The 71,854-nt window shown below is 35.6% G+C and overlaps 6 protein-coding genes and 1 pseudogene across 8 annotated transcripts in view; 3 read left to right on the forward strand and 4 right to left on the reverse strand.

Annotated features, from left to right (window-relative positions):
* Positions 1-1,375: 1,375 nt before the first annotated feature.
* On the reverse strand, positions 1,376-16,040 carry LOC120218869 (protein arginine N-methyltransferase PRMT10-like). 3 transcript variants are annotated; one of them, XR_005525270.1, is made up of 8 exons: positions 15,772-16,040; positions 15,137-15,329; positions 14,940-15,045; positions 13,767-13,956; positions 13,288-13,473; positions 13,104-13,187; positions 12,574-12,801; positions 1,376-1,542 (listed from the first exon to the last, which is right to left on the reverse strand). XR_005525270.1 is itself a non-coding variant. In XM_039215769.1 (8 exons), the coding sequence occupies exons 1-7, from the start codon at positions 15,958-15,960 to the stop codon at positions 12,625-12,627; spliced, it is 1,125 nt and encodes a 374-aa protein (XP_039071700.1). In that variant the 5' UTR covers positions 15,961-16,040; the 3' UTR covers positions 2,128-2,171; positions 12,576-12,624. The 3 variants fall into 3 exon arrangements, 2 of the variants coding, with proteins under 2 accessions (XP_039071700.1, XP_039071701.1); XM_039215769.1 differs by lacking the exon at positions 1,376-1,542 and adding an exon at positions 2,128-2,171 and having other exon boundaries at positions 12,576-12,801; XM_039215770.1 differs by lacking the exon at positions 1,376-1,542 and having other exon boundaries at positions 12,683-12,800; positions 13,102-13,187.
* An 844-nt stretch (positions 16,041-16,884) lies between these two features.
* Positions 16,885-18,949, reverse strand: LOC120218680 (deSI-like protein At4g17486). Its single transcript, XM_039215586.1, has 4 exons — positions 18,675-18,949; positions 17,584-17,871; positions 17,167-17,244; positions 16,885-17,061 (listed from the first exon to the last, which is right to left on the reverse strand). Exons 1-4 carry the CDS (start codon positions 18,874-18,876, stop codon positions 16,907-16,909), a joined length of 723 nt encoding a protein of 240 aa, XP_039071517.1. The 5' UTR covers positions 18,877-18,949; the 3' UTR covers positions 16,885-16,906.
* Positions 18,950-20,120: 1,171 nt separating this feature from the next.
* Positions 20,121-22,815, reverse strand: LOC120218871. Its single transcript, XM_039215771.1, has 3 exons — positions 22,793-22,815; positions 20,431-21,542; positions 20,121-20,325 (listed from the first exon to the last, which is right to left on the reverse strand). Exon 2 carries the CDS (start codon positions 21,480-21,482, stop codon positions 20,487-20,489), a length of 996 nt encoding a protein of 331 aa, XP_039071702.1. The 5' UTR covers positions 21,483-21,542; positions 22,793-22,815; the 3' UTR covers positions 20,121-20,325; positions 20,431-20,486.
* A 17,090-nt stretch (positions 22,816-39,905) lies between these two features.
* On the forward strand, positions 39,906-41,589 carry LOC120218872 (protein kinase PINOID 2-like). Its single transcript, XM_039215772.1, has 2 exons — positions 39,906-40,519; positions 40,619-41,589. The coding sequence occupies exons 1-2, from the start codon at positions 39,951-39,953 to the stop codon at positions 41,478-41,480; spliced, it is 1,431 nt and encodes a 476-aa protein (XP_039071703.1). The 5' UTR covers positions 39,906-39,950; the 3' UTR covers positions 41,481-41,589.
* A 4,573-nt stretch (positions 41,590-46,162) lies between these two features.
* Positions 46,163-47,290, forward strand: LOC120218873 (early nodulin-93-like). Its single transcript, XM_039215773.1, has 4 exons — positions 46,163-46,520; positions 46,673-46,734; positions 46,827-46,902; positions 46,995-47,290. Exons 1-4 carry the CDS (start codon positions 46,442-46,444, stop codon positions 47,093-47,095), a joined length of 318 nt encoding a protein of 105 aa, XP_039071704.1. The 5' UTR covers positions 46,163-46,441; the 3' UTR covers positions 47,096-47,290.
* A 20,839-nt stretch (positions 47,291-68,129) lies between these two features.
* On the forward strand, positions 68,130-69,495 carry LOC120218692 (annotated as a pseudogene).
* A 1,108-nt stretch (positions 69,496-70,603) lies between these two features.
* The window catches only part of LOC120218874 (lysine histidine transporter-like 8), a 1,958-nt gene continuing 707 nt past the window's right edge, over positions 70,604-71,854 (reverse strand). The window contains exons 3-5 of the mRNA XM_039215775.1: positions 71,429-71,853; positions 71,214-71,345; positions 70,604-71,115 (exon numbers count right to left, since the gene is read on the reverse strand). Of these exons, the coding sequence (XP_039071706.1) occupies positions 70,627-71,115; positions 71,214-71,345; positions 71,429-71,853 (1,046 nt within the window). The 3' untranslated portion in view covers positions 70,604-70,626. The remainder of the gene's footprint in view (positions 71,116-71,213; positions 71,346-71,428; position 71,854) is intronic.

Here is a 71,854-nt window from a genome sequence, read left to right on the forward strand (position 1 = left end):
AATCAATTTCCGCCTTTGCGCTGATCTGCCAACTCATGGTATCTCAGCGCCATCAACGTGCAATCTGACAGCTCAGCATCATCTGTCTCGGATCCCCTGCATCAGTGTGGGGTGGGGGTGGAGGGGAGCAACGAAAAATTGGTGTCCCCCCATTGGGAAGGGGGGTGGGGGGACATTATCACATGGGAGCACAACTGTTAAGAGTTGCAAATGAGACTATGGCAGAGGATTTGGTGGAACCCCATTAATACACTCTCCGGTTATATAAAACCAAAATACTATATATATTATATATATACACTCATAATTGAATTTATTAGAGTGTTATTCTTCCTAGAAATTTTGAGTTCGAGTAAATACATCTGTAGGGTGTGTGTAACATTTTTAATAACTAAAAAAGATATTGTATAAATATTAGTTTATAATCACTCCAAACAACTATATATATATATATATATATATATATATATATATATACACTTAAAATTTTTATTTCAAAATGAATCTAGAGAAAGTAAAGATAAAACCAGATAAAACCTACGTAGGTAGGACTGCCAGCGTTGGTTTTGTTGGAGTGGAGTCAATGCTACAGTGGTTTTTGTTTCTTGGGTAGGGCTTAACGGAAGAGTGAATGAGTAGGTTGTCACTAGGCTGTTGATATTGTTGCCGTTCTCTTTCCAGAAACTAACCACTCGGTCCCTAAGCTCGTCATAACATCAACATTTGGACTGTTCCCAGGTGGGGACGTGATTGTTAAGTAATATCCAATAATGAAAACTCGGTGAATGAAAGCAACTTCACTTCTACCTGTTATTAAGAAGAAGAATTCACAGGGGATAGCATAAAAACAAGGATATCGAATCTCATATGTTCATACATATTAGCCAATAACATGATTGACGGCTGAACTAACTTGTATAATGTTTTGGAAGTATTGTAAGAAACCTGTTTCGGGACCCCACATTTGTTCTTACAAGAACAGGATCGAGCACATAAATCAAGTAGGACTCGGATCGGTCAAGCCTCTCTTGTTCGTTACCGTTCCAACAGTAGAGGGTTCTGACAAAATGATGAAATTGGTTGGGGACAAAATTATCTACAGTTTTTCTTGTGGATTTTAGCATCATCCGCACTGCCCATGGCCATGCAGGATATCACATATGTTCACTGCCACAAACATCAGAATGCCATGAAAAAAAACACCAAAAGTACGTACAGTCCATACAAATAGAGATACGTATATGAAATATTATCTCCTAATCAGCAGCCTATTGTTTTATTTAATTATATATTTTTTTATTTTTGTATAAAATAATAATAATAAAATAAGTTATAGCATACAATTAAAGGGGAACGTATGTTGATAAACAAGCCATATCATATTAAAACCAGAATTAAAGGTGAATGGCTTTCTCTTCCAATGAGTTGCGATGATGGTACTCCAACTGATGTCACTGCTCTAGAAAGAGGGGATGCTGCCATTGCAGCTAGTGACAAGTTCAGAATCAGCATTGCTTGATCATAATGAGGACGACAATATAAGCATTGTTGACGACACAATTGTAGGGCGTTGAATTCAAGATCTATACAGAATAACATACCTAGTTTAGGGAAAGAAACAGAAATAGCAGTTTCTACTAAAGCAAAAAACTAAGATACATAAAAATTAACTGACCCTATTCTCATATGTAATGGGGTGAGGGAGAGGTAAGGTAGTAGGCTGCCCCCAACGCCAGGTTGAGAGCAGCTTCCGTGGAAGACCTCCGGCAGTAAGAATTATGAATTGTCCACCGTAGGACTCGATTCCACGACCACAAGGTTAAGAGCATTGCGATGGAAAAAAAACTAAGATACATACATAACAACAAACAAAATGTGATGCAGTTTCCATACCCTGTATGAAAAAAATTAGTTAAAAGGAGTTTCAGCTATTAATCCAGCATATTATCAGCTGCATACTAACACTGCAGACATGCATCCCCAGAATCGAACTTTTAAGACACAAATACGAAAAGAAAGCTGACTTACTACACTCTCTAAAGCAAGATGCATGACTATGTAAGCAGCAAATTATCAAAGTGCCCCTGATATTTACTGATGGGAATTCTGAGAACCATACAGTCAGCATTCTGCAGTACCGATAAAACAAAAGACCCTTGCATGCAGACACTGAAAATAGTTAGGCAAAAGAAAACACAATTAAAGAGGTGTTACAGGTTCATTCTCTTGCAATAAAGGATAACTGCAAATGAGGCGAAATCTACCAAATTGTACCGATGTTCACATATAAAAAGAAATAACATACCAGAGCAGCAAAAAATAAAGAGACAACTGTAGACACTAATTTTCACCCAACAACTCCATCCCGGAATTCTCGGCACTAAATCAGCAAGGATCGTTTTTTAGTTCGAATAGAACTCTAAAACTAAAGCATTTGAGTCCAAATGAGACTCTAAATCTGTCTAAAAATAGCCAATCACTTGGCTATTTAAACGGATATAAATCAACAAGCAAAGGGGGCGAAAAGACGGGGGCTAATCATCTCTCTTTCGAAACAGTAGCCAACTGAGCTAAAAAAATCACACACACGCCACTCAACCCGAAATCAGAGACCAAAGCTTGGAGCTCCTTGCAGTGAATTTGACCGAGCTTTCTCGCGTCTCAGTTCTTGTAGCTTGCATAGACCATTTCCAAGGGAGATATTCCAAAGAGTAAAATGCCAGAAACTCAAACCGATTGAAGAACAAGGTTGGAGGCCGCCGCCTAACGATCCGAGAAGAGAGGAATGACAATACAAAGATACGGGGCTGCACAAACGAAAAACAGAATAGGGGGGACTGGTAGCAGTTTTTGGTTCTAGGAGCAGTCCTTTTCTTGATGAATTATTGCGTCTTGAAGAAAAAACCAAAGAAGAAGGTTTGGGTCGATTCAGCAAGGTGCCTGGTGTTGCTGAGGCTTCTATACGTAATTTACCTCCATTTGCCATTGGTGACCCAAGTAACTTGAATACCATGGGTATTCTAGAAGCAAATAAGGGCAGACCAATGCAAGGTTTTTTTGGATTAATTCCAGATTTTCAAGTATGGGAAAAGAATTGTCTTGAACTGTGTCGAGATCAACTGGTCCCATATACTCTTGGCCTGAAAACAATCTCGCAGCACGTGAAATATATTGTCTTCAGAGGCGCCACCGCTTGGGCATCTTGGGTCATCAGAAAGCTCGCGCCTTTTTCGCTCGGAGTTTGCCATTAGTCTTTGATGCAGGGTCGTCTAAATAAATTGCTTGACACGTTGGGGTCCTTCGAAATGCCAGCCATGACTTGGTCTCACTTCCCAACGGGTTTTTCCTCCCCAACTCCGCACTCGAGCAAGGCCCGCCTCATGAAGCCGTTCTCAAAGTAATTCCAGACATCATGCGGGGATTTAAAACGAAACCAGGGAGAAGGGTTGTTATTTTCTTTCTGGGCATTTTCAGGTTTGGTGGTGCCAAAAAAGGTTTGTCTGTCTAGATTCACTGAATCGTTTTTGTTCTATATATATTCTTGCTTACTGTTTGACATAGCATTTCAATATAAAGTATGGTTGACATAACATTTTTTTTAAAAGCCTTGTTTTTTATCATTTGCTTTTCCATATATTTTTATTATTAGTATAACTATTGGTTCTGGAATTCAGAGGTTAGGTACCATTAGATATCATTGAACTACTTTCAATGTGTACTGCATCTTTTATCTATTATTTTGTTTAACACCATGTCTTCTCTTCTTTTCCCATGTAATTGTTCAACCTTTAATTGTTATATTCCTAAGATATTTCTATTTCACTTCTATTCAATATACTATTGTAACCAATTTTTAGGGGGTAATTTCAATCGATTAAAGGTAATTATTCGAATTGATTTTTTAAATTTTAATTTTTAATTTTCGCAATTAAAGACAACCGACAAATTAATTGGTACCGAAAGGGCGGTTCAAGGGTACTAATCCTTCCTTGACTGTAACCGACTCCAGAACCCGACACGTTTCTGGTAAAACGCAGATCAGGTAAGATGGTGTCCGACCTACCTAAATGTTTTTAAAATGGTCGGTGGCGACTCTAATCCACATTTTTCAAGTCGAAGCCCAATTTCGGGGCCCAACCGAAAGACGGTTGCGACAGCTTGGCGACTCCGCTGGGGACAGGTAAGTGAGTCAGGCCAAAATTAATTTTCGGTTGTCTTTTTATGCGAAAATTTTAATTTTAAATTTAAATTTATTTATTCGATTCCAATTATTTATCTTTGATCATTTTTCAAATAAATAGTTGTACTGACATTTTGTTTAATGATTTCAGATTTTTGAAAAGTTTTTATCTCTGGCTCTATACCCGAGCCCCGAACCCTATTTAAGTGGGGTGAAAGCGACACCTTCGTGTGAATTTATTCTCCGTATGGGCCTAGCAAGTAACCTTCGGGATTCATATACCTTATGCATTCGTGTGAATTTATTCTCCGTATGGGCATAAGGGAATGTATCCTCCCGAGTTTAACTTAGTCCACACAAGTCTGTGATGGGTTTAGGACTAAGGGTCTGGTAAGCCCAAGGGGGCACCGGCAAGGATAACTCGGGTACCTTTTTTTTAGAACCTAAACCGGGAGACTATAAGGAGTTAGAGCCCACCCCAAAACCTCATTCCAAACCCTAGGATGCCGGAATTATTTCATACTTTACTTTCTGTTCAAAGCATGTGAACTAGAAATTTATGCGGTTAGGACTTGTTCAAAATCAACTTGTGGGATAGAGATCATGTTCGGGTAGGAATAATAAGCATGTGAGGTAGATATCATGTGGGGTAGGACTTTCATTTTTATGATCATTTTTTATTATTTTTCACCTCACTAACTCTTTTCATCTTTCTTTTATTTTATTTTATTTACATCACTTGCATCATTCAAAAGAGGTCATTGATCCACTAAAACGTGTTTGTTAAAACTCGAATAATCTGAATCCATGGACAAAGTTGTTGTAATACAAGAGATGAAAATACAGAGGATAGTCTACAAGGCGACTATGTGTCACATTCAATCCAGAAGACGTGGTGCCCACAATTGAAGAGTATATCACTCTGTTGCATTATAAAGGACTCAGAATGAATCGGGTCTACATCAAGCACAATGAAAGCTTATCTTTGAAGAACTGACTGGCAGAGGTTGCAGGGGCAGGATGAAGGTTATGTATCTTGGAAGTCCCTTTGAACACGACAATGGCAAAATGATAGCTGAAATTGGAGACCATTGCTGGCGAATTCAAGAAACAGATTAATGAACTTCACATAGTTCCTATCAATTAAGGGCTCCAATGATGAATTCGTTGGGAACATGCTCAACAAAAGTAAATGCTCGAGATGCGATCATTCGAGACTTTTTGGACCAGTACGAAAAACAACTCAACATTTTAACGGTTTATCCAGAGAGGCCGGAGCGGTTCGACAGGTTATTCAACCGGTGAAAGACGAAAGCAGAAGACTAGTCAACATGTCAGAAGCTGTCAGGATATTTTTGTCTCTTAAAAGATAAAACTTTTTTGTCCCCAATAAGGATTATTCATAATAACAGGCACATTTCTTGGATCAATGCCTCGAACATTTCATGCATTCTTGCATTTTTGCATCCTCATCTACATTTTTAAGCATTTTCATAAACATGAAATTAAGTCGCGGAGGATTCGATGAAGTGGTCTTAACCACATTACACCACATGAAAGCAAGATTTTAACAATTAAAGAAAAAACTAAAATCAGTACAGTGGGAGCCCGATCAGCTGGTTGTATGACTAAGCCTGCCAGGATGATCTGAGAAACGAGTCCACATATCCTAAGGGCTACGATGTTGAAGCTGTTTTCAGTTGCCACATAGGATGCCCCAAATATTCCTCTGAGAACTGTAATGCACTGAAGCGCAAGATCCAAACCATGATGGATTCAGGGGCATGAACAGCCGAAGAAGGGGGCATGGCATATACCATTTACACTTAGAGGATTGTTTTGTTTGAACACGTCTTTGATCTTTTGCTTAATCTTTTAAAGGATTGAATTTATGCTACTTTTCAAGGTGGAGCAATTGAACAAATTTTAATCTTTAGTTCTTCGAATATTAAATGAATTAAGGATTCTTTTAATTCTTCAAGAATTATAGATTTTTGACATATGGCAAGATTAAACCTTTCTTATCCTGTCTCAAACCCCAAAATAAATACCTTGATTCTTTACCCAAAATAACTCATGGTCATCACCAAAAAGACCAAATTTTGACATTACCTCCCTCTGAAATTGTTAAACATTGCCTTTATCTTTTTGATACACCCATACCTTTCTTTGAGTCAATAAAGTCACACCATTGTCTTTTTAGGCTCAAAGTTGACCTTTTTTTTACCATTAAAACCCATGGCATTGAGTTGTTCATTTGAACAGGATCATTCTTCTAAATTGGGGCATTTCGCAGATAGCCTGAACATTGAGACATCTGGGGAGCAAAAAAATCATTCGAAATAATTCTATCACGCATTAACTACACTGTTTTCATGTGAATAGAATTAATCCTGAAAATCTATCCCCCTGGGGATACCTCTTCTGTGAAGACTTACATGTATGAAATGATGAACGACTTTCTTTCTTTACCCCTTCACAACAGGAGAAAATATATATCCCTTGTGTCCCCTTTTGAGCCTATAGTATTTTTCTTCTGATTCAATCCTAACCAAGGATCACCCTCCACACTGGGGGGCAAGGTGGAAGAAATATGCTCACATGAGTGAAGACATCAATCCAAAGGAGATACCAAAAGGTGGACCAAATGGAAAGTGCGAAGATCCAATCAAGAACAAAAAAGAAAAGAAGCAAAAATCAAAAGGAAAAGGGACAAAAAGCACATGCAAAGATTCCCTAAAGACAAATGGCACATCAAGCTTCAAACTATGAGATTGATCAAGCACAATCATTCCCGAATCACTGAATCACTTCACTCGAAGATCATAGAGCATCAAGAGAAAGAGACATTTTGAGCAAGACAAGATCAAGGGCATCAGAATGAATTGATCCTTGGTTCAACACCCTGAAACACTTGTTTGAGCCCATTTATCCTTTTCTTTCATAACCATGAGCCCTGGCCTACATTACGTGCCTTAAAAGTCCCTTCTGATCATACATGGATTTCTAAACAGAAGTGACTATCTTCAGATTTCATCCCGCTCATCAGGATTAATCTTTATTTGCAAAAAACAATGTAATTGATGCATGGTAGAGAAAATTAATAAAGGGGGGTTCAAGACGTAAATCCTTAAAAACGTTTTGAAACCAAAAGAGGGTTTGAGTTGAAAACCTGAAAAGGCGGCTCGAATATAAAAATTGTGCAAACTGAGGCGATCACGCAAATTCCTTGATAAGGCATCGCACAATCCGAGTGTGACAACGAAGGTTGGGAGTCAGAGAACACTTCCAGTAGAGGAGCATGCAAGCTACCCCATCAAACCATTGAGCATCAAATGAACAAAAATGCCAAACCTTTGACCAAACACAATGACCTGAGACTTTTTTTATCATTTCCTTACTTAACCATTTCTCAAAGATAGCTTTGATCTTGACACTTGTCAAATAGCCATAATTTATTGAAGGATTAACATTGTAATTAATTCTTTGATATCTGATGAACTCTAGTTTTATGATTCATCTCAATTGTAAAACCGTGAAAGTAACAATATTTTCATAACTTTGAAAATAAAAGAGAAAGAAAAACATTTTTTCAAATAATACAGTCTCTCTTGAGTGGATCTTGGTAAATGACATGTGACTCTAAGACACTAATCTCAAGCTTAGAATCAATGTTTAAGCAAGAAATGAGGAACAATTGGGGCACCTTTGAAGATTCAACATCAAATGTTGGGGCATTTTTTGAGATTCAACATCGAATATTGGGGCATCTTCGGGGATTCAAAATCTTGATGCAAACGATCAGATCTTCCGAAGGCCTTTACTCCACATACATATCAGTAGAAAAAAATGAGGCTCCATCCTAATTCATGTTGCATGCATATTAGGCATACTTAAGAGCATCACATTTATCACATACATAATTTTTGCAGCTTTTAGAGTCAAGTTTCGACTTCAAGACGAAGGATACTCGATTCAAAAGCACCTTTAAAGATTGATGGTGGTTGTTGAATTCAGCAGCAAGAAGCTACACTTCAACCAACTCGACAGATTGAAAGATCGACATTCATCTTCGGATTCAACATTTCCGATATAAATTTTGTCTCGCTCGAGACAGTCTCATTTAATGCAGATGATTATCTCACTTGAGATTGCTTTTCTTAAAACAAACCTTGTCTCACTTGAGACTGTTTTACTCGAAAGAAGATTTATTTCCCTCAAGATTGTTTTTCTTAAAACAAGAATTTTGTCTCGCTTGAGATAGTTTCCCTTGAAACAAAATTTTGTCTCCCTTGAGACAGTTTCTCTTGAAACATAAACATTGAAAACATTTCCCTTGAAATGAATTTTGTCTCTCTTGAGATAGTTTCCCTTGAAACAAAATTTTGTCTCCTTTGAGACGATTTCTCTTGAAACATAAACATTGAAAACATTTCCCTTAAAAATGAATTTTGTCTCTCTTGAGATAGTTTCCCTTGAAACAAATTTTGTCTCCCTTGAGACAGTTTCTCTTGAAATATAAACATTGAAAACATTTCCCTTGAAATGAATTTTGTCTCTCTTGAGATAGTTTCCCTTGAAACAAATTTTGTCTCCCTTGAGACAGTTTCTCTTGAAACAAAATCTTTGAATGTGTTTTCCTTGAAACAAATTTCGTCTCTCTTGAGACATTTTCTCCTGAAACAAGTTTTGTCTCTCTTGAGACAGTTTCCCTTGAAACGAATTTTGTCTCTCTGGAGACAGTTTCTCTTGAAACACCAATCTTTGAATATGTTTTTCTTGAAACAAAATTTTCCCTTGAAACATAAAAAGAAACCTCTGAAATTGTTTATCTTGAAACACAAAAAACCTTTGAAAATGTTTCTCTTGAAACACAAAACATTTGAGATTGTTTCCCTCGAAACAAATTTTGTCTCCCTTGATACAGTTTCTCTTGAAACACAAAATCTTTGAATTTATCTCCCTTAAAACAAATTTTGTTTCCCTTGAAGCAACAAATATCTTTGAGATCATTTCCCTTGAAACAAGTTCTGTCTCTTTTGAGACAACTTCTCTTGAAGCATCATTTAAACCGTTACACTCAAGCACATACTTGGGATGGTCGAGAAGCATTTCTCAAATCAAAAAATAGAATGTGCACATCAGATTTGAACTTTTGAAGAATTCGAGATCAGGGATCAGAACTTGAAGATTCCAGAACTAAGATTCCAGAAAAGCAACCAGAGATCGAGATTTCTCTCCTGAGCCCAAAAAATAACATATGTTGCATATGCATTTTAAGCACCTAAGAGCATTGCATCCATCTCATCACATATATACATAACTTTTTTAGGTTTTAGCTAGAGCCAATTTCAACTTCACAACGAAGGATATTGGACTCAAGACAACACAAGTTCAACTTCACAACGAAGGGACGGCTGGTTGTCAACAAACAATTTCCCAATTTTGGAGCCAATTTCAACTTCACATCGAAGGGCATTGGACTCGAGACAGCACAAGTTCAACTTCACAACGAAGGGACGACTGACTGTCAACAAAACAATTTCCTAGTTCCAGAACCAATTTCAACTTCACGACAGAAGATATTGGACTCGGAACAGCACGACCTGCATCGGATTTCAACTTCACGATGAAGGATATCCAATTCTCAGGCTCAACTTCATGACGAAGGGGCCCTTTACGATTCCAACTTCACAAAGAGATTGACCCAACTTAATGACGAAGGAGTCATCTATAACACAGCAACACCAAAGTCTTCAGGTCAAGTTTCACCTTCACGACGAAGTATCTTGAGCAAGAAGACGATTCAGAGGCCACTCGCCAAAGACTTTGAGTTCGATTTCAACTTCACGACGAATGATATCGTGCTCATAAGCTTTCAGTTTAACTCGACCTCACAACGAGGGAGTCATTCCATATTTCAGTTCAATTTGACAAACCAATCAAATATCGGATTTCAACTCTGCGATAAAGGATATTCGATATGGACGAAAATTTGTGTCTTTTATCTTTGCCCTATTTTTCGTTCCACGAAAAAGGACAAAGAGGGGCAGCTGTAGACACTAATTTTCACCCAACAACTCCATCCCGGAATTCTCGGCACTAAATCAGCAAGGATCGTTTTTTAGTTCGAATAGAACTCTAAAACTAATGCATTTGAGTCCAAATGAGACTCTAAATATGTCTAAAAATAGCCAATCACTTGGCTATTTAAACAGATATAAATCAACAAGCAAAGGGGGCGAAAAGACGGGGGCTAATCATCTCTCTTTCGAAACAGTAGACAACTGAGCTAAAAAAATCACACACACGCCACTCAACCCGAAATCAAAGACCAAAGCTTGGAGCTCCTTACAGTGAATTTGACCGAGCTTTCTCGCGTCTCAGTTCTTGTAGCTTGCATAGACCATTTCCAAGGGAGATATTCCAGAGAGTAAAATGCCAGAAACTCGAACCGGTTGAAGAACAAGGTTGGAGGAGGCCGCCTGGCGATCCGAGAAGAGAGGAATGACAATACAAAGATACAGGGTTGCACAAACGAAAAACAGAATAGGGGGGACTTGTTGCTGCTTTTGGTTCTGGGAGCAGTCCTTTTCTTGATGAATTATTGCGTCTTGAAGAAAAAAACAAAGAAGAAGGTTTGGGTCGATTGAGCAAGGTGCCTAGTGTTGCTGAGGCTTCTATACGTAATTTACCTCCATTTGCCATTGGTGACCCAAGTAACTTGAATACCATGGGTATTCTAGAAGCAAATAAGGGCAGACCAATGCAAGGTTTTTTTTGGATTAATTCCAGATTTTCAAGTATGGGAAAAGAATTGTCTTGAACTGTGTCGAGATCAACTGGTCCCATATACTCTTGGCCTGAAAACAATCTCGCAGCACGTGAAATATATTATCTTCAGAGGCGCCACAGCTTGGGCATCTTGGGTTATCAGAAAGCTCGCGCCTATTTCGCTCGGAGTTTGCCATTAGTCTTTGATGCAGGGTCGTCTAAATAAATTGCTTGACACGTTGGGGTCCTTCGAAATGCCAGCCATGACTTGGTCTCACTTCCCAACGGGTTTTTCCTCCCCAACTCCGCACTCGAGCAAGGCCCGCCTCATGAAGCCGTTCTCAAAGTAATTCCAGACATCATGCGGGAATTTAAAACGAAACCAGGGAGAAGGGTTGTTATTTTCTTTCTGGGCATTTTCAGGTTTGGTGGTGCCAAAAAAGGTTTGTCTGTCTAAGTTCACTGAATCGTTTTTGTTCTATATATATTCTTGCTTACTGTTTGACATAGCATTTCAATATAAAGTATGGTTGACATAACATTTTTTTTAAAAAGCCTTTGTTTTTTATCATTTGCTTTTCCATATATTTTTATTATTAGTATAACTATTGGGGTTCTGGAATTTAGAGGTTAGGTACCATTAGATATCATTGAACTACTTTCAATCTGTACTGCATCTTTTATCTATTATTTTGTTTAACACCATGTCTTCTCTTCTTTTCCCATGTAATTGTTCAATCTTTAATTGTTATATTCCTAAGATATTTCTATTTCACTTCTATTCAATATACTATTGTAACCAATTTTTAGGGGTAATTTCAATCGATTAAAGGTAATTATTCGAATTGATTTTTTAAATTTTAATTTAATTTTTTAATTTTCGCAATTAAAGACAACTGACAAATTAATTGGTATAAAAAGGGCGGTTCAAGGATGCTAATCCTTCCTTGACCGTAACCGACTCCCGAACCCGACACGTTTCTAGTAAAACGCAGATCAGGTAAGATGGTGTCCGACCAACCTAAATGTTTTTTAAATGATCGATGGCGACTCCAATCCACATTTTTCAAGTCGAAACCCAATTCCGGGACCAAACCGAAAGACGATTGCGACAACCATGAATAAATTTCACAAACAGCAAGAATAAGGGGATCTTCTAGAACAAACTCCAACGGCATAATGGAAAATTCAAAATGATTTTCTTCTATGCTAAGGATATTCACATGATAAACCGCAAAATGGCAGTGGAATGTGATCGCAGGACTACGAGCAACTAACCAAAATCAATATTTTGTCCTTTAAATTTTTGTTATTTCTAAATCTAATGAAGCAACTATATGGATTTTGGTGACTTTCAATGTCCACCTGTAGTTTGCGCTTTCATAAAATCATCACAAGAATCCAAGTCCTTCCTAAAGTTTACCTCAATAACTTGACAAGTATCAGTACATATAGTAGCTTTCTAGTTTCTAACATCACGTCTATCTAGAATGAATAAAACAAAAATCCATTCACCAGAAAAACTCTTCCATGCAAGAGAAAAACTACACCAACTCACGTTGTATCATCTGAAAAGTAAAAGGATGATTAGGGTAATAACCATCAAGTAGCGATATATACCTACATATTGTTGAAATTGGAAAAAAAGAATCAGAAATTCATTGCTGTCCTCACTCTATGTAGAACTTCTTTTTAATTGGAGTAAGTACTTTTCCAGAAGGTTTGCTAATCTTAACATCAAATTCAACCTCCATTAATCGATGATTTTCCTTAGAACGGTTCATTGAGAAAGAAGCATTGAGGTTGGTCTCTTCATCAACATGAAGAGGAGGATGAAAGAAAAAAACCTGTCCAAAATAAAAAGCGAAAAAAAATCATCAGGAAAATGAAGAAGCAAATACTCACGAGCGTGCTTTATGAAAGAAACTAGGCTCCAAAACATTATGCAACACTGCAATACCAAAGCCATGTATATAAACAAGCACTAACTCTAAATGCATGGATAAATTAGGGAAGAAGGGCAAGTAACAAATTGCTTTATCACTTTCGAGAACTGGGATTCAAATGCATGATTTTAAATTGTTCCCAAATGTTTTTGCAATCACATACTTATAGTTGAAGTATGTGTGTGGATTTGAGCAATTCAAACCTGTTGTCCCCAATGAGTGCCATTATTTGGACTAGGAGCAGTTGTTAACTCAATCTCTTGTTGAGCAGGATCCTCCCCTCTTCCCTGTTGCACAAGATAAGAACAAGAGTTATCTCGCACACATGATGCCATTTCATTCAATTGGTCCAGCCAGACTAATAAGGAATACTGAGGCTCGACTTACTCGGAAATGCACATCAAACCATCCTGCAAATCCACAGAAGCGAGTGGACACCATGCTGATAGCTGCGGAGAAACTTGATTTGATTTGAAGGATGTCATTTACAGAAGCGGTTAAACAATCGATATCCTTTATAACCGCTGCTGTCCCAATAACTTGATTTGGATGGAGGTTGTTCCATAATGATGTCTATACAAATTAATAGATTTCATTAGACAAAGGACTGAACAAGTGACAACCCTCTCAGTTCTTAAAGATATTAGCACTATCAATATATGGAAGAAATTCAGTACATGAACATCTAATATATGGATCTCACTAAAGACATCAAAACATTCAGCACCTAAAGGGTCAAAAGGTCATTCCTTTACCAACCAACATTGATCTTTAAGCAACAGATAAAAATTAAGATGTTGTCTGAGAAATACACTGAAAATAATGATATCAAGGGCACCAAGGAACCAGAAATTTTCAAAACTCACCTGCAGATAATATTTCTCCTGCTCTTCTGAGAAAGGTATTGTCAAAACACTCATATCGACACCATAGTAATCCTTCGTATCTTCCAAAAACCCATACCAATCATCCATTGTTCCTTTAAAATCAATTTTCTTTTGATCCGCCAATCCAGACCGAATAGGTGCCACCCACATGCGTGCATGGCTAGGATACCTACAAATGGAAATTTGTTAGCCAAACACTGAGCTTGCAAAATTTGTTAAGAATGCTCAAGAGCTTCATAAATACTAGAAGTGGCTGCTCAAGCAAAATACTAATATAACATGACAGAAAATGTACAGTAATACAGCAGAAATGCAAAGGTCCTATTAGAGTCAAATTCAGCTACATCACATCCATATGTCATTTATGTACTTTTAGAATTTTCAGTTGGCAAGATAGCAACCCACATCTCACCTTAGTACTTAGTTAAAAAGCCTATCGGCAGGCATTTCCGGCCAGTTCAAGCTGAAATCCCTCAGTTTTTACTTTGTCAAAAACTATCTTGCATTTGACCACTGGGGTCGTAGCCACTTTCTTGCACTTAAAACATGCTTCATATAAAAAAAAATCACTCAATCCTTCAATTTTCTTTTCAATCCATGAATCTGACTCAAAGTACTCTCAAATTTATCACAATACCATTCTTCTAGAGATGGAAAGGAAAAAGAAAAGGCATGCAAATACTCATGCTTATTTAATATTTTCAGTAAAAGAATCCAGTAACTGAAGCTTTTAGGCGGAGTATTATATACTGATAAAGAATTAACTAACCAACAAGATAGTTTTGGATGGCAGAGCCGCCTCAATCTTATAGGAAGTTACTTAAGAAAAAATAACACATGTGACCAGTGGCGGAGCCACTTGCCAACCCTCAAATATAAAATTCCTTCTATTGGTTATTTATTTTATCGATTGTGCCCATCTTGAAATCTGAATTTCCTTTTATATTCAATAAATTATGTTTTGGTAATATACGTAAGCCCACCCTAAAAAATATTTCTAGATCTGTCACTGCATGTGACATAGGCACAGAGAAAAAAGAAAAGAAAAGCTCATAAAATAAACAAAAATGTCTAACTAATAAAACATGAGACATACAAAAAAAAAACTTAAAATGATAAACAGGTGAAGTGAACTTCTAAAGAGCTCCTTACATGACTCCAGTTGGTTTCAGCCAACGATCTCGAGCACAGATCACAGAGTCAAACATAGACTCGCGCAAGAGAAAGTAGCCCATCCACTCCGAGATAATCACATCAACTGCCAATTAACCAAAATCTAAGATCAGAGGGGAAAAAACTTATATACTCGTTTAAAACATCCTGGATGTAATGTAACTAACAAGTATAACCTTTCTCTGGCAAAACAACTTCTTCCATAGAGCCCTCAATTACTTCAACGATGTCTTGAAGATTGTTTGCCTGAACAAGAGTCCTGGCATGCTCTGACATCTTGGTTGCTTCAACAGCATAGACCTTCCTTGCACCAGCCTGGGCAGACCAGATGGCAAGAATGCCACTTCCGGTTCCTACATCTAACACCGTCTTCACCAGGATTCACCAAATTAGTTTTCTGTCAATACTTAACATAGTGGCAAAAACAATCCACACAGAAACGATATACATAAAATAACAATAAAATCAATAAGAAAACTGAGCACCCCTGTCAAAATTTATTCATTTTCTTTGGTTTCCTAGTTTACAATAGGTGCAGGTTATCTAAAAGGGCTCCGCTTTAAATTTTTAAACTTTCATAGCTTTCTCAAGTCTCATCTCCACTAAGGTGTGACAAAACATGAAAGGAAAAAAGGGAGTAACTTTTAGGCATTTCAAACAGCAAAACAATAACACCCAACTGCCTCTAGTTGATTGTATAAGTTTTACCAACTTACTAAGTTAATACCCCAAACATAAAGGGTTTCTCTTTTTACATATTTGGATTCAAGTTCTAAACTTTAAGCCAGAAAAGAAAAGGAAAAGGCGTTACCTTTCCTTGGAAATGATGTTTGTTCTTAAAAACAGCATTGTAGTAAGCGTCCATGCGGACTCGATCACTGAGCATCTCTTTCTGGTGGTAAAGAAGAGCATAAGTGCAGAAGTAATTGGCAAAATCAGCTCCCTTATCCATCGGTCGATTGCTGCTACCGCCAGCAACGCCATTTGTACGGCTTCCCATTCTCTCTCTTTGTCACTAAGCGCTCTAATCTCAAAGCTTTTTAACACGGAAGGAAATAGTGAAACTAGTTCTTTAGGGCAACGTCGTCATAGGCGGCGAGGATTAATACATTTATTGATTCACATGATAAATTATGCGGGATTCATAACGGATTGATTTCAAATAAATTTCAAAATTACTTTATAAATTATTATTGTTAAAAACTCTATTTTAAAAAAATGTTAACAATTCTAAAATTAATTTAATATATATATTTGACTTGAAAGGGTTAAAAAGAAAACCATTCTATTAATTAATTTTAATATTTATTTTAAAGTTGTTATATTTTAAATTATATTTAGATGATTAGTGTGCACGTTAATTTTAACTCCTATTGAGGTATATGTTAATTTTCTTCATAAACAATTATTACTTCATTATAAATCAATCAGGTAGTCGGAGAATGTTATTCTCCCTATAATTTCTAAGTTCAAATAGTTACAAATTGTATACGCGTTATTAATTGATTAAAAAAATTAAACAGATATCACTTTGTAATCACTTCAAACTATTCAAAACATTTATTACTTAATTATTGAATTAATTGAATGATCTCAAAGGTAAAAGAGAACATTGTTCTTTTTAGAGAATCCGAATTTAAACAACTACATTAGATGTGTATATGTTGTCAATAAATTAAAAAAATCTAAACAAATACTTATAATCACTTCAGACTATTTTAGAATCATTAATTAATTATTCTTTAAATAATCTATATTATACATATACTCGACTTAAATTCGATGCTTTTTTTCCCAACAATATAGACTAGGTCCTTGAGGAGATGGAATAGGCCTGTTCTTGGTTAACTTCATAATGAACAAGAGAAAAAATTAATTAATAAACCAAAAAGTTGGAAATGGAAATCTAATTACAACATTAAAATCAAAGTTCAAGCTCTCCTTTTTTAAGCTTCTTTGCGGTCGCACGTTCGAGCTTCTTTAATAAAAGATATATCCGAAGGTCCCTCTTTTGGTGAGAGCAACTGCTTCTCCGGATCTGTATCGTCGATTTCTGTAGAGTCACCGGTTCTGGTTATTGAGACAGTTTCAATTCCTTCTTCTGGAAGCAAGCCAGACAAAAGAAGCAGAAGAAAGTCCCAAATATCAGAATGAGTAAATGGAAGATTCAACCGTTCACATACTGCAGAAAAGACGGGAATCATACCGATTTCGTGATATTCAGGCAACTGCTTCACTGTGGTTACTTGAAGGCTTTCAGGAAGCAGACAGCTGCACAAATAACCTACATTTTTGGTAAATCGTAAACTTAATGATTTTCCTTGTGTTTTTTCATTTTAGTGGAAAATACCAAATACGGATGACGAAAAGTATACTACATAACAATCTACGGTTGGCTTAGGGGTTGTTTGCCTCCCAATGGGCTCAAGGACCAGGGTTGTTCAAACTTCATACGTATCAAACAAAATAGCTACACATATGCCAAATCCTTGAGGGCTACACCCATACAAAATCTAACAGTATGACATAATGTCATGGACAATTTGAAGAAGATAGATAAGAGACACGTGTATATATATATATATACACAGAATTCGATAAACAATTGGAAGGATCAACAAACCTATCCGAGCCAGGCGGTTTACCCATCCGGGGATATGTTTTCCAGTCAATCTATGCACCATGTCATCTGTAAAGTGGTTACAGTTCTTGGAGATGAGATGGTAGGTATCTCCATGATACTCAGAAGCTACACTCTCGATCAATGCTCTGAATTCAGAGAAAGGCATGTGTATGCATCCCAATGCGATGGAACATCTGTAGATAAAACCAGGGCAGCTCTTTGGCTCTACTTCAAAAACTCCACTAATTGGAAAATCATGTGCCCCAAACCCATACTCTTTACCATGAACTGTTCATAAATATTGAGATAGATAGTTCAGTTTCCTAAATTAGAGAAAGGATTACCAACACAGGAAGTATTTAGCCTAAAGCCCTCAACAGCATGATTTCATATTGAAGCCACTAAAGGGCAACCAAGTATTTAGCAATAAGCTGTTTTATTTCAATCATGCTACGAGTTCTTGGAGATCCGGTGCATTTCAATCAGACCAAGTATCAACAAATACCTAATCTTAAATCTAACTAAATGGAACTTTGAGTCCTTTACCACCACAACTATGTTCAACTAATCTGAATAACATGTACTAGAAGTAGAAACAGATAGAATTTTAGGACCAAAAGTATAATGTAGTAACTTCATTTAACATAAAAAAAACCTTGATTCAAACATTTTCAAAACAAAATCTTGCTAAAACAGAAATACATTGCCTCATGCATACACAACTTTTCAAACTACTGTAAAATTAGATGACGAATTCATTAGTTAATAAAAAGATCTAAGCAAACATCAAAAGATCTCATTTTCTCCATAATTCATACCATTATTAAAGTCCGAATTTCTGCTCCAAAAACCTTTCTATCCCAAATAAAAGCCTAAATGAATGTAAAGCTTCAGCTACACAAAGGAGAAAAGCAAGTAAAATATTATTTAAAACAAATCGGGAAACCCATATCCATTTTCTACCAAGAGAAACCAAATTCACCATTTTGGAGCAATAAGAAGCTAAAATAATCTATACCCACGTCCCAACGCATACAAAGAAACAGACAAACCCAATATAAAACAAAGAGAAAGCAGAAATGAGAGGAAACCTTCAATGCCGGAGTGGAAAATCCCCAAACCAACCCAATAAGAGTAATTATTGATAGGAGTTAGATCATATACATTCAAAATCACATTGGTTACGTCGCTATAGCACTCATTTTGATTCCCAGAGCTAGAGCTAGAGCTAGAGCTTGAAACTTCTCCCCCTGCCCCCATCTTTTTTCTCCTCGTTGACACAAACGCACACATAAAAAAGAGCTTGTCGAAAAAGAATTACAAAAATCCCAGAGTTGTGTTCCAGTCTATCGCTCAGATCAAACTGTGTGTTGAGGCTAAAAGGACCCGATTTCCATTTCTAATTTAACAGAGAAGAAAGGGGTAAAAAAGATAATAAATGGGGAAATTAAAGGCAAAGACAAGTCAGATGTTTGTTTAATAGCACGTTCCAAAACAATTACCAACTGATTCTTAACACATGACTTCATCTGTATGCCAACAAAAATTATTATACATGTTTGTTTATTATACAACGATTAATGTCTTTTAGTTCAGGTCGAGTTTAACGGTCGTTTGCTAACTTTAATTTCTTGGATTTAAAATTGATTTAAGTTTCAAACATTTTTACTTATAAAATAAAATTCCCATTACAATTTCACTTTGCTATCATATACAATCAACGATATTGTTTTATATTTACAAAAGTTTAATCTGATGGACTTTATGTTATACAGTTAATGAAAAAAACATCTAATTGCCAATTTTTTCATATATTTATTATACGTCTACCAAATAATAATCTTATTACTTCGAAAGTAATTCAGAAACTCCTATGACATTGACTTTGAAAGTAAGCTGAAAGATAATGAAATTTTAAAACTTAATTTCAGTATTGTGATGCTTTAGAGAAAATTTGAGACGGAGAGATCGAAAGAGCTTGGTAATTAGAACTCAATTTTGTTTAAATTGCTTACTTTCGATCTCTCCGCCTCAAATTTTCTCTAAAGCAATACATATGTAAACAAAATATATATTATATTTATTTTGTTTAAATATCATGTTCAGTATTATAAATCTATACGAGTTAAACCTGTATACTAACTACCTTATTTTGAACAGACTACTTTCATTGAAAAATTATTTTCATAATGATCATTAAAACAATAAATGATAGTTCCTTGAAAGTTCGATTGTCATGCAATTGAGATTTTATTAAATAAAGTTCTAATTTCAAAAAAAAAATGTTATTAAAGATGCATAAATTGTTACATAGTTTGCACCTTATTCTTACCTTAAATTAAGGCTCCTCACCCAAAAACTATCCTACAGTATTGAATTTGGGTCTCATTTGACTTGTATTAGAAAATAGTATTTTAAATCAAATGACAACTTGGCAAGAGTAGGGGAATAAACAGCTCTGAAAATCTCACAATTCTCCAAAGAACTACCCAGAAACAAATATACCTCAACAGTTGAGAAAAGTAAACCTTTCAAATTATTGCGACCATAACACAGAAATATAAATTGCTGTGAATAAAAAAAGGGTATACTGCATGATTTTAAGTTCCCAGATACCTTAATTTTTCCCCACTCATTTGATAAAACAGCAAACAACTCGGGACCATCTTTGTTGCACCCTGTGTGCAACAGATACAAAGACACTCGAGCAATGGACTTTATGTATTCCTCTCCTTGTCCAACCTAAAACACCAGAAACGGAGTCGGTCCAGATATCTATTAGCTATACCAAGAAAGAAACTAAAGCAAACAAGTAAATGACATGCATTAATATGGCATGGCACTTACGATTAAAACTCTCACACGCAAAGAAGAAACTGAGCACAATAAAGATACAATCACAATCATGGATGATTATCGGGAGAAGTCCGTCGCCTTACACTTCGCCTCCAAGGAAATGATCCACCATCTGAGGACTCGTCCTCGTCTCTGGTAGGTCCAGTTTCCCCATCATAGCTTTCTCCCCAATGTCTGGTGGATCTCCTCCTAATTCTCAGTTGAGCTCTTGCCCCCGAGGTGCCAGACCAACTGCTGCTCCTGGGACTAGACCCTGGTTGGAACACTCGTATAAGGAAAAAGACAGTGAGCCAACTTCCATCATCAATTGGTAATATGCTGTCATCAGCCCTCTCCTCCCCAAATGAAGACTGCAGCGTGCTGAGCAAGTCTCCAAGATCTCTTTGACGCTCCAACCTCCTCCAATTCCGCTGTCGCTCAGGATCAGCCTCTGACGGTCGCACAGAAGGGTGCTCAAGCCTTGCATGCTTCCTCAGGTCTTTATAGGAACCAGTAAAATTACATGTTTCAGAGGAACAACTTCTAGATTTGGCATTCATGAAATGCCGAGCAGGCTCTACAACAACCCAATCTTTTACCTCACCACGACATAGAGGGCACACTAGTTTGGAGAGCACTTGCTTCTCACATGAGACAGTAAATGGGGTGGAGGGCCCTTCCTCGGTCATTTCTTCCTGCAACTCAGAGACAGTTGATTCTGAAGTTGCAGCTGCATCTGTGGTTACAAGCTGAGCTCCTTCTTGTTGAGGATCTTGTGGTACTGTAGCAGCAGTATCTGAAAATGTCTTGCGAAACTGATCAAAACAGTTAGAGTGGCGAGAACTTGTATCACACATGTATGGACAGCAACCCTTTTCATGGGAAGAACATACAAGGAGAATTGCATTGTGAGGATGCTCCATGCAGACAGGGCACCTGGCATCTTCCCATTCCTTTAGATTTTCCTCAGTTTCTGAAGGGAATTTGGGTGATGATTGGTTACAGAAGGGGGATCTGCTACACCTATCAGAAGAAAGGGAACGATTTCTTCTCTCCTTTGGCATATTTAAATCTCTAATGTCCAAAACTAATTCCAAGTCACTTGACCTTTGAGAAGGCAGAAACTGAATGATTAAAAGTACAAAACATAACATCATCACTGGTTAAAACATAGAGGATACAATTCAGCAGAAAATGAAATGAGCGCTAACAAGTAAAATAAATGGAAAAAGAACAGAATACCAAGATAAAAATGAAATCTTTCACAACACTAGATAAGCTATAGAAATAGCAGACAGACGTCACCGAAGATAAGATTTTGTGGATCAAGAAGTTAGCATTCAACAGCTATATAATGAGAAATGTTGCAGTTAGTTATGGTTGTAGCATAGATGACTCTAGGACTGCATTATAATTCCAGGCAGTTAAGCAATTAGTTCACAATCAGTTTTTAAAAAAAAGTAATCGCTCCAATTTTATCATCCTTACAAATCTGACACTTCAAGAACTGGAATCTATAACAAAGATGATAATCACAATCAACAACAGGTGGCACAAACAACAGAATGAATCTACCAATGTTCAAGGCTGTGACATTGCTAAAAGGCCAAACTACAGCAATACATCTCATCAGTGACGTATATTTTTAAAATGCAGAATTAAGTTGAATATAAGTATTAATCTCTACCGGTAATTATTTCTCTTATGCAATTGCAACTCCTTTTAGATTCTGTTTTACATCAGTTTGCTTCATTTAGGGTTCTACAATTGTCTCAGCTACTATCATAATCGTTTTCTTCACTTTGCACAAAAGCTTCTTCTTACAACCAACTACAACAAGATAAAAAGTCCATAAAAAAGCTACTGCCAAGATAAACCCAAACTGATGAAACCATCCACCAGTATATCTTCCTGCATATCTATTTTCCCGTCAAAAGTAATTGTTAACCTGACATGTAACGTTATCAATTATCAAGACTAAAACTCAACTATAACAAACTGTCAAGTATCCAAAAGAAAAATAGCACTGAACATTGAATCGCGTAATTTCACATTTTACAGCATAAGATTTTCAATTAAAATCACTTTCCGGCACCATATTAATTACATGAGAAAACACACACAAGTTAAATTCAAGTGCGGAGTAATATCGAAATACAAAAACAAGGACACAACAATATCGGAGGCTATATTAACTAAGGAATAAAATTTCTTTGAGCTCCATTTGAAAATAAAGATTTCGAATAAAACAAGAATATTAAGTTCAAAATCCCCACAAACAAACAAGAAAACAAAATTCTTCCAAAATTAAATAACTATATGAAAACAAAAAGAAATCGATTCGGGAGTTCTATTTTTCGAATTAGGTAATTACCAGCAAATTCAGCTTGGAGGCGTCAACAGAAAGATAAACGAAATGACTTCCGATTGGATTTGGAGGCTAAGATCTTTAAAGTAGATTCAGTAATTCTTTTTTTCTTCTGTTAAATACTAAAATAATTTAAATCTGTAATTAGGGATTTGAATAGAGAGAGAAACAGAAGAAATGAAGAAAGAGAGCAGGAGCCTTACTTTCGTACTTCTTAAGGCTCTTTCGAGCATTTTCTTCTTTTTTTTATCTCCAAAATACAAACAAAATTATAATTAAAAAAGGGTAAAGTATAGTATTGGTCACTGAACTTTTCTAAATATTTCATTTAGGTCTCCTAACTTTTAAAACTTTTAATACAGTCCCCAACATTTAGTTTGTTTGCAATATGGTCCCCAACATTTAGTTTGTTTGCAATATGGTCCCCAACATTTAGTTTGTTTACAATATAGTCCCCGATGTAATCGACCGTTTGACGTCGTTACACTGCCGTTAGTACGTTTGCAATATGGTCATTGAACTTTCAGGCGCTTGCATTTAGATCTCCTAACTTTTAAAACTTACAACATAATTCTCAATTTCATTCTAAACCCCAAATTCTTTTTTAATCTCAATTTTCTTTTTTCGCTTCTCTCTTCTCATTTCCAGCATAACTTTTCAGTTAGGGATGCATGGAAAATTTTAATATAACTTTGAATTATGTGGATGTGTTGACTTGAATAAGGGTCCATTGAGAGAAAACCCGACCAAGAGACTATCGGGACCATCAACGATTCAAGGTGTAATGTTAGATACATGTCATCTCAGGTGAAGCATAGATGTTCGATGAAATGCTTGTGAGAAAAAAATAGGGTTAAAAATGCATAGTTGACAAATACTACTAAGATTAACTAAGTATCATTGTTGAAAGTCAACAACAAAACTGAAAATATTTTGTATAAATGGCATATAATAATTTATTCGTTTAATCCTCGTGGTTAAAGATTTTCCAACAGATGATCAAATATAATGAAATCTCAAACAATGTATTCACCTCTCAGTCTCTTTTGCAACTCGAAAGGCATCGTGACAGGGTCAAGTAGTTGCTCCAAATATATTACCCTGTCATGATGTCTTTCGAGTTGCGTGCATGCAAAATTTTCTTTTAAAGCTATAATTCAATACAATTCAACTATAAAATTTCAAAAACATGTAAAAAAATCCAATTCGTTCACGATATATCAGTCCCATAATCAACATGAACTTATTAAAAAGAATATGAGCTCACTGGACGCCAAAAACCACAGGTCATATCAATACAATTCCCAATAAATTAGTACCAACAGTCTCTCAAATTGAGCCTGGTGATTTCACTATGTCGATACTCACAACCAATTCCCTAATTTAAATAAAAACCAAACATGAAGATCAAAAAAAATTTAGCATATGACCTTATTGCACTTCTATTCTGATGGACTATATATATTTCATAAGGAGTACTAAAAGTTTTGATGAATAATAAAGAAAGAAAATTAGATGGTTTTGGTTCAAAACTAACACTGAATATCTAGATCATTGATATGCACTTCCAGAAACATAAAAATTTCAACAAAAAACACACAATGTGAGCTGAAAATGGGAAAGTGCGAAAGAGGAAAAGCTTACTTCCAAATAGCCCAAAAGAGAAAATAAATACCTTCTTGCAAGCGAGGGGAGAGGCTAAGAAATAAACGCATTCTGTGTTGCGTTCCAGCAATTCTTCCTCCATTTTTTCTTTGTAAATAAAAAGTTGAAAGACAGAGCACTGCTTGGGTTTACAATTTTACATGGCGGAAAATTGAAGAACAAAAACCAAACGAGAGTGCAAGTGAGCGAAAGAGACTAAGAGGTGAATGTGTTGTTTGGGATTTCATTATATTTGATAATCTATTGGAAAATCTTTAACCACAATGATTAAACGAAGAAATTATTATATTTCATTTATACAAAATAATTCCAGCTTTGTTGGTGACTTTCAACAATGATACTTAGTTCATCTTAGTAGTATTTGATCAAACATCTATGTTTCACCTGAGATGACCTATATCTAACATTACACCTTGAATCGTTGATGGTCCCGATAGTCTATTGGTCGGGTCTTCTCTCAATGGGCCCTTATTCAAGTCAACACCTCCACATAATTCAAAGTTATATTAGAATTTTGCATGCATCCCCGAATGAAAAGTTACGCTAGAAATGAGAAGGGAGAAGCGAAAAAGGAAATTTGATATTTAAAAGGAATTTGGGGTTTAGAATGAAATTGAGGTTTATTTTGCAAGTTTTAAAAGTTGGGGGACCTAAATGCAAGTGCTTGAAAAGTTCAGTGACCATATTATAAACGTACTAACGATAGTGTAACGACGTCAAACGATCAGTTACGTCGGGGACCATATTGCAAACGGACTAAATGTTGGGGACCGTATTGTAAATGGACTAAATATTAGGGGACTGTATTACAAGTTTTAAAAGTTGGGAGACCTAAATGAAAACTTTAAAAAAGTTCAGTGGCCATTACTATACTTTACCCTTAAAAAATAAGAGTGCGATAAGAGAAAAAATAGGGGAATTTAATATGGAAGCTGACGTGGTTATGCTGAGTTCGATGAATTTTTAATTTTCGAATTATTATTTTTTAAATCGGTGATGTTTTGGTACTCGATGAAGAATAAAGATGTCTAATTACCACTTGCAATCTTTATCTATTACCTTTGTTTTAGTTAGGGCTCTAATTCATTCTCTTTAAAATTAAATAAAGACAAAATTTCAATGAAATTGTGGCTGGATTCGAGTCCAAATCTCCACGCCCACAATGTATAATTTTTATCCATAAACTACTTAGTTAAAACTATTATTTATGGGGTATCCTAGAAGGCCTTCGACTCACATGACAATAAGATATTGAATATGTTATCGTCCAGACTGATAGCAACGATGTTTAGTCTTCTTTCTTCTCCGTCTATGGATATCCCCTCGCATTGGTGAGATCAATTGCGATTCTTTACAATAAACCTTGGCTCTTTGATTTCATGAAGATCTATCATAAGGCTAATTCAGCAGCAGATTTCATCATTAAAATGAATATTTCTCGTGATTGTTCTATTGTTATTTTCGGTTCCTTTCTGCCTCCTTTACTTGATATCATTCATAGGGACTTCTGTAGCCCTCCCTATCCTATGTTAAATAAAGCTTTGTAACAGTTTTTTCTTACCTTCTTTATTTTTTTTAAAAAAAAAGATGTTTATTTATTTTAAAATTATTTATTATTTTAATGATTATAGTATATGTAAATTTATTTTTAAAATATATTTAATTGAAATAATATTATCATATTTATTTTTTAAAAATAAAATATATTATTCTATGTCACAATATAATTTTCTTATCATATTTGATGATGCAAGTTATAATTATAAAATTAGACATATTTACTTTTTTTAAAATAATAGATATATCAATTTTAATGATTCAATTTTGAATAGTGCTATCTACATGGGGAAAGACGAGATCTATATAATTTAAGATGTTAAAAAAATAAAATAATATTAACTATAAAAATGAATACACCAATTCACATCCACCTCCTTAAAAATTATTGTCCAAACATGTCACAATTACGTTTTTTTGGTACATTGGATGGGAGCCTCCTTTAGCCGGAGGTCTATTTCCTAAGGGTGCGTTTGGTTCACGGAATGTAAGATTATCTCCGGGAGTAGGATTACCGGAATGTTTCATTACCTAACACATTACTGAGAATGTTACATTGTGTTTGGTTTGTTTGGTAGGAATGTAAGATTACAGTGTTTGGTTGAAGGAATAAAATATTACTGGAATGTATATTTTACGAAATTGTCCTTGTTCTATATTATTTAACGAGTGGAATTCTAAATATTTAAATGAAAATATTTATATAAAAATTCATTGAGAATATATTACTTTATTATTTTTAATATATATACTTTTTATTAAAATTTATGTATAATTTTTTTATAAAATTTAAAAGATAAATGGGCAGAATAAAAGAGTAAATATACCATGTATTATTTTAATTTTAAATAATATTAAATTTTACATAATTCTAAAAATATATTAAAATTTTATATTAACATTTAACTAAATAAGCATATGAACATTTTAATAGATGAACAATTTTACTCCTACCAAAATGTACAAAGATGACTTTATTATAAATGAATGCATTTACTTTTTAAATGTGTATAATTAAATTAAAATTTTATATATACAATTACACAAAAATCAAAATTATATATTATATAAAATTATAAATTAATGTTTATGTATTTCTTTTGGTACATGATTAATATTTATGTATTACTTACGCATTTAACAAAATTAATGTGTAATTTTAATAATTCAAAAAAATAAAAAACTTAATTCAAGTGATTCTTAGATAACATATCATCTAATTACTGGTAGCTTATGCATTGCTTTTCTAGCCTTATTATGAGGCTTGCCATCTAATTACTTGAAGATGTCAAAAGTACATAGAATTTGATCAACTATACATACTACAAGTTAAAAACTACTCGTCCTATAATTTTCCATCAAATTCAGTTTTCTACTTTTCTTTGTTTGGAGTCCAAAATGGCACTTGCTTGCTACCCAAAGTCAAAATCCAAGGACTAACTTCTCAACCTTGATATAACTCAAAGCCAACATCCAAAGCACCAAGTAAACCTCCTTTTGAGTTGAAGCGGCTCTAGAATATTATAGAAGGTTTGATAAATAAAAGTATGCATTTGATGCACCCTTACTTTGAGGATCTTCAAGCTGTATATAACCAGAATATGATTAAACAAAATTATTACCGCTTAAAAAGTTGTTACTGTGCATAGGCTTCAATAGATGGAAAAAACTAGTGTTCAAGTAATTTAATACCAACTTACTTTGTTAACTAGGGAAGATATTAGCTTACGTTTTTGCTCCGGTTTGCTCTTTAGCAGTGCATACATGGTTTGCAAAATATAAAGTTAAGACATTTGTAATATAACCTAACGTAAACAAGAACTGAAGTACAATAAACATTTCCAATTACTCATTTTAGGATATGAGATTCCATCCCCCAAAGTAAATCCTTGACCTTGCGAAACACATATCAAGATACTCTAGATTGACCTATGATCTATTTTCAATTCAACTAAATTCAGATGCATCAAGTAAGCTTAAACTACCATGTAAAATGGGAATTCCAACAAAACCCTTCAACAAAAAGATCAAAAAGCTTCGATAATTGTACAATTTATACAAAGACTCCTTGTAGTCAATCTTCCACAAAAAGTGAGATCTGCTAATGATCACAATTCACAAGTAGTGCATAGGTTAGAACTTAGCAGATAAGACTAACCTTTAGTGCCTTTATCTTTCAAAGCCAGTAACATATCTCTCGATGCCTCCTCAACTGCATTGACAAAACGCTCATACCTGAAAAAGTTGAAGAAAACTCAAGTTATACTACCTTTGGATTATTTTTTTCAAATCATTTCAGTACGACAATAGATTTATTCAGGTTTATTACAGTCATTGGTACAACTTTTTGAGTTTGAAAATTAAATTAGTTTAGTTTTGAGCTATACTTTGGATGGTTTGGTTTGGTTTAGATCATTTTGAATAATAAATCACACAAATGCCTAAACTAATTTATTATGGGCTCCAAGGACCATCCTCATTAAAATTTAACAAAGTGACCAACTTAGGAAGCTTACAAATGCCACACAACTGCCATAAGGGGGAAAAGGTCAAACATACTTTTGCTTTAAGCAGTCCTCCCAATACTAGAAAAGAAGAAAATAACCATCTTTTGTCTCTGGAAGCTCGTTCACAGGACGTTGTAAGAGTGTTTTCAGCTTTCGATCAGACAATAACCTGTAAAAATTAAAATGTGCAACAATTGACAAAAACCATCAAACTATGTTAATATACACTTCGCACCTTAGATTTTGGGAAAACTCTGGACCAACTAAATCTAGATAACTTCTAGAAGTGCATAGTAGGGATTCGTGTCTATAATGTCATAATCTTTAACGCCCACTATAGGACATATACTATAGATGGGAGGTTACCAATCTTGGGCACATAAAGCTCTTATACCTCCTACCTTAGCCACTATTTACCAATAACTTTCGCTCTATCCTAATGTAGCATATGAACTACATGAATGAATGAGATTGAAAAGAAACTCAATATGAAAGAAATATTTTAAAAAGAAAACCAGTGAAATGTAGGGAGAGCGAGAGTACTCACTTTGAAATAAAATTTTCTTTTAAAGCTTCGAATCCAGTAAATGCATACCCCTTTCCTACTTTTGATGTTACTAACCCTGCAATTTGAACAATAGCAGTTCAGCAACTAGGAGGAAATATCCAGGGACAATTTAATAAAATGCATATAATAATATTTGAGTAGATCAACACATTTTTGACATTTGTACATTATTCAAATAAACTCATGAAAAGATTTTCGAACGAACAACATTCAACATGTAAAACTAACCCATTGCCACAGATCAAATTCAAGCATACTATTTTTTTTTAAAACAGCAAGCAAAAGCATAATTACTCCCCTATATTACAAGTGAACGCAACTAAAAGATCATCAAATGAGCATAAATTCAGTAATGGTCAATGGGTCAAACACACCGCAACCATAGATGAAATGTATTAAAACCATAAGCTCAACAATCATAACTTTCCCAACTCCTTAAAACTTAACAACATCAAAAACATGAAAATTCATACCCAAAAGCCCATCAAGTGACTTCAAATTAGCAACATGATTATCCGCAACCAAGAATGAAAAGGCAGAAACTTTATCAGCAGTCGTCCCTGACATCTGACTAGCCAAAACCATCTTCATATCCCCAGACATTCCTTTCGATGATTCATAATCTTTAGCGTATTGGTACATCAATCTTCCCCCAAGTTCCATCTTCTTCTCAGCTAATTTCTTCAGCTCCTCCACGTTTCTAACATCTACAGCCTTTTTCCCTTTCCCCTCCTCTCCAAACACTTTCTTTTTCAACTCTGATTCATCCTCGTACCACGCACTCTGGGGCATTTGAGTTCGACATTTTTGCTTTTGCATTAGGTTTCAAAGAGCTCAAAGTTCCTTCGCAAAAGCAAGCTTACGGGGAGAGGGTATTTTAGCCAACAGAGGACGGGAATAATCAAATACTTAAGGGAGACGGGGGATAGATATTCCCGAGAAAGCTGACTAAAAATTCACTGTTTGTATTATTTCATTCCTGGCACTTGGTAATATGTTTGATCCAAACGTGGATATATTCTCCCGGGAAAAATATTACTCCCATGAATAAATTATACCCTGAATCAAACGGGGCCTAAGTGTTGCTTCTCCTCTGGCATTAGCCGAGGTCTAATTACATCGTGGATTTCCAATCATATTATATGGTATATAAAAGTCAAACGAATATCTAATTTGAATCATGGATTACATGAGTATCTTTTGTTGGACAGGTTCGGAAGGAGAGCGCAGCTTTGGTTAGGCACTATCGGGATGGTCTTTTTCTTTGGTGGGGACTGGGCTTGGGATCCAAGTTTCTTGCAGAACATAACCCTGATCTGATCCTACATGGGCGATTGTATTGAGTATAATTGCAGGTTGTGCTGATCTTTCATTTTTCCCATCGGGATTGGGCCCATCACGTGGGTGTATTCATCTGAAATTATCCCAATCAAGTTACCAAGCAAAGACACGAGCATTGCTGTACCGGTAAACAGATTTGTATGTGGAGGTCTTGCTATGAGTTTCATAACCATTGGAAACAACATTACGTTTGCGACAGTTTTCTTCATACTTTCTGGGATTATGACATTGGCCACTATTTTCTTCTATTTTTATTGCCTGAAACAAAAGATAAATCCCTTGAAGAGATTGAGGCTCTTTTTGAAAATAAACCTGGTAATGTTAATAATTAGCACTTTGCCTTCTTCGTATACTTTTTGTACACACAAATCATGCGAGTAAATTGATTCATATGTTCTCGTTCGGTTTGGTAGTTCACTGAAATTGGCAAGCCCAGACCCAGAGATTGTTGGGCGTCAGAAACTGAACCATCCATATGTAGGAACTAAGGTTTACCATCACTACTTCTAATTTCTAAACCAGTCCCATTGCAATTTCTTTAGGATTTTCATATCTGATAGTTATATAAGTCTAGATTATATATTAAGTTAATTAACTCTAAATTATGAAGTAAACATTCCTATAATGCTATTTATTCAATTCATAAAATTTGAACTTGACTAAAAAGCATCAAACTCTTTACCATTTGACGTGATAAACGTTTAAGACTAAACATTTAGATGTGGAAACCTATTTGCTTTCTTCCTTGACTTCATGATGGCTTGGTGAAGAATATTTTCTGTTTCATTTTCTCAATGTCACCCAACCAGCTAGACAATCTGTAGGCTCAAGTTTAGTTGAAGACTTGGAGTTCAGTCTGAGGGTTAAAGAAAACAAAAACAATACAAGAACCTTGACTAAGTTAAATGAATAACTTGGTTCAAGGCATGAATCATTACAAATACATCACTGCACTTGTAGCTATATTGTATTGATAATATTTCTCTAGAAAAATATGTTATTTTAATACTATTTCAGTGTTTGACTTGTAGCTAAATATACTATTTAAATATTCATAAATAATTCAACTTATTTAAAATTGATATATGCTCTTATTCATAATTTAGGTGAGTGTTTTCAGGTTTATCAGAGATTCAGACCCTGATTATCTTAAAGCAGTGCATGAATGATACATGGCTCAAAGACATGATCTTTGAATGTGGGACCAATCAAAATATGCCATATCTTTGCAGATTCAAATCAACATAGCCTAAAAGAAACAAAACAAATGTGTTGGACCCCAAGGGTTGGAGCTGCCCATTATGATATGTCTCAACAAAACCTCCATTTCAACAAGAAGAAAAAAAAAACAATGCCTCAGAGTAAGCATCCATATCCGTTTCGAATTTGGTCTGATTTCTTTTCACTGAAATTGATGCTGTGAATGTTTTGTTAAAAACCCATGGCATTTGACAACATTGTGTTGTGGAGCTGTCAGACTGGCCATCTTTTGCTGTGAAAAGTTTGCAGTCTGAATGTTTATCACTTCTTTCTTTTTTCCATTGTCTTGTTAGGTTAAATCTGCAGTTTGATTGTTACCGGTTTTACTTGGCTGGAATCATTATTCCATTTAAATCAATCACCAGTTTCTTGGAACTCGATAGGACCATAAGCTGTATTTTAGGCGAACGTGATTCCGGCGGTAGACAAGCAAAGTTAATAAATCGAGTAACCTAGAAGTTCACATGTTGAACAAATAATATGTATTTATTCAATATATATTTAAATATTTGATGGAATGATTTTATTATTTTCATGATATTAATTATTTGACTCGACTGAAGTAATTTTTATTAATTCGCATAAAATATGAAATCAAATTACAGTTTACATACACGGCAGAACATAGTCATCATGTTTTAATATCATTTTAAGATTTTGATCATTCATCATTGGGGTTGAAGGAAAATGATGGGAAGAAGGGCCAATTTTTCTTTTTGGCTAATTATGGAAATTGAAAAGAAAAAACAAAACAAAGGCAATCCATCATGACAAAAAGAGGCATTTAGAAAAAGGAATTGAGAGACCTCAAAGATTTACCAAATGATTGCGTCATTTGTTTAACTGTGATTTGCTTATAGCAGAGTTAATGAACTAGAATCCACAGTAATAAACGATAAGTGGCACTCATCATGACACGTTTTGAAAGTATTTTTTCTTTGTTTGTAGCTGAAGAAATATCTAAAATGGGAGAAGGTTGGTTGGGGGAGAAGAATGTATGGAGCATGTTATGGAGCTTTGAATCTTCCTATACATTTGTCACTCTGCTGCAGTTTTTGCTGCCTGAAATTGCAACCAAAGTCCAGATGATAAGATTTTGCAGACAAAAGTGAAGCTCTCCAAGGAAACAAAAGAAAAAAAAATCTTTTTCTAGTAACGCATCTCATTAGACCAACTGATTGTTGTTATCATATTGATACTTGAATCAAAATTATTGTTATCCCATCTTAAAAATAATGTTCATTTATCTTTTGTCACATGTGATCTAGTTCAAGGTATTTCTTAATATATAATTTTTCAGAAAACATAATTATTCAATTTCTTAACATATATGTATTCTTTTATCGTAAAAGAATACGTGTGATGAATTGAATTTTTATTAGCATACTATATTTTCCTCGGAAAATGTAAAGATAAGACCATAATACAATTGCCTTCAAATTCTACATAGCTTCAAGGTATGCCTTAAACTAAAATGGAGTCAAATTTCTTTGAACAAAAAGTCAATGCCAAAATGTAAGATCCTAATGCCTTAAATACAAACCATGTTCCAAGAAACAAACTTTGGTCAAATAATATTTAAAAAATGAAATCATAACAACTTACTGATAACTTTTTATAAATGAAATATTAGTATTAAAACTTCTAAATTAAATATTTGTTTATATCTCAAGACAAATCAATTCAAAGTACAAATGAAAATACCATTTCTTTGTTCAAGACAGTTTAAAAAAATCAATAAAATTTTACACGTGTCAAGTCATAGACATGGACCCTAATATACATCATACGGTTCCCTCTCTTATATATACCGGCTTCACATGCATAATAAAAATATCATAAAAAATATTAATTCATTTATTGATAGTAATAAATTTGTTATTTTAAACATTAAAATAAGATGTAGATATATTTAAAAAATTGTTTTTTCTTCATTGCATAACTTAAAATTGAAATTTGATTAATTTTTAATTAGATTCATTATCGGATATGTTAATAATAAAAAAATTACAAACATATTAAAATATCATCATTAAAAATATATATTTACTCTTAAACTTACTTCTATCACATTATCATACAAAATATTTTTTTTAAAATGAATAGAAAGAGAATAAAATATAAAATGAAGCGAGGCGAAAATAAGTTTGGGGACACGGGTTCTTCGTGTAGCTCTGTTCCACCTTTTATCAATGCTTTCACCTAAGTACTTAACATCTTTAAAGTAGCATAAGCTCCGTTACTTTATTATTTACATGTACTGTTTTTAGGAAATTATATATATATATATATATATATATATATATATATATTCAATTTTGTTTTAAGTTTTAACTTTTAATGGTTAAGACTTAAAGAGGTTAACTACCGCTCAAAGGGTGAGGGGAAAAATGTAATATCTGACCCTTGAAAACGGTAACGCTTTCTTTTGGTATGTCTGTCGTTTTGGTGGGATTTTGACGATAAGACCGGGGTGCTTATACTTGCCACTTACCAGTGAAGAGTTCATCATCAATCATCTTTACTTTAAAAATTGCTTTTTATAGTAAATGTTTTATTTTTGATGAATAAAATAAATAATATCGAATATATGTTTTTATAAATATTAGATAATCTGAAATCATTATTAGTTAGACGTGATCCCATGATTTAATTTAATTGGGCATTAAGAGGTTTGGTTGCTGGGAAAAGTAGCTTGAAAATCGGTGCATATAAGCTTTATAGCAGGAAAAGAAGAAACGCTTTTGACCAACTCTCACGAATTCTGATGATTTTTACAGTGGTAATCATAGATGATGCAGATTTTCAACATTTCTTTGAGAATAATGGAATTTTTTATCACAAGAAATAATCAAAGAAATCCATTATTTTTACATGATATTTCAAATTACAAGAATTGTAAGTGTGCAAGACCTTTTGTTGAAAACAAAGACTAGTGGTTGTGTCAGTTAGCATGCTCATCACTCTAATATTAAAAAGCTCCTTTTATTTACTTTGGTTCATTATAAATCATAAATTCACCACTATCATAATTATTAATCAAAGTTGGAAGCCTCAATTAGGGGAAAAAGCAAGGCTCTGTAACTTTCTTTGATCAGGCATTACAAATTTCATGGCTGTTAGGAAAATAAACCGAGCACAAGTAATTTTCCTATAACCAGATTAGTGAGAATGCGAAATAAAAGCGGAAAAATAATACCCGAAAATTGATAACGGAGTTCAGCCAATTGTGCTTACGTCTCCAGGCTGCTGCAGATCTTTTACTAAGAGAGAAAATTTACAGGTGTTTACAAAACACTCACTACTCACAAGAAAGCTCTCTAGTATAGGAAGAAAGAAATGTTTTGGGATGATTTTGAAGCTAAATGGGTAAGGGTATTTATAGTAGAAACTTAGGGACTAATCTTTGAAAATACCCTAAAGTGCAATGACTAAAGTGAATTTACCCATTCCTATTTTCAACAAACATCTACCAAAATTTTACCAAACTTTGAAAAACTTTTTTCAAAGAAACATTTACCAAACTTTGAATAAAACATTTTCCAAAGTTGGTTGCCAAACTTTGAAACTTTTAACAATCTCCCACTTGAAGACTGATTTTAATATGTCTTCACACCTCAATCAATGCAGCAGCATGTCTGGTCTTGTTATTCTAGCATGCCAACTGAAGTTGAACACAACTTCAGTTTGTCCGTAGTCACCGTCTTTGTCAACATGTCTGCCGGATTTTGAGCTCCACTAATCTTTTCAAGTTTCAAAATCCCATCTTCCAGAAGAGACCGGATAAAATGATATCTCAATTGTATGTGCTTTGTCCTGGAATGAAAAGACGGATTCTTTGCTAGATGGATAGCACTTTGACTGTCGCAATACAAGATATTGTTTTCTTGTTTCTTGCCTAACTCTTCCAAGAAACTTTGGAGCCAAACCATCTCCTTGCTGGCTTCCGTAACAGCGACATATTCTGCTTCAGTTGTGGAGAGAGCAACTATCTTCTGTAGTTGAGAAACCCAACTCACTGCAGTTCCTCCTAGAGTATAGACATACCCTGTAGTGCTCCTTCTGATGTCGACATTTCCGGCTAAGTCAGCATCTACATAGCCTGTCAGTATCATATCTCCACCTTTGAAACAAAGTGCTTTGTTTGTGGTACCCGAAGATATCTGAGGATCCATTTGACTGCTTCCCAGTGTACCTTGCCCGGATTATTCATGTACCTGCTAACAGCTCCCACTGCATGAGCAATATCTGGTCTGGTACAAACCATGGCATACATCAGACTTCCAATTGCTGAGGCATACGGCACCTTCACCATGTGTGCACGTTCTTCCTCCGTCTTTGGTGATTGGTCTTTGGAGAGTCTGAAATGAACACCTAAAGGTGTACTTACTGGTTTAGCATCTTGCATGTTGAACCTGGAGAGTACTTTGTTGATGTACTCAGCCTGTGATAACATCAAAGTCCCCGACTTTATGTCTCTCTTGATCCTCATCCCAAGAATCTGCTTTGCAGCGCCCAGATCCTTCATAGCAAACTGCTTCGATAATTTTTGCTTCAAGTGTATAATCTCTTGCATGTATGAGCCTGCAACGAGCATGTCATCAACGTACAATAATAAAATAATGAAGCTGTTGTCGAACCTCTTGATGTAGCAACAATGATCTGCTTGACATCTGATAAAACCACTGCTACTCATGAAGCTATCGAACTTCTTGTACCACTGTCTAGGAGCTTGTTTTAAACCATACAAGCTCTTCTTCAACCTGCATACCAGGTTTTTCTTGTCTGCCTCTATGAAGCCTTCTGGCTGCCTCATATAGATTTCTTCCTCCAAATCACCATGAAGGAAAGCTGTCTTTACATCTAACTGCTCAAGATGTAAATTCTCTGCAGCTACAATTTTCAACACCAGTCTGATTGTAGACAATTTTACGACTAGAGAGAAAATTTCATTGTAGTCAATACCTTCTTTTTGCTGAAAGCCTTTGACAACCAATCTTGCTTTGTAGCGTTTGCTCCCATCGTGCTCTTCTTTGATCCTGTAAATCCACTTGTTGTGGAGCGCTTTCTTGCTTGGTGGTAATTCAGCTAATTCCCATGTCTGATTTGACATAAGCGAGTCCATCTCATCTTTCATGGAAGACTCCCACTTGACTGAATCCTCCACTTGCATTGCTTCATCATAGCACTCTGGTTCACCATTGTCAGTCAGCAACAAGTAGTGTAAAGAAGGAGAATACCGTTGGGTTGGTTTAGGAATTCTGGAGGAGCGTCTCAGTTCTGGTGTGCCTGGTTCTTCTTGAACTGCTTCAGGATTGACCTGAACATCATTTCCAGAAATCTCCTCGAACTCAGCAAATTCCTTTGTTTCAGCTTCGGTATTACTTGATTCTGCGGTTGATCTATCTTTGTACATCACATTTTCATTGAAAATGACGTCTCTGCTTCTGATGATCTTCCGATTTTCATAGTCCCAAAACCGGTAACCGAACTCATCACCGCCATAACCAACAAAGGCACATTTGTTGGACTTAGCATCAAGCTTACTTCTTTCAGCAGAGTCTATGTGTACATAAGAAATACAACCAAACACTCTTAAGTGTGAAAGGTTTATTTCTTTCTTGCTCCAAACTTCCTCTGGTATTCTGCCATCCAAAGGAACTGAGGGCCCACGGTTGATCAAGTAAGCTGCAGTGTTGATTGCTTCAGCCCATAGAAATTTGGGCAAGCCGGCATGTATCCTCATACTTCTGGCACGTTCATTCAGAGTTCTGTTCATGCGCTCTGCTACACCATTATGTTGCGGTGTCTTGGGAACTATTGTCTCCATCTTGATCCCATTGTTTGCGCAGAAATCTCTGAATCTACTGTCTCTGTACTCTCCTCCATTGTCAGACCTCAACCGCTTGACTTTCAAACCAGTCTCATTTTCCACCATGGCCTTCCATTTTCTGAAGATATCGAAGACTTCTGATTTCTTCTTCAGAAAATAAACCCACACCTTCCTTGTTGAATCATCGATGAAGGTGACATAATATAGTGAGCCTGCAAGAGATGGAACTGAGGATGGTCCCCATACATCAGTATGAACCAATTCTAACCTTTCTGCCTTGGGTGTCTTGCCAATCTTTGCAAAACTGACTTTCTTTTGTTTGTCAAAGATGCAATCCTCGCATAGTCCGACATTTACATTTTTTAGATCCGGCAGCTTCCCTTTTGACAAAAGTGTCTTCATCCATTTCTCGCTCATATGGCCAAGCCTTTGGTGCCATAGGTTTGATTTTCCATCAGCATCTGCTACTGCAATGATATTCTCTAAATTTGAGGTTACATAGAGAGTACCAATCTTCTTACCACGAGCAATGACGAGTGCTCCTTTGGTAATCTTCCATTCACAGCCTGAAAAGGTTGTGCTATATCCTTCTCCATCAAGCTGTCCAACAGAAATCAGATTTCTTTTGAGGCCAGGAATATGTCTCACTCCTGTCAGCTTCCAGGTGGTCTGGTTTGGCAACTTTAGTCGGATGTCTCCTTTTCCGACGATCTTTAAGGTTTCATCATCAGCAAGATGAACCTTTCCAAAATCACCACTGACATAGTTCTCCATGATTTCTTGGCATGGGGTGGAGTGGAAAGATGCCCCTGAATCCAAGATCCATGATTCAATCGGACTGTTGACGCTTAGAATCATGGCATCACCTGTCTCCTCTGTCACGTTGGCAGATTCCTGTGCACTGGTATCTTTCTTCAGTGCTCGGCAATCTCTTTTAAAGTGACCTTTCTTGCCACAATTATAACAGGTAAAATCTTTCTTTCCCGTTCTAGATTTTTCCCGTCTGGATTTTGATCTGCCACGATTTGAATATCTTTCTGAAGTTCTTCCTCTAGACTCCGTGTGCAAGGCTGAGGAGGTTGATGCTTCACCCGATTCTCTCCGTCGAATTTCTTCACTCAGTACCAGATCCCGAACATCGTCGAATTTTAATTTGCTGTTTCCCGACGAACTGCTGACTGCTGTAACAGTAGCATTCCAACTGTCTGGTAGAGATGATAAGAGAATTAAAGCTCGAACTTCATCATCGAACTCAATTTCCACTGAACTCAACTGGGTTGTGATTGTGTTGAGTTCATTTAGGTGTTGTGCCACCGATGCCCCTTCCGTCATCCGCAAATTGAATAATCGCCTCATCAAATGAACTTTGTTTGAGGCCGATGGCTTCTCGTACATACTGGAGAGAGCCGCCATAAGACCCGCCGTGGTCTTTTCCTTTGCTATGTTAAAAGCAACATTGCGGGATAACGTCAGTCGGATAACTCCGAGGGCTTGTCTATCGAGAAGAGCCCAATCTTCATCCTTCATGCCCTTTGGTTGCTTTCCTGAGAGAGGTTGATATAGATTTTTCTGGTACAAAAAATCTTCAATCTGCATCTTCCAAAAGCCAAAGTCCGCACCATCGAACTTTTCAATTTTCACCTTCCCTTCGTCTGCAGCCATCGCTCCCACTCGAATCTGGCTTCGTTTGGATCGTTTCTGACAATTCTTGCGAATCACCGTGTATTAGAACACCACCGTCGACAAACTCGTATCGCCGACCGAATTTCACTATTCACGAAATTCACTATTCACGTGAATAGTAATGAATAGTAACCTCACAGAAAATTTGACAAAATTCACAACCAAAAGCTCTGATTACCAGTTGTTAGGAAAATAAACCGAGCACAAGTAATTTTCCTATAACCAGATTAGTGAGAATGCGAAATAAAAGCGGAAAAATAATACCCGAAAATTGATAACGGAGTTCAGCCAATTGTGCTTACGTCTCCAGGCTGCTGCAGATCTTTTACTAAGAGAGAAAATTTACAGGTGTTTACAAAACACTCACTACTCACAAGAAAGCTCTCTAGTATAGGAAGAAAGAAATGTTTTGGGATGATTTTGAAGCTAAATGGGTAAGGGTATTTATAGTAGAAACTTAGGGACTAATCTTTAAAAATACCCTAAAGTGCAATGACTAAAGTGAATTTACCCATTCCTATTTTCAACAAACATCTACCAAAATTTTACCAAACTTTGAAAAACATTTTTCAAAGAAACATTTACTAAACTTTGAATAAAACATTTTCCAAAGTTGGTTGCCAAACTTTGAAACTTTTAACAATGGCAAAGTATTTCCTATATAAAAAGCCCGAGGAAGCAGCAAGAGGAAAACCCCCACAAAAACATTATAAAGTACTATCATCCTTTTTTCATGCTCCAACACCAACAATGGCAGCGGCCATAACCAGAGATGAATCTGACTACGACAGCAGCTCCTCATCAATAACCGTACCCGACTCCAGCCGCAGCTGGATGAGCAACCTAAGCTTCGGCAGCCGCCGGAGCTCGGTTTCCCTTTGTTCGGTCGAAACTTCTCTCTACAGATCACATAAGCCGCACAAGGCAAACCAGGCGGCATGGGAAGCCATGAAGCGACTTAAGAGAGCCAAGGATAAAGTCGGGCTGGACCATTTTCGGCTTCTTCGTAGGCTGGGAAGCGGTGACATAGGGAATGTTTATCTTTGCCAGATAAGGAACCCTGTGGTTGGTTTGCCTCAGTGCTTTTACGCCATGAAAGTGGTGGATAGAGAAGCTCTTGCTGTAAGGAAGAAGTTGCAGAGAGCTGACATGGAAAAAGAGATTCTGAGTATGCTTGATCACCCATTTGTTCCCACTTTGTATGCAGACTTTGAGGCTTCTCATTACTCTTGTTTGGTAATGGAGTATTGCCCTGGCGGCGACTTGTATGTTGCAAGGCAACGCCAACCGGGAAAGCGTTTCAGCATTTCATCTGCTAAGTAAGTTTATCTTATTATTGATGTACTATTTAGTAATTTTTTATTCAAGTAATGGTTCATTGACTTAAGTTCTAATTATAAACTATTGTGATAATGCAGGTTTTACGCTGCTGAGATACTTTTAGCACTAGAGTATCTGCACATGATGGGCGTTGTTTACAGGGACCTGAAACCAGAGAATGTTTTGGTTAGAGAAGATGGGCATATTATGCTTTCAGATTTCGATCTTTCCTTCAAATGTGATGTCGTTCCGAAGCTACTAAGGCATAAACCAAACTCGGAAGACGCTGAAAATTACGACGGCTATTGCTTGACTCCCGCATGTGCTACCCCCATGCAACCAGTGCTGTCTTGTTTCTCATCTTCCAATAGGAAAAAGAAAGGCTCTAAAGTCATAACAATCACAGAACAAGCTAATAATTACGGTCATGAAGTCGGTCCGGAACTTGTGGCCGAACCGATCAATGCTAAGTCCAAGTCGTTTGTCGGAACCCACGAATACTTGGCCCCAGAAGTGATCTCAGGACAAGGCCATGGGAGTGCAGTGGACTGGTGGACGCTAGGGGTGTTTTTGTACGAAATGTTGTACGGTATAACACCTTTCAAAGGCGAAGACAATGGGAAAACATTGATCAATATCCTTAAACAGCCTTTAACATTCCCAAGAATTAGTATTAAAAGCGGCAAAGAGTATGAAGAGATAGTCAAAGTTCAAGATCTCATCAGCAAGCTACTAGTGAAGAATCCAAAGAAGAGAATCGGAAGCTTGAAGGGATCTGCAGAAATCAAAAGGCATGAGCTCTTTAAAGGAGTGAACTGGGCTCTTATTAGATCAGTAAGGCCTCCTGAAGTCCCCAGTGATGTATACAAGCGTAAGATCAGTAGGGTTCACATTCCAAACCTAAGCAAAGAAGAAAGAGATGCCCCATATCAAATCCCTCGTCATTTTGATTATTTCTAACTCTAAATATGTAAATTAAAATACCCAAAAACAAAACAGGAAACAAGTGAAAAATCATGTATTACACCAAAGCAAGAGTTGTTTTTCCTGCCAAGAGAGTTTTTCTTCTTTTAAGTTATTGTAATCCTCTAATTTGTATGGTTTGAATTAATTAACATTTAATTTATTTTTATGTATTCCGACGTGTAAAAGGAAGGAATCCCATAATTGTCCCAATGTGATTCCATGAGAAATCTATCAACTTCATGTGATGACAATTATGACTCTTTTCAATGATGGTAAAAAATCATTATAAAAAATCCTTTCGTAACTTTTTCTATCAATTCGGTTACCTTTTTTTTTCACAAGATGAGCACTTTCATAGCCACGCATTCACATGCCCTTTCACGGATCAAAGGTAAGATAAAATATAATAAAAGGACAAATTATCAATCATGTTTTCCTGCCGCAGGCAAAAGTTTTGGGGTGAAAAAAATTAAAGAGAAGGATGAAATATCATGTGTGGACCACTTTCATGATTATTAGAATGTGGTGGGAATAATAACATCATAATCAAGAAATATAGAAGAATTAAGATCATGTATTTAATTAAACTCGTTTATAATACTCATCAAACTGTAACTACATCGAGAAGAGTGATAATTTGATTCCTTATTGACTCATCGTTTTCTTTCTCATTTGTAAATTTCGAGGAAGAACATAAGATACTAAGAATCTATGAAACTTGATGCGTGCTTATCTGTTGTGATTTCGAGGTGCTAGAGCAACTGATCAGGTCAAGTTCACTCTTTCGTTCCATATTATCCAACGTTTTGTTCCAAAATCTGGCAACATCAACATTGGGTTGGGACCTTATTATAAATATAAATTGCGGGTGGGTTGATTAAGGATAAGTCAAATTTTAAAGAAATACGTCAGAACTTTGGAGAGGAATATATATATGAATCATGAATGTAATGGCCAACAGGTTCATTATAAGGTAGATTCAAATTTGAAAAGAGATGGGGAAAATTGGAGTGACCCATTTGATATGGAATATTGGGACTGGGACTGGGACTGGGGACCGGTGGATCGTCAGCTTGCAGGAGCACGCGAGGTTTCTCAAATTCAAAGTAGACCCCATTTGGTCGTGTTGGTTGCATGGAGAAAGTGACAGCGTTATCTCTAATCTAGTATTCCATATTTCTCACCTTTCATCCAACTGGTAATTAAACTGATACAAAGAAATAAGAGGAAAATGGTCACCACTTCAACAAACACAGGTGGGCAGAAGTTATGGGGATCTTCAATTAAGTAATACCAGAACGAATCTTCCTATGTACAGAATATCTCATATTTTCCTTTACTAATCTTCGCTTGTTAGAATAATGAGTTAGTGAGCATCAATGATCATGCTCTAACATTGCTCGAGCTCCAGGGTATGTTGCATGGTGTGCATGGAGAAGATTCAAGAAGCTTGTAGTTAAGCTCATAGTTGATGGTGTGCGGGTTGCAGACAATCAGAACCATAGGTTGTTAGGCTGTTGTTACACGGTTATATTTGTCAAAGTCTGTTAGGAAGTTTGCTTCTTGGTTCAGCAACCAATTGCTATATAAACCATGTAATTCTTCACTGGTTTGTCAATGAAAATGCAATAATTGTTTTGATATAATGGCACCTTTCTCACATGGTATCATTCGTCGATGATCCTGCGGCCATCTTTATTCCGCTTGCATTTGTTGTTATTTTCTTTCTAAACTCCAATCAGTCACTGAATTCTCAACCACTGTCCGTCGCTATCCATCGTACTTGATCTCAGAGTTGATTTTGTTACGAGAAAATCACTGGGCTTGATTGATTAATATGATGCCTCAACGCCACTGTTTCTTCCATTTCAATTCAAAAATGGTCAATTCATATGTTGTATGCTATCTTGAACTCATTCCCTTCTTAATGGATGCATGCAAACTTCATTGGGCTGTCATTGTTCTTCAACTGGTGTTCACTGGTCTCGGTTTACACCAAATGAGTCTAAGTTTACACTGTTCCTCATCATCTGTTGTGTATGGACCTGAGTTTACTAATGAGGTTTGGTATACTATTTTCAATTTACTGAAGGTTCTCAATCTTGTTTGCTCCACTTGTGGCAAACCATGCCGATCCAAAACAGAAAGCGATTTGCATACAAAACGAACAGGGCATACCGAGTTTGTAGATAAGACTTTGGAGGCAGCAAAACCAATCAGTTTAGAGGTCCCAAAGGTAGCAATGGACTCAGAAGAGGCTGTTGATGTAGGTAGCACCAGCTAGTCTGAAGAGATGGTTGTGCTAGAGGTTGAAAAAAAACTGTTTGAAGAGCTGGAAGCGATGAGTTTCCCTACCGCACAAGCAATACGTACTCTCCACTTTTATGGTAACACAAGTCTTAAGGCTGCCATGAACTGGGTAGTTAAGCATGAAGCTGATCCAAACATAGATGAGATGCCCAAGGTATCTGTCAATAAAAATGTTGAGGCACCTAAACCTTCTCTTACACCGGAAGAGATGAAGGTCAAAGCACAAGAGCTAAGACAGCGGGTTCGGAAAAAGAAAGAAATGAAGGTGAATAAGAAGAACGAAAGAAAGCATCACACTTTCGATTCAAATTGAAACGGAAGAAAACATCGACACTTCCGATTCAAATCGAACGGAAGGAGGCATCGGCACTTTCGATTCAAATCGAACAGAAGGAAGCATCGACACTTCTGATTCAAATCGAACGGAAAGATGTATCGCACTTTCGTTTCGGGTGTTCATCTTTTTATCAAGAAGGTTGAATGTTAAAAATTAGTTGTAATTAGTTTTTAGAGCTTGCTGTAATAGTGTGTTCAAGGTCAGAAGAACAAAAGAAGAAGAAGTAGAGGGAATGTTAGCATAATGAGTTAGTGAGCATCAATGATCATGCTCTAACATTGCTCGAGCTCTAGGGTATGCTGCATGGTGTGCATGGAGAAGATTCAAGAAGCTTGTAGTTAAGCTCATAGTTGATGGTGTATGCTGGGTTGCAGACAATCAGAACCATAGGTTGTTAGGCTGTTGTTATACGGTTATATTTGTCAAAGTCTGTTAGGAAGTTTGCTTCTTGGTTCAGCAACCAAGTGCTATATAAACCATGTAATTCTTCACCGGTTTGTCAATGAAAATGCAGTAATTGTTTTGATATAATGGCACCTTTCTCACATCGCTGTTAAGAATGGTAAATGGCATCCAAATTCCAAACCCTTTTATCACCAAGTCAAGTAAATTGCTTCTCTTTTTTTCCCTTTAGGCTTAAAAGGGAAAACACTCAACTTTTGAACTTTTCTTCTTCTTGGATTTAACCATGCGCGACTTCCTTTGTTATATATCTCTTTGGTAAGTTGGAAAATCATGGAGTAATAATCAGTAATAAAGCAAAGCAGTCATGAATATAATAATGGTAATTTACCAAGTCAGGACTACTGCAGAAGCCCAAACAAAATATAGGTCTGGGCTTGAGCAAAAGTATTAGGCTTTGAGAGTTGCTGATCTTGGATTATCCACTAGATAGTCGATAGACATCTGATGAGGAAGCAAATGCGAAAGATCTTGGATTACCCGCTGCGGAGCAAGGGAACCTAACAAGTTTCTATAACAAGATAGACTAAGGAAGCACTTGCTAAAGGTTTTAGCATTTTGCAGTGTATTGAATATTTGATGTCTGCCAGTGTCAAAGGCAGATAGCGGCAATCCCATTAATTTTCTAGGACACGTGGTCCTATTTCATGGGCACTGCACTTCAAACACATGAAATAGCTCCAAAGTTGAGCCAACACAAGGGGATGACACTTGAGACTAATAAATAATAATATTATATTGTACTTGATTTTTTTTTGCAAAATTTATTGTTAAAAAAGATAAGTTTATATAAGGACTGAAAAAATACTTTTTAAATTAATATATTTGTTATAATATTACGATTTTCTGGTGATTTTTGGAAATATTTGAATGACTCAACCATTTTTTGAATAATACGATTTTTCATTCTTGAAATATCTTGTATCGGACTATATGTAATTAAAGAAAATTTTATATTTTTCACGTGTCTTTCTAATATGTCAAATGATTCGAACCATTTTCTATCACACATATAATTTCAACATATGATTTTTCCAACCTCGCAAATAAATCATTGTTTTTTCCAAATCATTATCTCAATAAATTTATCTCAATTTTTTATATAAAAATATGAATACAAAAATACAAAAATTGTCACGAGTAATTATATAAAAAATATTATGCATATAATAGATCTTTAATTCAATGTTTGTTGAAGACCAAAAAGCAGCAACGAGGTTTGATTAGGTTACCCGTGGTTTTGTGATTTGTGAAAATTTTAGTTTAGCCAAACCAGTGGCTTGGGCGATGTCCATCATTAGAAAGAAGAGGAAAGGCTTTTGAAAAAGCTTTCATGGATTTGTGCGTATAAGTGAGAGAAGAAAGGACCCAGTTGATAATGTGCGCAAATCACCAAATTCCTATGCCCACCGTTTTCAGTATTTCCATGTCAACTTTTCTAACTGCTAATGACCAACTTGCCCTTTGCATAACTTATATCGAGATGGTAAGGTATACCGTATACAGATACAGTGATTTGTAGTCTTGCACCATTAAATTTGTAGATATAGTTTTATTCTTTTAGATAACATAGGGAAGAGTGCAGGTGCAACAGAGCCAAACCGTCAATAGCAGAAATCAAGTGAAAACAAGTGTCTGTGTCGCTGGGATTCAAGCGAAACCATCGAACTCCCTCCCCAACACCTGAGGCACACTCCACAAATCTCTACAACTCCATATCCATCCCATTTTATCCTCTATAAATACCCATCCAATTCTCACAATCTCTTCAACAAAGCTTCACACAATCATATCATACACTTCTCTTATTTTCCTCTTACAATCAACATTTTGTTTCTCTTTCACAATGGCTAAAAATGTTGAACAATCTGCTACCTTGGCTTCCCTTGACCAACAGCTGGCCCTGGCCAAGAGCTGCTCTCATGGTAATTTTCGCTTTCCTCTTAGCTCTCTTCAAATACTTTTACATATTTGGTAACTTCATCATGTTAAAGCATCATGGGATTACATGCTTTAGTTCCTTTATAGTAACTTGAGTATTGACATTTGACCATCTGTTTCTTGTTTTGCACATCAGAGGGCGTGCTGGCTGGAGCTAAGGCAGCCGTTGTTGCTACCATTGCCACTGCAATTCCAACTGTAAGTATATCGAGGACCGGACAACATCTAATTATACTTTATCCTTGATTTTTCTTGGGGATGATTAAATGTGCTTGATATGCATGATGCAGTTAGCTAGTGTAAGGATGCTGCCATGGGCAAGAGCCAATCTGAACCCCACCGCACAAGCTCTCATAATCTCCACAGGTTTTCATCATTTTCCTTTTACCAGATTCTCTAAAGATCTTGCTTTAGTAATCACTTCCTTTTGTTAATAAAACTTTCGTTGTTTATTGCAGCGGCTGGAGCTGCTTATTTTATAGTTGCAGACAAGACTGTTTTGGCTACGGCACGGAAGAACTCCTTCAAGCAGGCCCCGAACATGAAGGCAAGAATCTGAGTTTGGTTTAAATTTAAGACTCGGCATCTAATGTAAGCCATACTTATTATCATCCAGTTGGCTATAAAAAGGGATCAGAATTAGAAAGAAGGGGTGGGGTGAGTTGAGTTAGTATTCTAAGAAGCTGCTATTTTATCCTGTTACTATGTAATCCATCGGATTTGTAATATAAATAAATATGGTTTTCCTTTACAAGAATCTGAGTTTTATGCACCAAGAAAATTCACTTCTAGAGTTGGCTTATTTGCAGGGCACAAGGTTTTAAGCTTAAACTGGCCTAAATAATGTCACTTTGCTTTAAGTGGTTTCCACTTCATTTTCAGATTTCAAGCCAGATCTTGTCTTGGACTTCGGATCATTGAAATTATCATATGGTAGTTCATCCATGATTAACGTAACTACTGATGCTTTAAAAATTATATAAAAATCAAACCTTGAGGAGAAAGAAAACATATCTCCACGGAATTCAACACTTAACACCTGATACCATCCCCAATTGATTGAATTTTTTTAAAAAACTTTTAAAATTTCATAAAAGGATTCAAAAAAATTATTAAGATAGTAGAAATATAAGATATACGAGGAATTAAAAAATTGGAAGAATTTAAAATTTATAAAAGTTTAAATATTTAAACTTTAATTATAAATTAACACTGAAATAATTTTACCATTATTGTTGAAACTGAACTAGCACTAAATAGATTACTAGGTACTAATACCTTTTAAATTACCAACATAACTGTAGAGAACGGTTGTAGGAGATTATTTCTGTTTGTACAGTTAGAGAATTAGTTAGTTGGTTTTGGTTAGTTTACAAGTTAGTTAGCCGTCCAGTTATTGTATAAATACATTGGTTGTATAATCTTATACTGTAGTGAAATAGAAAAAGCATTTCCAGTATTCTTTGGTTATCATTTTAACATGGTATCAGTTGGTTTGTTTTTGGGCTCTTGGGTTATTAGGCTTCTTTCACACTAGTCCATCTACATTTCTTGTTCCCGTGCAAAAATCCCCAATTCCAGTTATGCTCTCGCTCTCTACATTTTTTTCTCTCCTCTTTCTGTTATTCCTATTCGTGATGCCTCCACAAGATATTTCGGAGATTGATTTCACTCATCCATTGTATTTGCATTCGTCTGATGCGCAGGTGTTGTTCTCGTCTCTCACCAGCTCACCGGCGCTCATGATTATGGCGTCTGGAGTCGGTCAATGCGTATCTCCCTTCTTGCGAAGAACAAGTTAGGACTCATTGATGGGGTCTGTCGTCGGTCATAACTGCTGCATTAGTCCAAATATTCCCTCATTTATTCTCTTATTATTTTTGCGAATATGTATACTATAAATAACAGTTTATACTTGAAGTTTGACGACTTTTAATTCTTCAAAGGCCCAAGTACAAATCAAAGTTGAGGAAAGACCTAATAAGACATGATTTAATCGTACATGCAATTTAAGCTTGTGTGGGCATCATATTTATCAAACAGTCTTGAAGTTTATTTAGGCTAAATTTGCGATTGGTTATATAAATAATTATAATTTTAAATTGTGGATACGTTTACATTAAATTGTACATACGTTTACGATATCCATAATAATTTTAAAAAACGTTGTAATGTGATTGTTATGTTGTGTTGCGGTAATTTAATACAATGTGTAGCAATAACAATATCAAATATATGATTTATATTAGTCCCGTATAGAGTAGTATAACGTTTTGTCTATATATCATGGTGCGGGAGTTTAATAAAAGAATCATCGAATGGATGTGCAGAAGCGAAGGCTTAAAGTGCAAGAAACAAGGCCAAGAACAACTCACATTTGAAATATACACAGAAACAGCAATCGGGAAGAGCACTGAAAGCAAAAGGCTCCAATTTCGCAATGGATGTACATTAATGGATTAAATTCCAAATGAAATATATTTACGTATATGTGTTTTCCCATAGGTTTCTTCGCCCTTTCCTTTTTTGGCAGTCCCAACTGCAACCGGTACTGCATAAGCCTACTCATGGAAGGTTTATTTGACTAGCTGGATCAGCCTCCCTATTTCGGCTCTTTACGTGTCCATCCATGTCAGCTTTGGATATAGAAGGAGCATGACGTGTCTATATACATGTGGACATTCCACATCAGAAATTAATTTGCTGCACATGGGCGGACCAATCCTTGATAATGCTATAGTAACTTGTTGAAAGAGATAGCATGTATGTACACATTTAAACTATTAAGAAGGTTCCTCTAGTTTAAGAAGTGAGTATTATATGTACATACACAGATTCATATATATCAAAATAAATCATTCAAATTATTATTTCTTTTCTTATTTAAAATTTTCCCTGTTTGATAATCATAAAACTATCAATTAACTTTAAAATTGAATCAAATAAGTTTAGAGAAAATTGGATCGGATTTTCAAATGTGTTCCTTTCTTCATAGTACTCAAATTTAAGATATTACTTAAAATATATTAAACTTTTTGTAACTTAACTAGAAGACATTAATTCATTCAAATTATTGAGTTGTTATGGACAATTCAATTAGTGACATTTATGAACCTTATAAATTATAATAATTTGACAAAAAAAAAGGGAAACAGGCAAACACAGCAGCCTCCATTTCCACATAAAAGCTTCCCCTCATAACACCTAGGTGGAGGGTAATATAGATGAGACGAGAATATATTTTCACATTGATTTCCAGCAATAATTGTCGTAACCGGTTTTCGTCCGGGCACAAAATATTTATTTGGCGGGAAAATTGATGTGAATAAATGGTTTTGAAAATAATTTGGGAGTCGCCATCGGCCTTTTGGGTCAGGTAGGTCGAATACCTAAAAATTATTTTTTAAAAGAGTTTTAAGAAAACATTAATTAAAAAATGAACTGATCTGCGTTTATAACCAAAAATTCGTTCTTTTTAATAATAAAAAGGGATTCGTGGTCGGTTACGTTTAGGGAAGGATTAGCACCCCTACAACGCCCAAAATTGGTACTTTTTAATTATAAATTTTCTCTATTATTAAAAATTTTAAAAATTTAAAATATATTTAATTTATAATCCTATTATTTCAAAATTATATAAAAAAATACTTAAAAATATCGGAAAAGGACTTCTAGGTGCCTTAAGACAGCTCTTTTCTTTGATATTGATAAATATTAATTTAAATTAAATAATATTTTTTATAATTTTTAATTTTAAAATACCAGAATAGGACATCCAGTTGTATTAAGACTGTCCTTTTCTTCGATATTGAAAAATAAATATTAAAATAATTTATTAAAAATATATATAAATAATTATTTATTATATATTTTATAACTATAATAATAAAAGTATTTAAATATATAAACAAATAAAACAATAAAATACAATTAGAACGATATATTTAAAAGCAGTAAAATAAATGAAAACATTTAAAATTAGTGACTAAAATATAATAAAATTAAGATTAAAAAATCTAATTCATAATTAATCAAAATTATAGGGATTAAACATACTATTTTTTATTTTATTAATCTAATGACTAAAATAAAACTATATAAAATTCGGATATTAGATTAAAATAAATTAAAACATATTATTCAGATTAAAATATTAATTATTAAAATTATAGGACTAAATATGTTATTTATCCTATATATATTATTTTAATATAAAGGACTAAAACAAATAAAAATGAAATTAAAGAACCGAATTAAAAGGATTATAAACTTGATTTAGTGACTAAAATGTAAAAATTACAAGTTGGAATGGCTTCGGACGGGGTTTACCCTTTATGAAATTACAGAAATACCCTCCCCAAAACGACGTCGTTTGGGAGAGGGTATTAATACCCGAAACCGGCTGGCCCTACGGGCCAGCTTCTCATTTCTTCATTTCTGTTCTCTCTCTAACAGAGAGAACAAATTTCTCTCTGGCTTCTCTCTAGCTTCTCTCTAGCTTCCCTCATCGGAGGGAAGCCGGTCACCGGACGGCAACCGTCTGCCGCCGTGACCCTCACCGCTGGCCACCGTATCCGGTGGTCGGAAAATTTTATTTTTACATTATTAGGTAGATCGAACCGTCCTAAGGACGGTTCCAGCGTTTTTTTTTAAAATAGCTCTTGATCGGAGCGAATATAAAGAAATACCTTCGGTTTCCGAAGGTTTTGATGACGTTTGAAAGATCCGGTGACTTCCTCGGTAAGCTTCTTTCCTTTCTTTTTGTTTCTGTTTTGGTTTTTGCTGGTTGGGGAACGTTTGCTCTCTGTTTTCTGTCTCTCTCTGTCTCTGTGTGTCTCTCTGTGGGCCTTTTTTTTTTGCAGGTTGGGTGATGGCTTTATAGCCATCACCGGCACTCGTCTCAGACCGGTCCGAAGAGCGGATTTCGGTGAGTCACCGAACTATGTGGTGACTCACTGCTAGAGTAGCAACGTGGGTGACCATCTGGGTCTTCTGGAGGCTTCGATGGAGGCGTGGCACTGGCAGCAGAGGCGGCTGGAAGCTGGACCGTTGGCTGAGGCGGCTGGAATTTTTAGAAAACCCTAAAAGGGTTAGGGTTTCTCGGTCGGGTTGGGTTTGGGCTTCAGGTTTTGTAAATGGGCTTATATTTTGGGCTTGTAATATTAAATAATATATATTAATAATAATAATAATAATAATAATAATAATTATAATTATAATAATAATAATTATAATAATAATAATAACATTAAAATGAAAAAAAATGAATATCTTCAGCTGCCCCTCTTTGCTTATTCTTAATAAGAATAGAGCAAAGACGAAAAGATAATAAGTTTTTTTCATTTGACTTCACTTGATTAGTATGGAGATGTTGAATAAATTCTTCTTTTTCTTTCAGATGAGTTCTTCTCATTATGAACTTTCCGCTGGGGATGATGTTGACCTCTTTCTTTCTGTGATAGAGTCATTCAAAAGGTTGAATAAGCTCTTCTTATTATGAACTTCTTCTTCTCCTGATGAGTTCTTCTCATTATGAACTTCTCTGGGAAAACTGACCCATCAAGTGATGGATTTGAGCAAAAAGTTGAACAAATTCTTCTCATTATGAACTTCTTCTTCTTTCTTCAGATGAGTTCTTCTCATTATGAACTCGAACTGGAAAAGATAGTCCATCAAGTGATAGATTTGAACAAAAGGTTGAACAAATTCTTCTCGTTATGAACTTCTTCATCCTTCTTCAAGTAATGAGTTCTTCTCATTATGAACTCTACCTGGAAATTTTAATCCATCAAGTGATAGATTTAAGCAAAAGGTTGAACAAATTCTTCTGATTATGAACTTCTTCATCCTTCTTCAGATGAGTTCTTCTCATTATGAACTCGAACTGGAAAATATAATCCATCAAGTGATAGATTTGAGCAAAAGGTTGAACAAATTCTTCTCATTATGAACTTCTTCATCATTCTTCAGATGAGTTCTTCTCATTATGAACTTCTCTGGAAAAGCTGACCCATCAAGTGATGGATTTGAGCAAAAAGTTGAACAAATTCTTCTCATTATGAACTTCTTCTTCCTTCTTCAGATGAGTTCTTCTCATTATGAACTTCTCTGGAAAAGCTGATCCATCAAGTGATGAATTTAAATCTTTGCTAAAATCTTTGAAATTCCTGTCAAAATTCAACATGGATGAGAATGAATGAAAATGCACATATTTTTGCAAATGCCTAAATATGATGCATGACTGTTAAGTTATTTGATTTCAGATTGGTGAACTGAATATTTCTTCATTTGTAGAAACCCAATAAATCTTTCTTCTTCATATCAGAGAATCTATCATCTTTGACAAATGTAGATATAATGTCACAAAATCTCTTGAGAATAAAACTCAATAGTATAGGCTCCTGAAAAGCTTGCCTGCATGTGACATGTTGATTCTGATAACAACTCATCTGATTATGAAATGACCTTTCAAGATGATTTCACAAATATCGATAGTTCTTTTAATACCGTGAAATCTTGAATTCTGATTCTGATGAGGAGAATAAACTGTTATACTTGACAAAAATGGGATTCTCAGAGGCTGAAACTTCAATAACCATGGAGAGATGTGGTTCAGATTCATCAATTGCAAAATTGACAAATTTTATATGTACTGCTCAAATGGCTAAGGTTACTGACACATTTCTTCCGGTAAAAGATGGGAAGCCATTATGCGATGATCCCCATTACAAGAAAAGGCAAAATTCGGGCTATGATTTTTGGGAAAGGAATAAACAGAAGAAGCTTGAAAAGAAGCTTCTTTATGAAGACGATCATGCAGTTCATCTTTTAATTCCAATGATTGGTTCTGTAGTTCCTACCAAACCAGATCAGATAACTCAAAGAACACTTCCAGAAGATGCTATTGAGTCTCCTTATTTCTACTATGAGCAAATTCATCTTTCAAACCCAATGATTGGTTCCGTGGTTTCATATCAAACCAGATCAGATAACTCAAAGAACACTTCCAGAAGATGCTATTAGCACATTTATCTTTCAAATTCAATGATTGGTTTTACCAAACCAGATCAGATAACTCAAAGAACACTTCCAGAAGATGCTATGAGCACATGGCATTTGTTCCAGTTAATGTTTGGACTGGGAGTACTTATTCGATGTAAAGCCAAAATTTGTAGATTCGAAGCATTTTCATGCTACTACACTGAAAAGGGCTATATTCATAATTCTGCCAATTAAGAACAGATTTTCTCTTATTCTGCTTCCTCCATGTGCTGATGTTTTTCCATTGACAAAGAAATGATGGCCTTCAAGGGATCCAAGAACAAAGTTGAACTGTTTATAAACATGTACAGGAAGTGCCAAATTGACAGAAAGGATCTGTAAGGCTCTTGAAGCTTATGACAATAAGCCACCTTCGAGTGTCCAGAAGTATGTTCTTGATGAGTGCTGAAAATGGAATCTAGTATGGGTTGGAAGGAATAAAGTTGCTCCACTTGAACCTGATGAGGTGGAAATGCTTCTAGGTTTCCTTAAAAACCATACACAAGGATCTGTATAGAGACATGTTTCCCAGTGATGTCAATGTCTTGTTTCTTTTTGCTGGAATCAGTGCTGCAAAGATCGCCTTCTACTGTCTTAGTATATCTTTGAAAACAGATGTGCAAGAACTGAATGGTGATCGGTTAGAGCAATTGATGAGTAGATTTGGCGGATTCGACCTTGTTGTCGGTAGCATCCCGTGTAACAATCTTGATGTTCATGGCTTTAAGATGGTGATGATTTGCTTACTTTATATTCCATGCTTTTAAAAGGTATTAACATAAAGTGATATTCAGAAATCTTTAACTTATTTCAAAATTATGTTAATTCAATAAAAGAGTAAATTGAATTTTCGAAAATAAATTGAATCTCAAATAAATTGAACTTGAAATAAATAGAATTGTATTCAAAGTTATGGCAAGCATAAGATTGATAAAAATTCAAATGTCTCAACAATTTATTAGCATAAATATTTCTAAATTAATCAAGTTGACACAATTTAGAGAAATGATGTAAGCTTTTGTCTGGAAGATCTCAAACGTTGTCGAAATGCTTGTAGATGTGAAGTTTCTTTTAAACTGTCAAAATCTTAAGAGGGTTCAATTGCCAGATGCCTAATATCAACCTGCATTTGAGCCGCCTTTTCAGGTTTTCAACTCAAATCCTTCCTTTGGTTACAAGATGCCCTTTGCGGGTTTTCACCTTGACCCCCCCTTTTTCTTCTTTTTTCTCTTTTTTTCTTTTCTTTTTTCTTTTTTTTCTTCAAACATAATATTTCTTGACAGAATCCGAGTTTATTGGATTTATCAGAATTTTTCCATCCATTTCTGCCAAGATCAATGCTCCTCCGGAAAAGGCCTTTTTTATAACGTATGGCCCTTCCCAATTAGGCATCCATTTCCAACGGAAATCTTTATATATAGGCAAGATATTTTTTAGTACTAGATCACCCTCTTGGAATTCTCTTGGATGTATTTTTTTGTCATGAGACTTCATCATCCGTTTTTGATACATCTGTCCATGGCAAATAGCTTTCAATCTTTTCTCCTCAATAAGGTTCAATTGATCAAATCTAGCTTGGATCCATTCAGATTCATCCAATTTTATTTCTCTCAATATTCGAAGCGATGGAATCTCAACTTCAATTGGTAAGACTGCTTCCATCCCATAGACTAAAGAAAAAGGCGTTACCCCAGTAGATGTTCGAACAGTAGTTCGGTATGCGTATAGAGCAAAAGGTAACTTCTCGTGCCAATCTTTGTAAGTTTCAGTGGTCTTTGTAATGATTCTCTTGATGTTCTTGTTTGCTGCTTCAACTGCCTCATTCATCTTTGGACGATATGCCACTGAGTTTGCATGTTTGATCTTAAACTGTGCACAAAGTTCGGTCATCATTTTGTTGTTCAGGTTCAGAGCATTATCTGTAATGATCCTTTCTGGTAGACCATATCGGTAAACTATCTCTTTCTTTATGAATTTGCAGACTGTGAACCTCTTAATATTGGCATATGAAACAGTTTTAACCCATTTGGTAAAATAATCAATTGCCACAAGGATGAAACAATGTCCATTCGATGCTTTCGGTGTGATTGCTCCAATGACATCTATTCCCCACATAGAAAATGGCTAGGGTGCTGTCATTACATGTAAAGGAGATGGGGGTACATGAATCTTGTCTGCATATATCTGGCATTTATGACATTTCCTTGCATAATCAATGCAATCTGTGTGCATGGTAGCCCAATAGTATCCATATCTCATTATTTTTCTGGCCATGGAAAGACCATTTGCATGTGTTCCACATATTCCACTGTGTACTTCTTCAATGACGTTTCGAGCTTCGCTGGTATTTAAACATCTCAATAGCATTTGATCATTGCTTCTTCTATACATAATCTCGCCATCAAGAAAATATCCAGCAGCCATTCTTCTCAAGGTTCTTTTATCAATTTCCAATGCATTTGGTGGATAACTTTGATTTTTGATATATTGCAGAATATCATGATACCATGGTTTACCATCTACCTCTTCTTCCACACTATAACAATGTGTAGGAATTTCATATACTTGCATTTTGATTGGCATCATATCAACTTTTTTGGTTGCCTGAAACATAGCAGCTAATGTAGCCAAAGCATCTGCCATTTGATTTTCTTCTCGAGGGAGATAATTGAAGGTAACTCTCTCAAATTCTTTCACTAATAGGCTGGTAAAATTTCGGTATTCCAACAATTTGGGATCTTTTGTTTCCCATTCTCCTCGCAATTGATACACCACTAACGATGAATCTCCATATATTTTGAGACATTTGATTTTTTTCTTTCTATAGCTGCTTTCAATCCCATGACACAAGCTTCATATTCTGCCATGTTATTGGTGCAAAAGAACTCCAGTCTACTTGTAAAGGGATAATAAACATTTTCTGGAGAAATTAACACTGCCCCGATTCCTCGTCCCAAAGCATTGGATGCTCTGTCAAAGTAAAGCTTCCAAGATGCAGATGTGTCATTTGTTCTGACTTTTTCATTCATGGATATACATAACAAATCTTCATCAGGAAAATTGAAACTCAAAGGCTGATAATCATTTGTTCCTTTTATTGCTTTTTAGTTGACATATACAATATCAAACTCAGATAATAACATCTGCCATCTAGCCATTCTGCCTGTCAAAGCTGGTGATTCCATTAAGAATTTCAAATGATCAAGTTTGGATATCAACCAAGTAGTATGGTATAACATATTGTCTGAGTCTTCGAGTAGTCCACACCAAGCACAACATAATTTTTGTATTGGTGGATATCGAATTTCACAATCGGTAAATTTCTTGCTCAGATAATAAATAGCTTTTTCTTTTCTTCCAGATTCATCATGCTGTCCTAGTACACATCCCATCGAATTTTCGAAGACCGTCAAGTAGAGAATTAATGGTCTATCAGGCATTGGTGATACTAAAATTGGGGCATTGGATAAATATTTCTTAATAATATCCAAAGTTTCTTGACATTCTTCATTCCAGACTTCAGGATTGTTCTTTCGAAGTAATTTGAACACTGGATCACATTTGTCAGTTAATTGAGAAATGAACCGAGATATATAATTTAATCTTCCCAAAAAGCCTCGAACTTCTTTTTTTGTATTGGGTGGTGGAAGATCTTGAATTGCTTTTACTTTATCTGGATCAATCTCGATTCTTTTTTTGCTGACCACAAATCCCAAAAGTTTCCCGGAAGTTACCCCAAAAGTGCATTTGGCAGGGTTGAGCTTTAATTGATATTTCCTCAATCTCTGGAAAAGCTTTCTCAAATTTTGAATATGTTCTTCTTCAGTTCGGGATTTGGTAATCATGTCATCCACGTATACTTCAATCTCTTTGTGCATCATGTCATGAAACAAAGTTACCATGGCTCTTTGATACGTTGCCCCTGCATTTTTCAATCCAAATGGCATCACTTTATAACAGAATGTGCCCCACATGGTTACAAATGTTGTTTTTTCCATGTCTTCAGGATTCATTTTTATCTGATTATATCCTGAAAAGCCATCCATAAATGAAAACCATGCGTGCCCTGCAGTATTGTCCACCAATGTGTCTATGTGGGGTAATGGAAAGCTATCTTTCAGACTAGCTTTGTTGAGATCTCTGTAATACACACACACATTCGAACTTTCCCATTTTTCTTTGGTACGGGAACAATGTTGGCTACCCATTCTGGGTATTTAGATGCCTGTAGGAAACCTGCATTGATCTGTTTCATTACTTCTTCTTTGATTTGCAACAACATTTCTGGCCTCATTCGTCTGAGCTTTTGTTGGACCGGTTTATATTCTGGATTGATTGGAAGCTTGTGTATCACTATATCTGTGCTTAAACCAGGCATATCTTGATAAGACCAGGCAAAGATATCTTTGAACTCTTGAAGGAGATTTATCAATTCTTGTTTTATCTGGATTGTCAGAGTAGTACCAATTTTCACCTCTTTTATTTCTTCATCTGTTCCCAAATTCACAGTCTCAATCTCTTCTTTGTGGGGTAGAATTTGTTTGTCTTCTTTTTCTACCAATCTTAATAGTTCAGTAGGAACATCACATTCCAGTTCATCCTCACACCCATTGATTTCTTCCAGACATATAGGTTGCTCTAATTTTATCTCTTGATTAAATTTAGGAATAAACATGCTATTAACATGGTGACACCTGCAAATTTAAGTCGGACATATTTCCGAAAGAATATAGTAAATTTATGAAATAAATAAATGTAAAAATGTAAGAAAATGTAAAGAATGATTGCCATCTGAAAATTTTAAAGAAAATTTCTTATATTTAACATAATTTCCTTTACAAGATAACAAAAAGTTTTCATATTTTTGAGCTAAACATAAAGATTAGTTCTGAATATTACTCTGCGTTAATATTAAAAACTATAGGAAGATCTTCAGTGGTCCAATTGTTGAGTGTTTCTCCAGGAAAACATGGGCGAATCCTATCCAAGTATTTGCCAGTCTTGTTGTCATTCATGATCATGTTGATAAATAATCCATTCATAGCTTCTTCAACTATGTCTTGATCTTTCGTCAACTTTTCTTCTTTAAAGGCTTCAGCCAATTATTGTTCTATATTAATTGTTCCCCCTGATCTGAATGTGGTCTTCAACTGTGGGAAAAATATGTGTTCCCAAAGGATTTCTTTCCCTTTCGACCTTGCCTTTCTGTCTTCAAATCTTCTTTTCATCTCTTTGTTCTTTTGCTGAAAATTGGGCTTAAATCCAAGCCCAAAACGATCTTTCTTCATCTTTATACTGACAGGAACTGAAATCCCTTGAAGATTCTTTCTTAAACCTTTCCCAGCTTTAGCTCCGATGCCTAAAGTTTGTCGTACTGTCATCTTGGTGCAATAAGATAATCTGGGATATAGAATTTTGCTTCCTTCTGCAATAAAGGTTGCATTGACAAATTCAAGAGCTCGGAAAGAGCATTCAAGAGCATCATCATTGGTTTCGATATATGGAACATCACTTGTTACAGACGCAATGATTTCTTCTTCAGCTCCTACGCATATTAGTTGTCCATCAACAACAAATTTCAATTTATGATGTAATGAAGAAGGAACGGCTCCTGCTGAATGAATCCATGGCCTCCCTAATAAACAATTATATGTAGGGTGGATGTCCATCACCACAAAGTCAATACTGTACACGACTGGTCTAATTAACAAAGTATTTCCATTTTCCCAAGCACTTCTTTTTTAGTACCATCAAATGCTCGCACTACATTCTGATAACTCTTTATGTGTGATTGATCCACAGGCATTCTTTGAAGTGTGACTAGAGGCATCAAGTTGAGAGCGGATCCATTGTCAATCAATACTCCTGGCAACACATGACCATGACAATGTGTCGTGATGTTCAAAGATTTTACTGACCCCATTCCGCCTTCTGGTATTTCATCATCCGTGAACGTTATGTAATTGTCAGCGGCTATATGTCCCACAATTCTGTCAAGTTTATTGTGGGATATATCTTCAGGGATAAATGTTTGATTGAGAATTTTCATCAAAGCATTTCTATGTGCTTCTGAATTCATCAATAGATCAAGAATAGAAATTCTCGCTTGTTGTTTATGTAGTTGTTCAACTACACTATACTCACTATGTTTCAGGAATTTCAAAAATTCAAGAGCTTGTTTTTCTGTCACAGGCTCATTGAATGCTGGAGGGGATTCATCATCAAATACCTTCTGAGGTATTGCCATGGCTTTTCCTTTTGCTTTCACTTGTTCTGAAGCATTGGATGTTTTGGGAGAGTAACATCTCCCACTTCTTGTAAAGAAACCGACTTCGCTTACTGCTTCAGACGTCGATGTTGTATCCAAACTCTGTATTTTCTCTTCTGTTTTTTCTAGAGAAACAGATCCTCCTACCATTGAAACATTGGTAGTATAATTCCAAGGTACCCTGCGGGTATCTTTGTATGGAAATGGTAGAGGAGTGGTGATAACTACTTTCGGCTTTATTGGTGCAGGAATCGCCGTAGATGATTTCACATTAATGATCACAGGATCATTTATTCTTTGATTAGGTTTAGAATCCTCTGATGAGCAAACATCATCTTCTTTTTTCCCTGGTTCTTCTTCAAAGAATTCTATTTCTCTGTTGTTCATCAATTTTTGCACCAAATCCCTAAACTCAGGACATAGTTGAATTTTATGCCCATTCTCCTGATGATATTCACAATAATTCTTGCCTTCATTCTGCTTTGGCCTGAATTGTTGTGGAATTATACCGGCTAAAGAGAGTTGTTGGAATACCCAAACAAAAGGAGATTTAATTTCAGAAATGTCAGTTTTTGCTTTCTTTCTGTTCTCTTCTTGAATTGCATTCACGTTTTTATCTCCATGATTTGGCAATGGATGATTTGATGCAGATGGTGTATTGAATTCCAACTTTCCAGTGTTGATCAAATTTTGAACCACCATTTTGAATGCCAAACAGTTTTCAATAGAATGACCCGTAATTCCTTCATGGTAAACACAGTGTGCCTTTGTATCATACCATGGAGGGAATGGTGGTTGCATGGGAACTAAAGGATAGGGCCGTATGACATCTGCTTTTAACAGCGAATCATAGATCTCCGCATATGGTACTGGTAAAGGTGTAAAAGACAACCTTTCATCTTCCTTTCGAGATCCTCTGGATTCTGTTCGATTAGTGTTTGTTTCCTCTTTCTTAACCCTTGGCTGGGTTATTGTAACACTTTTCGATGAATCCTTGTTGTAAGAATTTGCATTGTTGACTTCATTCTCTTTTTTCCGTTACGTAGGTCTTTTAGAACTAGACCCCTCATTTGATTCAATTTTGCCACTTTTCAAGACATTTTCAATGAGTTCTCCAGAAATGACCAAATCTGCAAAATTTCTGGTTGCATTCCCCATTAGATGATTTAAATAAGGAGCTTTCAATGTATGAACAAATATTACTGTGGCCTCTTTTTCTGACAAAGGTGGTTGAACTTGGGCTGCCGTGTCACGCCATCTCTGGGCATACTGTCTGAATGTTTCATTATTCTTTTTCTCCAAATTTTGGAGAGTCCATCTATCAGGAACCATGTCTGTTACGTGGCGATACTGCTCTAAAAATGCTTTAGCCAAATCTTTCCAGGATCTAATGTTGGCTTTGGTCAATTGAGTATACCATTTTAAAGCCGGTCCTGTCAAACTATCCTGAAAGCAGTGAATTAACAATTTCTCGTCTTTCACATATCCTGCCATTCTGCGACAAAACATAGTAATGTGGGATGAAGGGCATGTAGTACCGTCATATTTATCAAATTCGGGAGCTTTGAACTTGATGGGGAGGATTAAGTCTGGAACCAAACTCAACTCACTAGCGTCAAACCCATAGAATGATTCAGTTATTTCCACGGATTTCATTCGTTCTTCTAAGCTCTTGATCTGTCTGGTCAATTCTTCATTTACTTTTTGTTTCTCATTCAGCTCATTCAAATCTGGGATTAAATGCTCAGTATTAAGATCCCCTATTTTCACATCTGATATAAGTGGATTTTTGCTTGAAGATGCAGGATCCACTTGTTGATTTTCATGTGGTTTGGCTTCTTGTAATGCAGATGTACGAGCATTGATTTGTATAGGTGTAGTACCAGAATGATAAATTGGTTCTGGTGGAAAACCTAGAGGATACATAGATTCTTGGTCGAAAGATACAGGATTTTCATGTATTTTTCCAATGATAGCCTGTCTTTTAAACATGTCCTCTATTTTCTGCATCATGCTGTCTTGTGAATTTGCAATATTGGCTTCAATTTTCTCCAGCTTCATTCTCATTTCTGCTTGTTCTTTATTATGTTGTTCCTCAATACGTTGTATTTTATCCTCCATAATTCTCTTAGTAGCTTGTCTAGTACCGTAGTGATGTTGTATTTCTCTTTTGGCCAGAATAACTGCGATTGAAAAATATTTTAATATTATTTTTTTCCAAATTTTAATTAATGAATTTTATATTAATAATAAAAATTATTCATAAAAAATCATGAAATGAATAATGAATGTATGCAAAATGCATGTATGCAAAAAGGTATTGATCCCAAAAAGTTAACTGTCATAGAACAACTTTCATCGGCATACAAAAGTTTCTTTATAATAATTCATAACTACAGATAAGGCATAGCTTTCCTATTAAGCTCTATAATTTCTTTCATTAACCATGACACCTTCTTTCCGCACTTAGAAACTGGATCAACGTGATGCTCAATTATTTTGGCTTCAACAGCTAGTTCCCCAACATATCTAGCAACTTCGCTCATTTGTACCATGGCCTCGAACACCATATTACTTCTTTCTTCACTTCTTTCAACATAGAAATCAGTTGACTTTTGCCATTGTTCATTCGTTCCTTCAAGAGTTTGCTCTAACTCAGTGATTCTGACTTGACAATTGTGCAGAATTTTTTCAAGATCTCTAATGCGTCTTCGCAGTGAAGCACTTTCCTCATTACTTTCTTTGAGATCATTAGGTCCTAGACGAACCTTTTCTTGAAACAACGATTCTTCAAGTTGCAAAATGTAAGCATTAAACTCTGAGTTTTTGTTTCTAGACTGATCCAGATCTTCTTCAAGTTTTGTTCGTGCTTCTTGCGTTCTTTGATTAAGCTTCTGGATTTGAACATCCTTGTTTCTGCATCTTTGCATCCAATTGCTAGCCACTTCCTGCTCTACCTCAAGTCTGGTGTTGAAATTTTTTCTTTCTAGCTCCCATTTTTCTTTTTCAATATTGTATTCTTCCATCTTTTGGCCTCTGACTTCAAGTTCAGCAATCAGCTGGTTCATTTCAGATTCAAATCCCTTGAACATGATATTTTTCTCACCTTCAAATTTATCAAAGATGTCATTCTTCATCTTTTCTAAATCTTTGGCTCGATCCCTTTCTCTTTGCATTTCATTTATGATCTCGCGGTGTTCAGCCTTGTGTTTTATAATTCGCTCTCTTCTGTCGACCTCAAAATCTTCCATTTTTTGCTTTCCTTTCTCAAGGCTTTTGAGTAGACGGCTATTCTTTCCTTTCAGATCTTCAACTCAACTTTTCTCGATGTTCAACTCTCTAGTCATCTGTACCGTTGATTGGCTTGGTCTTGATGCTTTCCGGGATTTATATAACTCCTGGTAATTTTTCTGTAATGCTCTGAATTCATCATCAACTTTTTCTTTATCTTTTCTCAACATTGCACATTGTGATGAATGAAAGTCAATATCAACACCCAACATAGCTTTATCTCGTCTCATTTGCTCTAATTCTCTTGACCATCCTTCTTTTTCTGCTTCAAACTCAGCTCTCAGGATTTCAATCTCTGATGGAACCACCTTAATGCGATCTTCCATAGAGATATCCTCATTTTGATCTGGTAGAGGAATATTTTCATTTTTCCTAACATATCTCCATTCTTCATAATCAGGAGTTAGCATTTCTTTTGCTGCTTTAGCTCGGATACAAAAAGTTGTTTTCCAAGCTGTAACGGCTTCCATGATATTTCTTTTATAATTTTTGCTGTGGAATGCGAACTCAGATGACTGTAATCCAGCAGTGACAGGTACAAATTGTCGACCTTCATACTGTCTTATGACCAGAAGTGGTGCATATCCAATTCCTCCCCATAATCCGAGCAGTATTATCCAATTGTAATCACCACATTTGTAAAAGAATTCCCTTTGGATTTACCACGGGGCTCGCCAAACAACGTCATTGCTTTGCAGATTTCGAAAGGCATTAATCCACATATCTTTCTTAATTTCTTTCGGCCATTCCTGCTCCAGAAATTCTTTTAATGGTGAATAATCCGTATTAAAGCGTTGGTATGAAACTTTTTCTGTCCTCCAGAAATGACTACGGATCCAAACATATAACAACTGGGTACACCCTGAGAATCGTCCACCTCATAGCTTTCTACAAGCATTTAACAATCTGAAAGTCTCTGCTAGGATTGCAGAAGTAGGATTAATCTTTTTCGGTAGCTGTTCAAACAAATCTACCACTGCAGCTTCAACATATCCCAATACTTTTGGGAAGATGACCATACCATACATACCCAGAGCAAATAAATCGAATCGTACTTTAATATCTGGATGACTCTGAATAAGTTCTTTAATGTTGGTCCAAGCAATGCCTTCGCTTTCGCCTTTTTGTTTTGTACGGGATGCCACCCATTCTTCTCGTACCCCGGCAATCTTTGCTAATTTAACTCGAAAGGGTTGAGTTTTAATTGACTTTGAATAGATTCGATTCTCTAAAGCCCTTTCGATATGTAGCAAAGTTGTGTACTCTTCAATAGTAGGGACCAAGTCCTCTTTATTGAGAGTGAAGCAATTGTACCTTGGATTCCAGAATTGAATTAGGGCTCTGAGTAATTCATCATCAACTTCGACATAGAGCAAATATGGGATGTCTCCGTAAGTCTGATAAAACTGCAATTTTTTATTTGAATCCCAACTTTCCCAAATACTTCGCAAATCTTGCATATCATTTCTTTTTAGTGAAACTGGAGCATAACTGGCCAAGTCAGATACATAATCATCCTGCAGACTGTCTCCTTCTTGTCTTTGTAAGTCCTCAGCCCACTGTCTTACTTCTGAGTTTAGAATTACTTGATTTGAACACTTTTTATCCATGGATGAAGGCTTTCCAATGAAACAATTAACACAAGGATCAATGCCTTTTATCCTGTATGATGCTATGCAAACAGAAAAAATAAAGAACACACAAAAAGAAATGAATTAGTTTATATAATAAAGAAATTTAATAATAACATTTACCTAAATATTTTTATTTAAACATGCTTTTTCTAAATTTAAATAATTTGAATATACATGTAATTTAATCAGTAAAGAAAATAAATAAATTAACAGGAAAGTTAGAATTCATTTCTCCTGTGTGTACACCTATTTTGGACAAAATTTCGGCATGACTTCAGATCGGAAGAGTTTCTAGGGTTTTTTATATGCAGGGTTTCAGATCTAAGAATAAAGGTACCCGAATTGTCCTTGTTAGTGCCCCCTTGGGTTGCTAACCCTCAACCCTAGTCCATCACAGACTAAAGTGGATCGAGTTCAATTCGAGGGGATACATTTCTCTATGCCTGACACGGAGAATAAATTCTCACGAAGACATAGAGCATATGAACCCCGAAAGTTACTTGCTAGGTCTAACACGGAGAATAAATTCTCACGAAGACGTCGCTTTCACTCCCACTTAAAAGGGACAAACTCAATTATAGAGCTTATGTTATGCAATGCAAGTATTGTGTGTGAGGAGAAATGTTCAAACCTTTGACAGAAAAATAAATAATGAAATAAAATACTTGTAAATAAAATGAAATATTAATAATATATATAAAATACTATAAAAATAACATGTATATATATAAAAAAAATTATAAATTAAATATATGAAATTTTAATTTATAATTAATAGAGACAATTTATAATTAATTTTTAAAAGTTTGACCAGGTCCCCAGCAGAGTCGCCAAGCTGTCGTAACCGGTTTTCATCCGGGCACGAAATATTTATTTGGCGGGAAAATTGATGTGAATAAATGGTTTTGAAAATAATTTGGGAGTCGCCATCGGCCTTTTGGGTCAGGTAGGTCGAATACCTAAAAATTATTTTTTAAAAGAGTTTTAAGAAAACATCAATTAAAAAATGAACTGATCTGCGTTTATAATAAAAAAATTCGTTCTTTTTAATAATAAAAAGGGATTCGTGGTCGGTTACGTTTAGGGAAGGATTAGCACCCCTACAACGCCCAAAATTGGTACTTTTTAATTATAAATTTTCTCTATTATTAAAAATTTTAAAAATTTAAAATATATTTAATTTATAATCCTATTATTTCAAAATTATATAAAAAAATACTTAAAAATATCGGAAAATGACTTCTAGGTGCCTTAAGACAGCTCTTTTCATTGATATTGATAAATATTAATTTAAATTAAATAATATTTTTTATAATTTTTAATTTTAAAATATCAGAATAGGACATCCAGTTGTATTAAGACTGTCCTTTTCTTCGATATTGAAAAATAAATATTAAAATAATTTATTAAAAATATATATAAATAATTATTTATTATATATATTTATAACTATATAATAATAAAAGTATTTAAATATATAAACAAATAAAACAATAAAAATACAATTAGAACGATATATTTAAAAGTAGTAAAATAAATGAAAACATTTAAAATTAGTGACTAAAATATAATAAAATTAAGATTAAAAATCTAATTCATAATTAATCAAAATTATAGGGATTAAACATACTATTTTTTATTTTATTAATTTAATGACTAAAATAAACTATATAAAATTCGGATATTAGATTAAAATAAATTAAAACATATTATTCAGATTAAAATATTAATTATTAAAATTATAGGACTAAATCTGTTATTTATCCTATATATATTATTTTAATATAAAGGACTAAAACAAATAAAAATGAAATTAAAGAACCGAATTAAAAGGATTATAAACTTGATTTAGTGACTAAAATGTAAAAATTACAAGTTGGAATGGCTTCGGACGGGGTTTACCCTTTATGAAATTACAGAAATACCCTCCCCAAAACGACGTCGTTTGGGAGAGGGTATTAATACCCGAAACCGGCTGGCCCTACGGGCCAGCTTCTCATTTCTTAATTTCTGTTCTCTCTCTAACAGAGAGAACAAATTTCTCTCTGGCTTCTCTCTAGCTTCCCTCATCGGAGGGAAGCCGGTCACCGGACGGCAACCGTCTGCCGCCGTGACCCTCACCGCCGGCCACCGTATCCGGTGGCCGGAAAATTTTATTTTTACATTATTAGGTAGATCGAACCGTCCTAAGGACGGTTCCAGCGTTTTTTTTTTTAAAAATAGCTCTTGATCGGAGCGAATATAAAGAAATACCTTCGGTTTCCGAAGGTTTTGATGACGTTTGAAAGATCCGGTGACTTCCTCGGTAAGCTTCTTTTCTTTCTTTTTGTTTCTGTTTTGGTTTTTGCTGGTTGGGGAACGTTTGCTCTCTGTTTTCTGTCTCTGTGTGTCTCTCTGTGGGCCTTTTTTTTTTGCAGGTTGGGTGATGGCTTTATAGCCATCACCGACACTCGTCTCAGACCGGTCCGAAGAGCGGATTTCGGTGACTCACCGAACTATGTGGTGACTCACTGCTAGAGTAGCAACGTGGGTGACCATCTGGGTCTTCTGGAGGCTTCGATGGAGGCGTGGCACTGGCAGCAGAGGCGGCTGGAAGCTGGACCGTTGGCTGAGGCGGCTGGAATTTTCAGAAAACCCTAAAAGGGTTAGGGTTTCTCGGTCGGGTTGGGTTTGGGCTTCAGGTTTTGTAAATGGGCTTATATTTTGGGCTTGTAATATTAAATAATATATATATTAATAATAATTATTATTATTATTATTATAATTATAATAATAATAATTATAATAATAATAATAACATTAAAATGAAAAAAATGAATATCTTCAATAATGATAGGGAATCACATAAAGAGGAGGCTGGCAGTGGCATGCATGGCTTTGAAATTTCAATTTTCAAAAGTATGCATTCATGAATGCATGCAGCAGTCATATAACATGCAGTGTACTGCTAAGCCATCTTTCCAAGAACAGTGAAAAGTATCAGAACTATGAAGAGCTTAGCTAGGTTTTATCCAAACACTTCTCTAAAAGAAAGAAAATAGGGAAAAAAATATCTGCTTTAAGAATCCCATGATGAAATGGCAGACCGGCATCCATGACCCTTAAACCAATCCCCGCCCCCCTCCCCCCTCCCCCCTTAACAAGTATATATAGCCCTACCACCCAAAACACCTAAATCACTAATTGCACTAACAATTTATTTATTCAGCTACTACTTTTTTCCCCTCTCCAGATCCTAAATTTCCAAGGAGGTAAGCTTCTTCATTCTAAGCTTGTTTGAGCTTCACTAGAATGAGTCCTGTGGTTTGATTTCTTTTATCTAATTTTGTCGTTTCAAATATAGTTTACCAGGGATGAAAATGAGCCGGACGGGAGATTGGATGTGTGCAGCTTGCCAACACCAGAATTTCAAAAAGAGAGAGGCATGCCAACGCTGCGCTTATCCCAAGTATGGCGGTCCTGATGTATCGACCTACTTGTACAACAGGACCGAAATTTTGGCCGGAGACTGGTATTGCACTGCCATGAACTGTGGAGCTCACAACTATGCTAGCCGAATAAACTGCTATCGATGTGCTACCATGAAAAAATGACTATGGTGGTTATAGTATGATGGGATCTGAAAGCCGTGTCCCTCCTGGGTGGAAAACTGGTGACTGGATGTGCACCAGGTGAGTTTACATTGACATTTTCATTTGATTGATATCGCATTCTTTTCCATTTTCTAAGCAATGATACTATGAAGCTTCAAATATAATGACAGCAGATAAGGAATTCCATTATAGTGTTCATCTTCTAAAAGCAAAATTTTCAAGAAACTACTCGGCAGGGTTTAGAGATAGATCTATGGCACTCAATTTTGCTTCTAGTTGATAACCGTTGTATCACAATATTTTATCAAGTGAAAGTGACTGAAATTTTGTTTAGACAGATATGGGTGTGGAGTTCACAATTATGCTAGCAGGATCGAATGCTTTAGATGCAAGACACCAAGGGATTTCGGTAAGTTCATCTTGGAAGCCATCATAATCTATTTAAAAGGTATTCAGTGCAAGTTCCTGACATTTGTTTTCTGCTCTTCTACATTTCAGGTGGTGCTTAAGAATTTGGGAGGAATATTGTCAGCAATGTCACTAATTTCTCTTCATATCTGGTCCTTCTATCATCTTATCAAGGCCTTTTATTTCTAAGAATAGCCATATGTAAACTGCACTGATCAGCAGAAGAGATTTCTGGGTTTATGAACATGAAGCTTTGAGATCTATTCCTGTATTTTTTTTTTCTTTTGCAATATTTAATGAAAATACTGTCCTTCTTTCACTCTGGGTTTATGTATGAATGTGGGAAAACATCCATTATTGAATACTACATTTGAAGGGTGGTCCAAGGACATAATTGACAATGGTGGCTAACACCAAACAGATAAATTCCAGTCATAATCAAAAGGCCACCAGCCTTAGCATTCAGCAAATGCAGTAAACTTAATTCAACGTTATAGCAGAAATTCAGAAATAAAGATCCAAGGAATCTCAGGGTGCAGTTCATCTCAAAAGGCAGGCTTACTCTCAGTGCAATAATTTATGATTCCTCTAAGCATAAACTCTTTTCGGAACTATATATGTATGCATCATTATGAAGATAAGAACCAGATGCTCTTACTTTAAAAGCATTGATGCAATGCCCATCGGCAAGTTCAAAGCAAGTCAAATCCCACTTTTCCTTTAGTTTTCTACGGATTACTAAGCTTTCAAGTCTAATACGTGTGCTATTATCACAGCCAATCTCTTCTTGTTTGTGTTAGCATATATCCAATGATGAAATTATTGGTTGTTTTGAAAAATCTTTTACCGTTCTATAATTTGATTTTAATTCCGTCCTTATATATAATATTTTTCTAGAGAATTATAATGTTGCGTTTTCTTTTATGAAAATGTCTCTAAATTTTCCTACACTAGGTAGTTTGGTTTCATATTTTTTACATTGATTTTTTATATTTTTCGAGTTAATTTTTTTTCCTTTAAAAAGAATAATACCGATTGTTTTCACTTACTTTTTCAGATGTACAAATATTAAAAATATACGTTAACTTTAAAGGATGATATTTATTCTACAATTACATCAATCATAACAGACTTATTTATAAGCCATTAATTTATATCGCAACACAATTAAACTTAATTTTGTCCTTACTATTTAATTTTCCTGTTAGTTTTAATAATTTGTTCTAACCCTTCCTTTTTATGAGATTCTTGTTGGGATTGGCTAGGGCTACTTTGGGTGCTCATTATTCTTGAAGACGTTTAAGTGAACCAGTTCTGCAACAGCACATCCAAGGGGGTCCAGAGTGTAAACACAAGTAATAGGGAAAATGCGATATGCTGCCCTGTCTGTCTCGTTACGATTATATGCAAGGAAAACCAAGGCATTGACAATTATATGCAGAATATTCAAAGAACCATGCAAAAAGCATGCATGATGAGCATAATTAAAGTGAGAAGCATCGTTTCTCTTGAACCAAATCCACACTTTTCCTTCTTAATTAAATTTTTCAATGACCTTTCAGAAATTATTAGAACACTTGGAGTTAAATTACTTGGTTCTTTAGAATTTTGATGGGTTATGGATTTATATTTATTAGTGTACAAGTTTTTGGACTGCAATACATTATATAATGATAGATTATTAAATAAACAAATATATAATATTGGTTCCGCTATAAATGCATGACACTTGGTTGGTGGAATGAATTAGATGCTTCACCATATTTGTTCAACATTGATTCTTGATTCTTATCCTGATTTTTACAAAACCTATCTATGGATTGAGTAGCGATTTAACTGCTTGATTAATTAATAATTATCGAGGATTGAAGAAGCTAACTTGTACACCCGTATCAATAACAACATAAAGTCCAGCAGCTACCAAAACCCCACTTAGGGCCATCCCTAAGAGACCTAACACCCAATTCATGCACCAAGTTGGGCTAAAAGCCTTTGGTTTCTTAACCTTAAGCCACATGAAGCATGGATAAGCTAAGGTCACCGGCAATGCTATCCCTCCAACTAGGCCAGTAAAACTTGCCAAGAATGGGATTGCTACTGCCACGAAGAAGCATCCATACCCGAACATTGCCCGAAGAATTGCTCGGGACCACCACGGCAATGCCTTCTTCTTTTTCTTAACGTATACAGATTCCATGTCGTCGAATGCAGGCATCGCGTAGATTTGGAATGAGCTTAACGCGTTGATTATGACAAATAAACTTGTTAATCCTAAGATGAATTGGGAGGTATCTTGGCCATGGAATACAAACAAGGCCGTCAACATGCCCCCATCTTTCGGAATCTGTTTATGATAAACAAACATTTTAAATGTGATTGCATGAAACAAACCCAAATTTAATTCGGATTTAACAAGCATTTAAGGGAAAGATATAGTAGTACCCTTTGACCATATGCCCAATAGCCTCCAACTGCAAGAGGGAATAAGCACATTGCAACGAGTGTGTACGCAATCTTGACTCCTTTCCACATAGGGACGCGCGAGGGATGTTTCTCGTCGGAAGGCATCGTTGCCTGCAAAAACCAAACAAAATTTGCTTTACAATTTGGCCATTTTTAATTGTTAAGGTAATCATTTTTCCCCTATGTAATGTTACCTGAATCTCAAGTATGAGATTGTGACCTCTGAAAGCAAAAGCAATGATCCCAAGAGCATTGAAAACATCAAATGTCCTAGTAACTTCGGTACTTCCTCGCACCGGATTGTATGATACATCAGTCATTATTCCCTCAACCGAGACAACCCAGATCAGGGTGCAGTAACCGAAAGCCGTGATGGCTCCAACTAGTGACACACCGGCTATCGAGTTCAAGTTAGGCAGCTGAGATAGAAGGACCGCGACAGAAGTGAAAATTAAGAACCATTCCACGGTGGTTGGTGGCTGAGTTGTGCATGTTCCGCCACATACAACATCAAAGAACATCTTACAAGTTTGGCCCCCAATGATGATCAAGGCGACGCATGTTCCTCCTGATAGGTACATGATGGGGAACAGAGCCAGCCATTTTGCTAACTTCTCACC

The sequence above is a fragment of the Hibiscus syriacus genome, unplaced genomic scaffold, assembly GCF_006381635.1.
Source record: "Hibiscus syriacus cultivar Baekdansim isolate YM2019G1 unplaced genomic scaffold, ASM638163v2 tig00110201_pilon, whole genome shotgun sequence".
In the NCBI taxonomy this organism is placed as follows: Eukaryota; Viridiplantae; Streptophyta; class Magnoliopsida; order Malvales; family Malvaceae; genus Hibiscus; species Hibiscus syriacus.

Excerpts from the sequence above, each read along its gene's own strand:
- LOC120218872 (XM_039215772.1), top strand. The coding sequence starts at position 39,951 with ATGGCAGCGGCCATAACCAGAGATGAATCTGACTACGACAGCAGCTCC. Across the intron at positions 40,520-40,618 it reads TTCAGCATTTCATCTGCTAA|GTTTTACGCTGCTGAGATAC; the intron begins GTAAGTTTATCT and ends GTGATAATGCAG.
- LOC120218871 (XM_039215771.1), bottom strand. The coding sequence starts at position 21,482 with ATGCCAAAGGAGAGAAGAAATCGTTCCCTTTCTTCTGATAGGTGTAGC.
- LOC120218680 (XM_039215586.1), bottom strand. The coding sequence starts at position 18,876 with ATGTGTGCGTTTGTGTCAACGAGGAGAAAAAAGATGGGGGCAGGGGGA. Across the intron at positions 17,245-17,583 it reads AAACCGCCTGGCTCGGATAG|GTTATTTGTGCAGCTGTCTG; the intron begins GTTTGTTGATCC and ends CCAAAAATGTAG. Across the intron at positions 17,062-17,166 it reads GCCTGAATATCACGAAATCG|AAGAAGGAATTGAAACTGTC; the intron begins GTATGATTCCCG and ends GCTTGCTTCCAG.
- LOC120218873 (XM_039215773.1), top strand. The coding sequence starts at position 46,442 with ATGGCTAAAAATGTTGAACAATCTGCTACCTTGGCTTCCCTTGACCAA. Across the intron at positions 46,521-46,672 it reads GGCCAAGAGCTGCTCTCATG|AGGGCGTGCTGGCTGGAGCT; the intron begins GTAATTTTCGCT and ends TTTGCACATCAG. Across the intron at positions 46,903-46,994 it reads AGCTCTCATAATCTCCACAG|CGGCTGGAGCTGCTTATTTT; the intron begins GTTTTCATCATT and ends TGTTTATTGCAG.
- LOC120218869 (XM_039215769.1), bottom strand. The coding sequence starts at position 15,960 with ATGGGAAGCCGTACAAATGGCGTTGCTGGCGGTAGCAGCAATCGACCG. Across the intron at positions 15,046-15,136 it reads AGTTGTTTTGCCAGAGAAAG|TTGATGTGATTATCTCGGAG; the intron begins GTTATACTTGTT and ends GTTAATTGGCAG. Across the intron at positions 13,474-13,766 it reads AGGAGAAATATTATCTGCAG|ACATCATTATGGAACAACCT; the intron begins GTGAGTTTTGAA and ends TAATTTGTATAG.